The sequence below is a fragment of the Canis aureus genome, chromosome X, assembly GCF_053574225.1.
Source record: "Canis aureus isolate CA01 chromosome X, VMU_Caureus_v.1.0, whole genome shotgun sequence".
Taxonomy (NCBI): domain Eukaryota; kingdom Metazoa; phylum Chordata; class Mammalia; order Carnivora; family Canidae; genus Canis; species Canis aureus.
The window spans coordinates 2,581,261-2,650,453 of record NC_135649.1 but is presented as its reverse complement, the minus strand read 5'-3'; the positions used below and the strand labels follow the sequence as shown (position 1 = coordinate 2,650,453).

The following is a 69,193-nucleotide window of genomic DNA, read 5'->3' as shown; positions in this document are numbered from 1 at the left end:
ACCTTAAGCGCCTTCTGTCTGATATTCATATAGCCATTCCCACTTTCTTAGGCTCACTCTTTGCATCGTATATAATTTGGGATTCTCTTACCGTTAACATATCTTACTCTCTTTTATTTTTTAAGATTTTATTCATTTATTCATGAGAGACAAGCAGAGGGAGAAGCAGGCTCCCTGCAGGGAACCCGATGTGGGACTCGATCCCAGGGACCCTAGGATCACCCCTAAGCCAAAGGCAGATGCTAAACCACTGAGCCACCCAGGCGTCCTTATCTGAATCTTCATTTTTAAGTTGTGTCCCTTGGAAATAGCAAAATCCTTGCTCTTTCTTCTGACAATATCTGCCTTTAAATCCGACTGTGTAGCCCACTAACACTGAGTATGATTTTTGAATAGTAGGAATTATGTATATGCTTTTATTTTTTTCTTTTTGTTTTTTTGTTTTTTGGGTTTTTTTACGTATATGCTTTTACTGTCTTTGTCGGCTCATCAGGCTGCTATAACAAAATACTATAGATTGCGGTTCCTACAAACAACAAACCTTTATTTGTCACACTTTTGGAGGCTGGGAAATCCAAGATTAAGGTTCTGGTACGTTCTATATCTGAAGAGAGCCCACTTCCCAGGTAACACACAGCCATCTTCTCACCTTCTCTTCATCATCTCTCATATCATCACATGGCCGAAGGGCATGAGGAACCTCTCTGGAGTCTCCCTTACAAGGGCACTAATCCCATTCAAAGACTCCTCCCTACTGCTCTGCATCACTTGCCATCAGGGAAATACAAATCAAAACCACAATGAGATCCCACCTCACACCAGTGAGAATGGGGCAAATTAACAAGGCAGGAAACAACACATGTTGGAGAGGATGCGGAGAAAGGGGAACCCTCCTGCACTGTTGGTGGGAATGTGAACTGGTGCAGCCACTCTGGAAAACTGTGTGGAGGTTCCTCAAAGAGTTAAAAATATACCTGCCCTACAACCCAGCAATTGCACTGTTGGGGATTTACCCCAAAGATACAAATGCAATGAAACACCGGGACACCTGCACCCCGATGTTTATAGCAGCAATGGCCACGATAGCCAAACTGTGGAAGGAGCCTCGGTGTCCAACGAAAGATGAATGGATAAAGAAGATGTGGTCTATGTATACGATGGAATATTCCTCAGCCATTAGAAATGGCAAATACCCACCATTTGCTTCGACGTGGATGGAACTGGAGGGTATTATGCTGAGTGAAGTAAGTCAGTCGGAGAAGGACAAACATTATATGTTCTCATTCATTTGGGGAATATAAATAATAGTGAAAGGGAATAGAAGGGAAGGGAGAAGAAATGTGTGGGAAATATCAGAAAGGGAGACAGAACGTAAAGACTGCTAACTCTGGGAAACGAACTAGGGGTGGTAGAAGGGGTGGAGGGCGGGGGGTGGGAGTGAATGGGTGACGGGCACTGGGGGTTATTCTGTATGTTAGTAAATTGAACACCAATAAAAAATAAATTAAAAAAATTTAAAAAAAAAGACTCCTCCCTATGACCTAATCACCTCCCAGTCCTTACCTCCTAGTTCATTGGGCCTGAGGATGTGATGTGTGAATTTTGGTAAGGACACAAATGTTTAGTCTATCTTTGTTCCTATGTTCCCCTTTTCCTGCCTGAGATGATTATTTTAAATTCCATTTTCACTTGTCCATTGTTTTTGTTCAGGATTTGTTTTATTTATTTGAGAGAAGGCAATAGAGCGGCAGAGGGAGAAGGAGAAGCAGGCTCCCCGCCGAGCAGAAAGCCCGCAGGGCTGGATCCCAAGACCCCGGGATCATGACGTGAGCCGAAGGCAGCCGCTTCACTGACTGAGCCACCCGGGCACCTCCTGTCTATTGCTTTTTAAAGAAATTATCACTTTGCATTGATTTGTTGTGGTTGCTCTAGAGACTATATATATATCCTTAACTGTTCACTTGTCTACTTGTGATCAATACTGTACTACTTTAGATAAGTAAAAGATTTCCACCAGATAGATTCATTCCCCGCCTACCTCAGTCCTTATGCTGTAGTTGCCATGTGTATTAGGTCTACCTGTAGTATAAACCCTGCAATATAAAAAAAAATTTTTTTAAACCTGCAATATGCAATTATAATATTTACTTTAAATAATAGTATGTGGGATCCCTGGGTGGCTCAGCCAGGCTCATCCCTACTTTGGCGCCTGCCTTTGACTCAGGGCGCGATCCTGGAGTCCCGGGATCGAGTTCCGCATTGGGCTCCCGGCGTGGAGCCTGCTTCTCCCTCCTCCTGTGTCTCTGCCTCTCTCTCTCTCTCTCTCTCTATGTCTATCATACATACATACATACATAAATAAATAAATAAATAAATAAATAAATAAATAAAATCTTAAAAATAAATAAATAGTCATATGTATTAAAAACAAAGCAAAAGCAAGTATGTGGGTTTTTTTTTTAATATTTGCCTACGTGTTTACCATTTCTGGTGTTCGTCATCTCTACCCCAAAATCAAATTTTCCTTCCACTATCGTGTTTCCTTAGATTGAAAGACCTCCTTTATCATTTCTATTAGCACAGGTCTATTGAGGAATTCTCTTGGCTTTCATTTCTCTGAAAAGGTCCTTATTTCAACTTCATTTCTGAATAATCTTTTCCCCAGAGATAGAGAGTTCTGAGTTGAAAGCTGTCTTTTGTTGTTGTATGACACTTTATATATTTTTTAAATATTTTATTTATTTATTCATGAGAGACACACAAAGAGAGGCAGAGACACAGGCAGAGGGAGGAGCAGGCTCCCTGCGGGAAGCCTGATGTGGGACTCAATCCCAGGACCCCGGGATCACACCCTGAGCCACCCAAGTGCCCTGTTCAGCCCTTTAAAATGCAGTCCAATTGACTCTTGATGCCCATTGTTTCTGATGAGAACTCAGTGGGGTTCTTGTTAAAGGTTAGCTAAAGGTACTGCTTTCTGACTGTTTTCCAGATTTTCTCTTTATTTATTATTCTGACCAGGATGCGACTACATGTGACTTTTCTTTATTTCTCTTCCTTGGGGCTCACAGAACTTGTTGAATCTGCAAATTGTGTCTAGCTCCCAATTTTGAAAATGTCACTTTTTCTTTAAGCAGTTTTTCCTCCCATTCTCTCTCTTCTCTCTTAGGATCCCAAATACACACATTAAGCCTTTGGTCATACTGTTCCACAGATCACTGGGGTTCTGTTCCGTTGTTTTCTTTCTTTCTTTAGATCTTTTTTCCTCTCAGTTTCTCAAAACATATCCTTTCTCTCAATCTGGTTTCCAACAAGTAATATGAAGCCTCTAAATATTCATAACTATTAACAAACAGCAATGTTAAAAGAAGGCTGGAGTAAGAAGAGCCGATAAAGGATTGCATAAAGACCTGCCAAGCTCCAAGAGCCCACAGCCCCCCTGAGCCCGGGGCAGGGACTACCTAACGCAGTGGGAGATCACACAGCCTCTGCAGAACCTTAGTCCACCGTAGTTCTTAGTTGCACATGACAGAAGCAGACTGGTTGCTGGAAGCACAAAGGGAATAAGCTGAAGGATGGCGGGTGTCCCACAGGCATTTGCAGAGGGCTGGAGGGCCAGGCTTGGAGGCTTTTTTTTTATTTGTTTTAATTTGTTTTTATTTAAGTTCGATTTTGCCAACAGATAACACCCAGCGCTCATCCCATCAAGTGCCCTCCTTGGAGGCTTTGCAGAGAGGAGCGAGGGTCTGAATCCCACTGCTGCTCTGGGCTAGTGAAGGCACCTCGGAAGCCCCCTCCCACAACTGGGCACAGACACTGGTTTGCACCAGCAATGTAAGATGCGCGCGCTGTCACGAGAACCACGGCTGCAGCCACTCCCCAGCAAACAGGTCTTAACTGCCCCTGCTGTCACCCACCCACTCTAGTGGAATATGTGTGGCCCCTGCTTCTTCCCAGCTCTGGATTCAGTTGGCAGCAGGTGCTTCTGACTGATGGGGCCAGGGTCGTGAAACCATGCATTAGCCAAGGGAAGCTGAGAGCATGCAGACCTGGCATTTTCTGCTCTTCTTTGGGGAGGTGGGCTACACATCAGTTGACGGAACTGCCTGTGCAAAGGTCCTGGGGCTGAAAGAAACCTGGTGAGCATCAGACTGAAAGAAGACCAGTGTGGCAGGAGCAGAGGCGAGTGTCATGCACTGAGGCTAGAGAGAACAGACCGGGCAGTTTTCATGGGCCTCAAGGAGAGGCTGGTCTTTACCTAAAAGAGTTGGGAACACCTTGAAAAGTTCGAAGTCAGCGGTGCAAGTGCACTCACTTGTGTGCGTGTGACATGATCACATTCTATTTCCAGATCCTTCATCTGGCTTTCTTTTGGAAGAATGATAGGGGGGGACGAAGTGGAGGCAGAAAGCCTATTGAGAGGCACCGGGGGCTGTCCCATGATAGATGGCAGTGGCCTGAGCAACAGCAGTGGCAGTGGCATGGAACTGATGGGGCAGATTTAACAGACCTAAAACACGTGGAGACCTAACCAAACACTAGGAATAATTGGATGGGGAAGGTGAGCAAGGGGTACAGCCTCAATTTCTGGCCTTTGGCGTGAGTGTACGGGGATTCCACTCGCTGTGGCTGGGGGCTCGGGAAAAGCACCAGCCTGGGTAGAAAATCATGAGTTCCATTTTGGACATGTGAGTTGGAAGCATCCAAGTGCAGATGTCTAGAATGCAGCTGGATATAAGGGGTAGGGACTCTGAGGACACGTCTGGGCTTGGGACAGAAGTGGGGCGTCATGGAAAATTCCAGGCGGCCCAAGGACAAATCCACATACAGACATGCCTTACCTGCCCCCACCTCCCAAGTGTAGGCATGGGCCAGGGGATGGGCCGCTAGTGAGAATGGTCACTGGAGAGCGAGGTACAGCTGGTGGCAGGTCGGCCTCGGGCTGAGCAACTGTCCTGGGCTCCTGCAAAGTTACCCTCCCCTCCACCAGGACATCTTGGAAAAGCTGGTGTTCCTTCTGGCCACAGTCCCTGTCGCCCAAAGGAATGCCTGGAGACAGGACACTGCTGGCTGCCCGCCCAGAAGCCATTTCCCCTTTCATCTTTGCTACGTGTGTCTGTCCCTCCCCCGTGCAGCTCAAGGGATGGTAACCCCCCATCCTCAAACCCAGAGGGACACCTGAGTGGTCCAAGGCCAGCGGCGCATGGCATTCCTAGGGCGACTATTAGTGATCTGGGCAGCCCATCACCCAGATGGCCCACGGAGAGGAAGGGAAGAATCCACATTCTGTCTGAGGAGGGCTTCTCTCTCTCTGGGCGGGATCGAGGAAGCGCGGGTCCCGATTGCTACCGACAGGCCTTCCCCGACCCACAGAGCAGCCGGATGCCAGAGCCAAGACTTGACACTAGAAAGAGGCGGGGTCTTGGGGCAGCGTGGCACCTAGGGACACACGGTGGGGGACAGTGGTGGCCACAGTGAGGAGACACGGCAAAGGGACCGTGGTGGCTGCCCTCTGGGACATTCAGGGCCCGGAGCAACAACTGCAGTCATCAGAAGACCTCCGGCTCCAGCTGAGCTTCTGACCCACAAATGCCAAAGTGGCCTGTTTAGAAGGGAGGGCTTTGCTCCCTCCTGGCACCCAATCCCAGCATCGCTGCCCCCACCAGCCTGGCTCTGAGGGCCCCAAGGGTATGAGGACTGGCCCCGCGTGTGACAGGACATCCCCCACCACATGAGCCACGAGCCACTTGGTGTTCTGACCATGTGACCTGGAGCACCGACTACCATGTGCGTCCCCAGCTACAGCGCGCCCCAGGGCCCCTGTCTCCCAGGGCTACGGTTTGGACGCCCCTCCACACTCCATCCATGCAGAGGTGAGGGGACCTGCATAGAAACAGCTTGTCTTGGGGTGCCTGGGAGGCTCAGCAGTTGAGCGTCCGCCTTCGGCTCAGGTCAAGACCCCTGGGGTTCTGGGATCTGGGATCGAGTCCCCCACCGGACTCCCCACTGGCAGCCTGCTTCTCCCTCTACCTGTGTCTCTGCGTCTCTCATGAATGAATAAAGAAAAAGAAAAAGAAAAAAGAAAAGAAACAGCTTGTCTTGTACATCTGTTCACAAACAAGCTCACCTCACATGTTGTAGTCAGGCCTGGGCTCTGTCAACCTCAGCTAGTGTCTGGGGCCTAGAGGACACCACTCCAGGCTCTGCGGGTGCCCCAGACCGCCCCCTCCATGAATGGGCTGGCAGAGCAAGTCAGCCACAGCACACAGCGGAGGGGGGTGGGGGGTATCCTTTGCAGGCACCACCCCAGAGGCCGCCCCCTGCAAATTTGTCCCATGGCCTCCTTAGGCCTGGCCTTCCCACCCCTGGCACAGGCCCCTTCCTCCCCAGCAAGAGGCTCCCTCACTTCCCACTGACAATTTGAGATTCCCCTGGACTCCTCCTCAGTCCCTTTCCCCTCTGAGGTCCCTGGGACCTGTTGCAGAGTGGCCAAATCTGGGCTTGTGGCGCTCAGGGCACCGTTCCCTGGCTGGGGTGGGGGGTGGGGTGGGGCAGCCTCTCTCAAGGAAGGCTGGGCCTCCCTCCACAATAAGGGAAGGAGGTGGGAGGAGGGATGGAGCAGGATGGCCGTGTGCAAGTCACTGTTGGAGCTGGCCACTGTGCCGCGGGCTTTCGTTTCATTACTCTAGGCTTGGTGTGTGTTTGAAACTCCTCATAAGAAAAAAAAAATAGAAAAAATCTAGAAGGAAAATTTTCCCCCTGATAACAATTATGGGCTTATCAATTTCTTTTTTTTTTAAGAAAAAAATGTTTAACTTATTATTTTTTATTTTTTATTGGTGTTCAATTTGCCAACATATAGCATAACACCCAGTGCTCATCCCACCAAGTGCCCCCCTCAGTGCCCGTCACCCAGTCACCCCCACCCCCGCCCACCTCCCTTTCCACTACCCCTTGTTCGTTTCCCAGAGTTAGGTGTCTCTCATGTTTTGTCTCCCTCACTGATATTTTCATTTTCTCTCCTTTCCCTTTATTCCCTTTCACTATTTTTTATATTCCCCAAATGAATGAGACCATAAAATATTTTATTTATTTATTCATGAGAGACACAGAAAGAGAGGCAGGAACATAGAGGGGAAAAGCAGGCTCCCTGTGGGGAGCCTGATGCGGGACTTGATCCTGGGACTCCGGGGTCACACCCTGAGCCCAAGGCAAACGCTCAACCACTGAGTCCCCCAGATGTCCTGGTTTATCCATTTCTTTTGCTTCAGGCATCCTGATGCTCTCCAGACTAACTTTATTTTTTTATTTTATAAATTTATTTTTTATTGGTGTTCAATTTGCCAACGTATAGAATAACACCCAGTGCTCATCCAGCCAAGTGCCCCCCTCAGTGCCCATCACCCAGTCACCCCCACCCCCGACCCTCCTCCCCTTCCACCACCCCTAGTTCGTTTCCCAGAGTTAGGAGTCTCTCATGATCTGTCTCCCTCTCTGATATTTCCCACTCATTTTCTCTCCTTTCCCCTTTATTCCCTTTCACTATTTTTTATATTCCCCAAATGAATGAGACCATATAATGTTTGTCCTTCTCCGATTGGCTTATTTCACTCAGCAGAATACCCTCCAACTAACTTTAGTTAATGGTAACCCAAAACCGTGGAACACAATTGTGCATTGTCTCTCTTTTCTCTATTTGTATAGCCCTGTTACAGCCATTGCACGCTGCAGTGGATGCTGGAATGCACTTCTAGCACCTTCCCTGTGGCCTCAGGCTCTTGCTTCCTCCCTCCTGTAAGGGTTGAATACCCAAGGCCAAAGGGGCTACCTTATCCACAGTTGCCCCCTCCCATTACTCCTAGCTGATGGGGGGCATAGAGGCGCAGCCCCTTCCCTTGCTGGCTCATGACCAGGCCCCTCCCTTGTGTATGAGTTTTCTGGGGCTGCTGCAACAAATTCCCACAAACCAGGTAGCTTGAAACAGTAAGAATGTATTATCTCATGGTTCTGGAGGCCAGAGCCCAAAATAGAGGTGTGGGCAGGGTTGCACTCCTTCCAAAGTCAGGGAGCGGAGACGTCTTCCTTGCCTTGTCCAGTTTCATGGGGCTCTAAGCATTCCTGGCTTTGGGGCTGCACCACCCCAGCCTCTGTCTTTGTCAGCATGTGGACTTCTCTTCATGTGTATCTTCTGTCTCTTATAATGACCCTTGTCGGGGCGCCTGGGGGGCTCAGTCAGTGAAGCATCTGCCTTCGGCTCAGATCATGGTCCCAGGGTCCTGGGATAGAGCCCCACAACAGGCTCCCTGCTCAGTGGGGAGCCTACTTTTCCCTCCGTCCTGCAACCCGTGCTTCTACGTGCTCTCTCTCTCTCTCTCTCTCTCAAATAAATAAATACTATTAAAAAAATAAGGATCCTGGTCATCAGATTTAGGGCACATTTGGAGAACCCAAGATGATTTCAAGATTCTTACCTCCATCACATCTGCGAAGAAAGATACTTTTTCCTGAAAAGGTCAGTCACAGGTTCCACGAATTAGGACATGACACATCTTTTGAGGGACCACTGTTCACCCAGTTGTACCTCAAGAGCCCAGACCCAGGCCGGCTCAGCCAGTCACCAGGTGAGAGGACAAGATTGAGCATCAGAGCTCAGAGAGAGGGACCACAGGCGACCTCTCTGCCTCAGTTCCGAGGAAGGGTCCCCAAAGCTGTGCTGCCCTTGGCTTCCTATGAGGCCTGCTCCCTGCAGCCAGAAGCACCCTAAGTGGTTGTCCTAGCTCTCCCGCTAAAGCGGGGGGCAAGCGGCTGCCCTCCCGAAAGCACGGGCATGCTGAAGAGCTCTCACTAAAAACCAAGGCTGTCCCGACCAGGGCTTAGGGCCATTGGGAAGAAAGAAGTGCCTGAGCTCTGGTTTTGTAAGAAGGGGTACAGCTCAGAGGCAGAGGGGGTGCCCACCTTGTGCTCAATTCCCACCACCCCGACCCCCACCCTGGGACTGGGTGAAACAAGGGGGAGCCCCACAGTAAGCTGCGTCTTCCTGTTGCTTTTCTTTGACCTCCTTTCTCACAGTCCTGATCTCCAGGAATTCATTCTGGGGCGGGGTGGGGGGGTGGCGCGTCCCGGGTAGGCCGTGCATTTCAATCCTGGTTCTGCCACCTGAATGGTGACCTGTTGGAAAACGGATACCCCAAGGGCTCACCGTGCAGAAGGTGGGGCGGGGGGTGGGGGGGGCGGCAGAGGGGAGACGGATGCAGCTCTTCTCACTACTCTCTTTCCCTCCGTGTCTGCACGGGCGGGGCCCCTCCCCAGTGCCTGCTCAGGGCACCCCATTTTCTCAGCTTTGCCCTCCTGGCTTAAGGGCGCCCGTGTCTTCCTGGGTGCCCTGCAGGGTCTCATGGATCCGGAACCGCTGCACAGACGACAGGCCGGACGGAAAGGCCCCGGTTCTGTCCCATGGGAGGTGTTGGGCCAATGCCGCCCCTCCCCTGTCCCCTGGGGGCACCGCGGCGGGCGGACCGCTGCGCCCCAAGTCCTGGAAGCCGCCCGGATGGGAAGCAGAGGTGCCGGGGCGCGCGCGGGGAGTCGGGCCAGGACCCCCGTGGGGCGCGCGGGGACTCGCGAGGCCGGGCTGCGCTCCCGCCGCGCCGCGCATGCTCCATGCCCCCCACCCCCCGCGCCGGGTTCCCACGCCGCGCCGCCCCGGCCCCGCCTGCTCCCCGCCCGCGCCCCGGGCCGCTCGGCGCTGGTCCGCTGGACGGACGGCGGCCCCGCAGAACGCGCCTCCCCGCAGCGGCGCCGGGACGACACCCGGCAGGGAATCCGGCCGTCTCCCGGGGCCGTTGTCCCGGAGGGCTTCTCGGAGGCGGCAGCCTTGCCTCGGGCCTGCGGGGGGCGGGGGGCGGGGGACAGCCTGGGCGGGGAGGGGGCCCGCGGAGCCCGGCACGCCGGCCCGGCAGGTGGCGAGGGGCGAGGGGCCAGGGGACGCCCCGGGAAAGGCAGCCTCTGTGTGTCCCAGGTCGTCTCCTGCGACCGCGCTTTGCCCCTGCCCCCAGGGCTGGAAGAGAGCACCGGCACCGGGTAAGTGTGGGTTCTTGCGCCTCGGTGCTGGGGAGCGCGGGGTGGCTGGCGGTGCGAGGTCCCGCACTCCGCTCCGCGGGCACAGGCCGTGAGGGTCCCGCACGTGTCCCCGCGCCTCAGGGGCCTGCCCCTTGCTGGTGCCAAACGTTGGTGGGACGGAAGCCCCTCAAGAGCCGGAGAGGGAGTGAGCCGAGCGGAGCCGGGGGAACTAGTTCTTGCAGCCCTCGGGCCCAGCAGATCATCGGGGCAGCCAGGGTGGGCCAGGCCGCTGCAGACCTGTCGCCCCACCGGGGGTCCAGTGCCAGTGGCAGGGCACAGACATTGTAAACTCCGAATTAGGCTGTGTTCCATGGCGGTGCGTGCCCCGGAGGGAAGAGAGCAGAGGAAGGCTGGGGAGGAGTTGGGTTACAAGTTTAAGTAGTGTGGCTAGGAGATGACACTGTTCCACACCGACGAACAACCAGTGCAAAGGCCCTGAGGTATGAGTGGCATGGTGCTCGGGAGGGAATGCTCAGAGGGCAGTGTGGCAGGAGCACAGGGAGCAAGCGGGTGGGAGGAGGGGACGGTGAGGTGGGGAAGGGCCAGGTGGGTTTACTCTGGGTCAGGCGGGCACCCCGGGGAGGCCGCTGAGCAGGGAAGGACAGAACCCCATTAGGAGATGGCTCTCTTTATGTGCGCTTCGGCCTCTGCCCACCCCCCCCCCGTCCCCCAGGGCAGGGGTACAGCAGTAGCAAGGATGATCGTCATGGGTGGGGGCTTTGCCAGGTCGGGCAGCCCTGAAGACCCTGGGCTGACCTGTGGCCTCCCTGGGGCCCCAGGCCCTTCCACCAGGTGGGTAGCAAGTGCTGTGATCCCCAGGGAAGACTCCCGGCACCAGGAGGAGGGACTTGGGGTGTTGAATTGCTGGAGCTCAGGGCAACTTCCACCAGGAAGGAAGGAGCCTGACTGCAGCCGCCCTGCGTCACTCCTTGCAGATGAAACAGCCCCAATTCCTTTTTTTTTCTAGTTTATTTTTTTTAATAATGAATTTATTTTTTATTGGCGTTCAATTTGCCAACATACAGAATAACACCCAGTGCTCATCCCGTCAAGTGCCCCCCTCAGTGCCCGTCACCCAGTCACCCCCACCCCCGCCCTCCTCCCCTTCCACCACCCCTAGTTCGTTTCCCAGAGTTAGGGGTCTATGTTCTGTCTCCCTCATCGGCCGGTGGCAGTGCTGCCTGCCTTTCACGTTGTTTGTTTGTTTGTTTTCTGTTTTCTTTTTCTGGGGAAATAGCCCCATCTCGTGGTCTCCTGGAGGCATCAGCAGCGAAGCCCACGGGCTGCCTCTCCCTTCCCTGAGCCATGATGCATGTCACTTGGCAGCACCGGTCTCCTTCCCCGGGGCGGGGGCGGGGGTCACACTCGGCTTCACCTGGGCCAGGCCTCGAGCACGGAGCACGGTGGGACTCCGCTCCCCTCCTTGGGGTGCGCCAGCCCTGGAGGATGCCGGGCACCTGCTCACCAGGCCGAGGGGCCTTCCTGGCTTCTTGCCTGAGGCACTGCTCTCTGAGGCCCTTCCCCTGTATGCTTAGTGTCGGGTTTCGGGTTTCGGGGAGACCTGAGTTTTCATGGCCTGCAATCATCCTTCAGCTTCTCCTTTGCTCAGGCAGCCCACCTTCCTGGTCCTTCCTTATGCGCGTGCTCAGGAGTGTCCCCCCTTTCCTACTTGGCATTAGGGTCCATAAGGAGAGCTTGCCATATCTTTCTTTCCGAGACTTGAAAGTATGCTGCCTTTGGGGGCCTAGGTCTCAGGGATGGACACTTGGGTGTGACCGCTTCCCATGGCTGGCTCGCCTGGGTGCGCCTCGTGGCGTTGAGCTTCAGCGTTGGCTCCCCCTGTGCATGGTGTTTCCCTCAGGAGGTCACAGCTCAAGCATCTCTTCTCTCTTGGGGGCTCAGAGGGGAGCCCAGCATGCTGGGGGTGCGGGGGGCTAGGGATAACACTTCTTCCTTTCGACTTGTGGATTTTCCAAAATGGATCATGACCTAGCAGTACAGTCATGGCAAAGAAGTTTGTGCTATTTCTCAAAACATATGTAACCTGTGGACATCAGAAGGATTACTTGACAGTGACACCTTCCCCATTTAATCTTTTTTTTTTTAAGATTTTATTAATTCATAAGAGACACACAGAGAGAGGCAGAGACACAGACAGAGGAAGAAGCAGGCTCCCTGTAGGGAGCCCGATGTGGGACTGGATCCCAGGACCGTGGGATCACGCCCTGGGCCGAAGGCAGATGCTCAACCACTGAGCCACCCAGGCGTCCCGCCTTCCCCCTTTGATTTTTGAGATGATTTTCACAGAACATAAAATTGTTGGCTATAGAGCCAACAATTCAGGGGCATGAAATACATTCACGGTGTTGGGCAAGCACCACCTCTTTCTAGTTCCAGAACCTTTTTATCACCCCAGGGAGAAGCCCCTTCCATGGAGCCATTGGTCTCCACGCCCTCCCCATCTGCTCTCTGACCCTCGGGATTTCCCTGTGCCGCAGGAGCCACCCTTTTATAAGACTCAAAGATTTTTTTGATGGCAAATCACAGGTCAGTGACATTCGGAGTGATGAAAGGCAGAACTGTGTTGCTTAGGGCTGCGAGAGACAGGAGGCTGCCCCGTGGGGCCACGTGGGGGGGCACCTGGGGTAGGGGTCAGTAGTTCCTGCAGGAGCCCCGTGCAGAGTGGGGATGGTATCCTCCGGCTCTGGCACTGGAGCTGTCCCTGCTTGTCTGGTACCTGGCCCCGGAGTGTGGGAGCCAGATGGGGGGTGTGTGCTTAGTGGTCCCAGAGGGAGGCGCCCCAATGAGGGAGATCACTGGGGCGGGGGCTTAGCAAAGTGCCCGCAAAGGGCAGAGAAAAGACAATTTTCGCACCTGACCTCAAAACTAGGTCAAGACAACTCTTGTGAAGTATCAGGTCTCCTCATATACGTGGAATCATCCTGTGTGAGGCCTTTTGTATCCGTGTCTGGCTTTTTTCGCTGAGCGCGGCGGCTCCCAAGTTCATCCACCCTGTAGCGTGGATCAGCACCTCACTCCCCTTCATGGCGCCAGAACATTCCGTCGTGTGTACAGACCACATCTGGTCTGTGCACCGCCTTGGGTCGTGTCCGCCTTCCGGCTGCTGTCCTAGGCTGCAGTTAGCCTGGCTGCAGACGGTGTCGTGTGAACACCTGTTTCCAGGTCTTTTGAACATACACCTGGGAGTGAAAGTGCTGAGTCACGTGGTCGCTGTGTTGATGTCCTGAGGCGGCAGCAGACCACTTTCCCTTTTGATCAGAGCGGGAGTGCATTAAGCCAACAGAGAGAGAGGGGGGGGGGAGCCTAATAGAGCGCAGCTGTTCAGCTTAGAGGCCTCCCTCCTGCCTCATGTTTGCTCCTCGCTTTGTTTCCCCTTCCCTCCCCCCCTTTTCTCTTTCCTTTGTTTTTGCTGAAATATTTTTTTTTTAGATTTTTTTATTGGAGTTGAATTTGGCAACATATAGCATAGCATAACACCCAGTGCTCATCCCGCCAAGTGCCCCCCTCAGTGCCCGTCACCCAGTCACCCCCACCCCCCGCCCACCTCCCCTTCCACTACCCCTTGATCATTTCCCAGAGTTAGGAGTCTCTCATGTTCTGTCTCCCTTTCTGATAATTCCCACTCATTTTCTCTCCTTTCCCCTTTATTCCCTTTCACTATTTTTTATATTCCCCAAATGAATGAGGCCATATAATGTTTGTCCTTCTCCGCTTGACTTACTTCACTCAGCATAATACCCTCCAGGTCCATCCACGTCGAAGCAAATGGTGGGTATTTGTCGTTTCTAAGGGCTAATATTTTAAAATAAGTTCCCACGCTGCTTTCTCCCTAAGTGCTTCCAGAAGGACATGTCCTTCCATGACCCAGGGCCATTATCCATCCAACACCACTGTGAGCAGCACCACTGGGCCCCCGCCCGCAGTCCTCCGAGAGCCGCCCCGCAGTCTCCTGTCAGGGTCCCCGGTGCCTTTGACTCCCCTTTCCTGCACGCCAGCGTCTCATCAGGAGGGTGCACTTGACTACTGGCCGTTTTTTTTTAAGATTTTATTTATTTATTCATGAAAGACCCAGAGAGAGAGAGAGGCAGAGACACAGGCAGAGGGAGAAGCAGGCTCCCTGCGGGGACTCAATCCCAAGACCCTGGGATCACGACCTGAGCTGAAGACAAGAGCCGAAGACAGACGTGCTGGTTGCTTCCTCACAGGGCAGGTTGAAGTGCTCCTTCTTCCCTATGAACTGGGTGTGGGGTCCCAAGGCTGGGTGAGAATTGGGTGGAGCTTTGGCAAGAGCCTTGGGCACTCCCCTGGGGTGGCGTCTGTCCTCACAGCAGGTCCTTGCTGCCTTCGTCCAGCCCTCAGGCTGGTTTTCTGTCGCGTGGCCAGCAGTGCACAGGGGAGGACATTTTGACATCATGTGGCCTTCCCCTCTCCCTGGGTCTTCCACCTAGTGGTCTCAGTGTGCGTCCCACCTTAAAGGAGTCTTCCTCTCTGATTAATAGAAATTTCTTCATCTGATATATGAGTTTACTTATTCTGGGCCAATGTTGATTGACAGCTGATCCTGGGTAATGAGGGACCTTGCAGGAATTTAAGTGCCTTGGGACCCTGTCCCCTCGCCCTCTCTTTTTTTTTTTTTTTTTTTGAAGGAGGAGGAGTTTTTATTTCTCAAGTCTCATTTGTGTATGTCCTTCCCATCCTAGGCACTTGATGGAAGCTGCACCCATCACGAGACAGCCTGCCCTTGGGCACTGGGCCCACCGACCACACAGGACAGTCCGCCCTTGACCTGACTCTAAGGGTAGCTCTTATTGGAATGAGATAAGCTGGCATTGCTTCACTACTTTTCTGAGAATTTTAGAAGATCCGTGGCTAATCATGTGGAGGGTGTTTTCCAGCCTTTTTGGTTTGCCTGCTTCATCCTGATAAAGCCAATATAGGCTTGAATTTCCTAAGTCATAAGGGAGCCAAATAACACTTTCCCATTTTGTTGTTTCTCAGTAAGGTTTCTTCAACCCTAAGGAAGTCTGCTGTTTGTGTTAAAGTCGTTTTTTTTTAATTTATTTTTTATTGGTGTTCAATTTACTAACATACAGAATAACCCCCAGTGCCCGTCACCCATTCACTCCCACCCCCCGCCCTCCTCCCCTTCTACCACCCCTAGTTCGTTTCCCAGAGTTAGGAGTCTTTACGTTCTGTCTCCCTTTCTGATATTTCCCACACATTTCTTCTCCCTTCCCTTCTATTCCCTTTCACTATTATTTATATTCCCCAAATGAATGAGAACATATAATGTTTGTCCTTCTCCGACTGTAAAGTCGTTTTTAATCCTTAACACACACATACACAAAATACCCTCTCTCTCCTTGCTAGAGATGCTAATTTCAAGCAGCATAATATCCCAAATGACAGAATGCAGGTATCAAAAATGTCGCCCTCTCTCCTATAGCAGAAATAAGCTGCGGTCACCCACGCAGCCTAAGCACCCTGGACCCACTGCCCCACCAGCCACCACCTGGTTCTTCGGCTTCCCCACCGGGAAGTTCCACACTGTGGTCTCCAGTTGGTGGGGATAACATCCTCAGAGCAAAGTCCCTTTTGCCCTCACTGTTCTCCAGCATTGAGAACTGACCCAGCGAAATCTGATTCTGTCCCCAGAGCAGCCACATGGCTTCGCCCTCTGCACTCCCCACCCGCCCCCAGTTTCAACACCAGGACCCCTAAGCCCAGGCCTGTCTGAGGCCTGGATATGGGCCATGCCCTTACCTGCTACTGTCTGTGCTTGCCCCCAGCCTTCAGTTCTCAGCCTTCAGCTCACCCCTTCCGAGAGCGCCCCTCCAGCTATTGCAGATCCCCCCAAAGTGCGTCTTGCTATTCTCATCTTTCTCTTTTCCTGGAGAGTGAGTCTGTTTATGGGTGGAGTGCTGTGTGTGTGTGTGTGTGTGTGTGCGCGTGCGCGCGCGCGCGCTACAGTTTTCCTGTGAGCAACCCGGCACTCAGAGGAAAAGGGGTAGTGGCAGTGGAGCTTCTATGGGTGGCTGGAAAGTCGGGGTGGGGTGCTGCCTGCATGGCAAGAAGGAAGCAAAAAAGAGGAAGAAAGACTCCCTGTCTGATGGCCCACTGCCCAGGTGACGAGCGAGGACAGAAGCTCGGTTTGGGAAAGTGTCAGTTGGTTGGACTGGGTCCCCCATAAGGATGTGGCGAAGTCCTGTCCCCCAGTTGCTGGGAATGGGACCTGACTTGGATGAGGTCGTGTGGAGTTGGGTGCGCCTCATCTCACACTGGGCTTTTCCAACCCCCATAGCTTGTCTGTACCCCTGCGATGGCAGCCATCCTCTTGAAGGCCAGACCCAAGGTGAGTGGGGCTCCCTGATTGTCTCCGTCTGCCGCCTCCACGTGTCCCCCCACCTTGCAGCTCCTGCAACTCCCGGTCCCCCCTTAAATGCTGGGTTCTCGGGTCCCCCCACCCCATGTTTAATTGCTGCCCTCTTATCCTGGAACTCATGGGGGCGAATGCCCCTCAGCCATAGCAATGGCTCGTTTTAGGTGCTGGTATCATTTGAAGACGTGTCTGTGTACTTCACCAAGACAGAATGGAAGCTTCTGGACCTCCGACAAAGGATCCTATACAAGAGAGTGATGCTGGAGAACTATGGCCATTTGGAGTCACTGGGTAAGGATGTGACACACGTGTCCGGTCCCACTACTCTGTCTCCAAACTCAATTTATTTTTAAGTTGCTTTGTTGGTGACTGTGGGCCCAAGAATAAATGCATTTTTGCATGGGAGCAGTAATCTGCTGCAGCCCAGCTTTTGGCTTCTGTGTCTGTAGAATGGTTTGCAGCTAGATGCTTTTGACTTGCAAGTGGTAAATGCGCGCGGGGTGGGGGTGGGGGGATCAAACTTACTTTGCATATGAACTCAGGGGTCACATGCACCTCTTCTATGCAAAAGATGGGTGCACATTATCCTTGAATATTTATATCCACTGTTGTAGACTTAACTCATTCTTCTCAAGGTTGACTCGTACATTCATTTCACGGTATAGAGCGGAGCTGCTCCTTTTCCTTGTATCGAGGCTAAGACGGGCACTTGGTATTGAGCCTGGAGAAATCCAGAAAGGAGCTAGGCACGCTCCCCTGCTGCATCTCTTCCCTACAGATCTCATCTCTGTAATCTCACCACACAGAGGGAGGCTAGTTTCTTCCCCTTGGTTCTTTCTGACCCTCTGCGCAGATCCAAGGCTCAAGGGGAGTTCTGGAATCGCCGGTTGAGTTTGGCCTAAGGAACTGAGACATCTGTTCCGTTGAATGGTGGAAACGGGGCTTTTGGGGCACAGGCGTTCCTCAGCTCTGTCTGCTTCCTAATACTCCCATGGGGCCTTGCCCCCTCTGGGTCCCTGCTCCAGCCCCTTGTCCCTTGGGATCACCACTCACATTCCCCATTTCCCACGAGCCTCCGGTCCTCTCTGCAGACAACATGGTAACATCATTATCCTCTTGGCCCCCCTCACCGCCACCATGCCCGCCTGGCCCATGTACATTCATAGTCCTTTCCTTCCTTACAGAGGCTCTGTCCTTACTCTGGACCTTCCCAGTGGCCCTCTCTAGAAAGTTCTTTGTTCTCTGTTCCTGAAAATACTAAGGCTGGGCTGGGTTCCAGAGTGACTGATCTGCTTCATTTCCATGGACAGGCTTTTTGTCCTCCAAGCCTCACCTGGTCTCCTGGCTGGAACAAGGAGAGGGGCCCTGGGGAGCAGACATGTGTGGAACACCGGCCGCCGCAGGGATGCAGACAGGTGAGTGTGGGGCCCTGGGCCGCCTCACCCGCACCACTCACAAACAGCAGCAGTCAGAGGAGGTAGTGCCACCACTTTGGGTGAGCAATTCGCTTTTGTGGCAGACCTAAACGTCACAGGGAGTTCCCGCTGAGGCTCCAGATGAAGGAAGCACCTCCTGCGGGGTCACCACAGTTCTGCTGCTTCCAGCTCATTCCCACGTTCTCCCGCCTTCCTGTCCTGTGTGCGGGCAATCACCTTGCGCCTTCCCGCCGGTCCTCCTCTCCGGATTCATCCCTCCTGGGCTCTGGTGTGGGAGTAAGAAGGGAGAACGAGCCCTAAATCAAGCTCCAGGGAGCGAGTGACACTAGTGGGTATTCTCTGTCTTTCTAGACGACAGGATCAAGACCAGGACATCGATTTCGAAGCCGAAACATTGCTTAGAGGAACTCCCAAGGACCGACCTTCCAGCCGGTAATAACAAGAGCCAGGGAGCCGGGCCACCGGGGGACACACCGGGGCACAGAGGGAAAGCTGCTTCTTCTCCAGAGGCAGGCTGCAGCGGGGGTGACCGCCCCGGGGACGAAGGCCAGAGCGGCTGCCCGGGCGAGGCAGGAGAGGCGAGGCAGGGCAGTGGCCGGGGGGCCGGGCCGGGGCCGGTCCTCGGGCCGCGCTGCTCGGCCGCCGCGGAGAGGCGCTACCTGTGTCAGCAGTGCGGCAGGTCGTTCACGCGCAGCTCCAACCTCATCAAGCACCGGGTGGTGCACAGCGGCGAGAAGCCGTACGCGTGCCCCGAGTGCGGGAAGCTCTTCGGGCGCAGCTTCGCGCTCCTGGAGCACCGGCGCATCCACAGCGGCGAGAAGCCGTACGCGTGCCCCGAGTGCGGGAAGACGTTCACGCGCAGCTCCAACCTCATCAAGCACCAGGTCATCCACAGCGGCGAGAAGCCGTTCGCGTGCCCCGAGTGCGGGAAGCCCTTCCGGCGCCGCTTCGCGCTCCTGGAGCACCGGCGTGTGCACAGCGGCGAGCGGCCGTACGCGTGCCCCGAGTGCGGCAAGGCCTTCGGCCGGAGCTCCAACCTCATCGAGCACCAGCGCACCCACGGCGGGGCCAAGCCCTACGCGTGCGGCCAGTGCCTGAAGGCCTTCAAGGGCGTCTCCCAGCTCATCCACCACCAGCGCGTGCACAGCGGGGAGAAGCCGTTCGCGTGCAAGGAGTGCGGGAAGGCCTTCCGGGGATGCTCGGGGCTCAGTCAGCACCAGCGCGTGCACAGCGGCGAGAAGCCCTATGAGTGCAGCGAGTGCGGCCGGACGTTCGGCCGCCGGGCCAACCTCTTCAAGCACCAGGCCACTCACCGCCAGGAGAGGCCCCACGGGCGCCGAGACTGTGGGCGGGCGTTCCCGAGCGGCTTCGTGCTCCTGGAGCACCGGCGGGAGCACCGGCTGGCGCCCGGCGGCGAGGGTGGCCCCGGCGCCCAGCTGCCCGGACAGCAGCGCGTCCCGGAGGGCAAGGAGCCCTGTGCAGGCGGCCAGGGCGCCACGGGTGGCGAGTGTGGCAAAGCCTTCGAGGGCAGATCGTGGCCGGGCCGTCCTCAGAAGACCCGTGGTGCAGGGAAGCCCTCGGAGAAGAGTGGCAGCAAAAAGGCGCTGGCGTCCTTGGCCCTCCGAAGAGCCGCGTCTGAGCGGCACCCCACGGCTCGGAGACTCCAGGGAGACCCGGGATGTGCGGCCGCCCCCAGCACGGTGTGACGGCGCCGGTCCAGGACAGGCCTGGGATTAGGACACGGGGCCCCCCGGCTCCCCTCCCTGTGCTCAGTGACGATGCGGCGTGCACCGGCGTGCCGGCACACGTGCAGAGCGGACATCTGGGCAGATGCACGCAGCTACGCATGCAAGTGTGAGGACAGCCGGCCGTGGGCTCGGGTGCCTGGGGCTCCGGGGGAGCAGTCTGTCTCCTCCTGTGGGACCGTTCGCCTCACACCAAGACTTGTTAGTGTTTCCAGGTAGAAGCACTGAAAGCACTTTAATCCTCTAGGAGCCTGTAGATGGAGGGGACTGGAGAGACTTCTAGAACGAGGCCGTGGCCGGACTGGGACATCACCTCAAAGTCATCACGAAAGGGTCTGAGGTTGGACTCGGGCCAGTAAACTCATGGACTGCTCGTGCCCAGTTGTCAGGCCACAGGAGGTGACGCCTCCCCTCTGAGCCTGTTGCCCCGTGGGCAGAAACAGGACAGCATCTGTCCCTGTGCCTGAACACTGCCTCCCATGGGCGCCCCCGGCTGCCTCTAGAGGCCAAGCAGCGCCCAGGTCCCCTCTTCTCGGAGCCCTGGGCCAGGGCGGGGGGACGGGGGACCCTCCGGCCTCTCCCGTCAGTGTGGGCTCCGGGTAAGACAGGGCACCAGCTGCCCCCCTGCCCCCCAGGCTCACCCTCCTCGCTGCCTTCTGCCCCCCCAGACCCCCAGCAATGACCACCCCGGCCTCCCTGCCCCTCCTCCCACCCTCAGTGCCTGAAGCTTCACACTTAGCTGCTCCCCCTCAAGCAGCCGCCCCCCCCCCCCACGTCGTGGCTGCTGCCGATCGTCGGATCGGAAAAGAAACAGGATGGGTTCGGATTTTGCACAGAGCGGGCCCCGTAACGGCTCTCTCGTTCGATCTGCCTTTTACAGGACATTTTTATAATATTGCAGGTTCGGCTGCTTTGGATATTTTTGCATTCAGGAGTAACGTAAGTTAAAGATGGAGATTTTTGCCATATGAGAGTGTTGGTGAATCACTCCTTAAATAAGAATCACCGCCCCCCGCGCCCCCCCCCCCGCACCCTGTGAGGTGCACTCAGGCAGGAGAAGCAGACCCCTGAGGAGACAGGGCACACCCTTCTAAATGGCATTGACCTCAGGCTCCCGGGCTGCGGCGGGGGGTGGCGAGCGGTGGACAGGCTCCCCCTATTCCGTCCACACTGCCTACCGCCCCCCCCAGCTGGGCCCAGGGATTCTGCCCTGGGGATTCTCAACCCAGCGTCCTGATCGGCTTGCCACCTCCTTCCAGCCGTCCTCACCGCCGGGATCTCTGGCCGGTGAGCGTGTGCTGGCAGCCCCAGGGCTGGGCTTCCGAGGAGCGTGCACCTTCCCTGCCACCAGGGGCGGCTGGCCGCGACATCAGGACCCCGTGGGAAGACCCGGAAGCAGAGTTCCTTCCGAGCACGCTTCTTGGAGCTCCAGTCACTAGGACGGCTCCAGAAGTGAGATACCGATTGAAACAAAGACCTTGACGTAGAAGTTTGACATAGCCCTGTTCAAATGAGTTTCAGGCATTTACAACTTTTGGAAAGTTCTAGCCTTCTTATAACTTGCTTTTCTCTCATGTTCCCTTTCACTGGATTTGCATCCCCTTGTCCTTTGATTGTCTTCTGCTCTTTGCATCACGTTCGTCCTTGTTGGCGCATCATAAACTTGGCGTGGCTGTGGCCCCCTTAGCACCTTACCTCCAGCTCTGCTCAGACAGACCTGCAACGTGGGGTTTTCCAGTGGAAAAAGGAGTATCAGGAAGCGCCTTGGAAGCCCACGCGTGGGTCATCGGGAAGTCTGTGTTTTCCTGACGCACAATCTTCGTCAGGGCTGGCAAACCCGTCCCTGTGCAGAGCAAGGGACAGTGGCAGGAGGCCATGCACTGGGACTCCAGCCTCATCTGGGTCACCTGTGGCCTGACCCGGACTGGGGCAACACGTGCCACGTGAGGGGAACCAGAAAGAAACCAGATCCGTGGGCTCTGATGTCCATTTCCATCGCTCTGGTAAGTGACCCTTGTCACTCCTGCAGGCCAGTCTAGTGTCAGCCCATTGGTTCTCCTGGACAAGCCAACTTGACTATTAACGTGAGCTCTTTTTTTCATGGGACTCACGTCCACAGATGACTAGTACAGGGTGGGGGGCAATGGACAGGTGTTCTCAGCAGAAAGTGGATCTGCCAAGAGAGATGCTGGCCACGCGTGCCCTGGCTTTGGAGCGCCCTGATAAGGCCCCACGGTCCCCAAACGCTTACCCGGATACGCGACATTTGTAATAGCACAGCAATGCATCTTTTTTGTCAGTTGTCCTTATGCTCTTGCTTGTCTTCCTGAGATTTGCAGTGCGAGGCAGTCAGGAGTACCATTTCCCCCCTGACTGGTGAGCAGGTTTGCAGGGTGAGCTGGGCAGGGGTGGCTGGAATCAAAGTCAGAGTGGGCCGGGGGGGCGGGGGGTGGACATCTGTGTTTTCCCTTCGAAAGTGCTTGGAAAATGGGCTCCCACCCCTGGCTGTGTGGGGACAGCAGTGATGGCCCACACTCGCTTTCTGGGGATCCTCGGAATGTACTGGAAGCACCTTTCCCAAGAACCTTCCTGGACACCAGCGCCCCTGCACTTCTGGAGGGCCGCCCGCTTCACACTTGGCCCCGGGAGACGCTGCGTCCGCGCAGCCTGAGCCTCTGCACCACTTGCCCTCTGAAGCTTTGGAGAGCTGTGAACTTTTCAAGAGCTGTGGAAAGGCCGTGGCAGGGGGCGCCTGGGGGGTTCCGCCGGTGAAGCGTGTGCCTTCGGCTCAGGTCGCGATCTCAGGGTCCTGGGATGGAGCCCCGCGTCGGGTCCCCTGCTCAGCGGGGCGTCTGCTTCTCCCTCTGCTCCCCCGCTCGTGCGCTCTCTCTCCCTCTTGCTCTATAATTAATAAAGATCTTTAAAAAACAAATAAAAATTAATAAAGAAATGCCGTGGCGGTACCCCCGTGTAACCAGTAAATTGTCCTGACTGAATTCATTTACTTTGGGTGCGATCGAAGGAGGGTGTGGGAGTGCTGGCCCTGAAAGGAGCACCCTCGTGGTTTAGGGTCACCAGATAGCAGTTGGGTTAAAGGCACCAGTGTGCAATTGCGGGGGCCAAGCCAGGGGACGATGTTCGGGGTGAAGGTAGAGCAGAAACCCTGGAGGATGAGACACCTCGGACGCGGGGCGGCCATCCGAGGCCAGGGGACACGGGGACGTGGAAGCCAGGAAGGGCAGAGTGGCACAGCAGTGCCCTGAGAAACACTGCCGTGTCTTGGCTCCAGTGGCTTCTGTGTGTTCCGGGTGCGTGGCGGCACCCCCGCCCTCGGGTGGGTGCCCTGTCCGGCCCCGGGGGGCTGTGTGCGGAAGGCGGCTCCACCTTCCCCCTTCTGTGGTTTGCTTCATGGCCTCCCTGCGTGGAGGGGCTCCAGTGTGGACGCCTATCCACCTGTGGGCCCGGAGGCCCCTTCTCCTGGTCTTGCCAGCTGTCCCCCTCCTCGCCCGGCCACATCCAAGGCCCTTGGTCCTCTCCTCTGTCCCCTATCGGTATAATCGTTGAGCCACCGGATCCCGTCCGCTCTGGATCCTGGTTGCCCCAGCTGTCCTGTCCGCGCGCGCGGCCACGTCTGAGTGCAAGCAAGGGTGGGTCACCCAGTGCTCACCCGGCTCACGGCAGCACCCACGCTGGGGCTCTACACCTTGCAAGCATGGGCTGTGTCTAGAACCTCGCTCAGAGAGCCTGCAAGACTCGCTGTGTTTTGCGCAGCTGGCAGGTGCTCTGAACAAACACATAGGCCGACGCCGTGTTCGTGGGACTCGGATTCGCCCCCAAGGGAGGGAAAAGCAGGCCTGGGAAGGGGGCGCTCAGGCTCCCATTGCCGTTGTTGCCCAACACCCTTAGCTTCTAAATGTCTGTGGAACGGTTTGCTCTCACCCCCCGGGGTTGGTTCTGCTTGGCCATTAGGGCAGCACGGGTGCCGAGTGCACGTCTCGTTAGGTGGCAGAGGTGACAAGCGGTGTCCTGAGGCCAGAGCAGGAGGAAGTATCAGGGGAGCTCTTGCAACACCAAGTAGGGGTCAAGGGACTTCAGGCAGGATGGAGGGAAGGAGGGGGAGCACAGGGTGTGGGCAGGAGCCTGGGAGAGCAGAGGAGTTTCTGGAGGATGGTTGTGGGGTACACGGCCATGGGAAGCCGAGAGCAGGAAAGCCTGGGAGGCCAGATGAAGTGTGGATGTGACTCCCGATGAGGGACAATTTCTTGTGAACATGAAAGGATCATTCTAAGATTGGCGGGGGGGGAGTTGACGTGAATTCTGGCTGCTAGAGCGTGCTGGGGCCCTCCAGGATGTGAGGTCACGGCTGCTTCATCCTTCTTACATAGCGGTGTCACTGGCACAACAGGAACCTGTGCGTGTTTAAGGTGCACGATTAAATGAGCCTTCACACGTATACACCCACGAAGCCATCAACACAGTGAAGACGGTGAACATGGACACTCAGCACCCCCAAAACTTCCCGGGCCCCTCTCCAGCCCTCCCTCCTTCCTGCCCCTCCCTGCTTCCCAGGCCCACGACCCCTGCTCTGTGCCTGTCCCTAGACATGAGCTTGCAATTTCTAGAATGATTTCGAGGTGCATCCAGGTTGGTGTGTGTCCCCTACCAATCTTTCACTTTCTGTCGCTGAGCACTTGTGTGGCTGGACCACAGGACCTGTCGAATGAATACTTGTGGATGCCCACTTGGGTTGTTGCCGGTTTGGGGCCATGACAGACAAAGCCGCTACGAACACGCGTGTACAGGTGTTTGCGTGGACATGTGTTCGTTTATCCCAGGCGTATAGTGAGGAGTGGAAGTGCTGGGTCCTCCGGGAGCTCTATGGCCACTCGGGACAAAGTCTTGCGTCCCTAGCAGCAGTGTTTGCAGGTCCTGGTTTCTCCGCGTGTCCATCCTCTTTATTCTAGTCACCCTGGTCGGTATGAAATGGCATCGGGTGGTGGTTCCGTTTGCATTTCCCCGCTGACTAATGACGGTGACCATCTTTTCGCGTCCTGAGCCACTCATACATCTTCCTCGGCCAAGTGTCTGTTCAAATCTTTCACCAAATCATAATTGATTCGTTTGTCTTTTCATGAAGTTGTAAAGTTCTAGATACGAGTCCTTTGTCCCACATGTTTTGCAAACATTTTCTTCCAGACTGAGGCTTGCCTTTCTATGTTCGTAACAGCGTTTTTTAATTTTTTAATATTTTTTAAAGATTTTATTTATTTATTCATGAGAGACACAGAGAGAAAGAGAGAGGCAGAGACCCAGGCAGAGGGAGAAGCAGGCTCCAGGCAGGGAGCCCGACGTGGGACTCGATCCCGGGACTCCAGGATCACACCCTAGGCCGAGGGCGGTGCTAAACCGCTGAGCCACCAGGGATCCCTTTAACAGCGTTTTTTAAAGAACACGCATTTGTTTTATTTCAAAGAAGCCCAGTGTATGGATTTTTTTCATTTTATGGTTCGCACATTTGTACCACAGTTAAGACGTCTTTGCAAAACTCAGGCCACTACGATGGGATCCTGTTTCCTTGTCGAAGTTGCAGGGCTTTCGCTCTCACGTTTACATCTATGACCCATTTGGAGTGAAGGTTTGCGTGTGGTGTGAGGTGATGTAACAGTTTAATTTTCTCCTATCTGGGTATCCACTTTCTCCAGCTCTGTCTGTGGAAAAGATGATCTTTTCCCCAACTGAACCGCCTTGATATCTTGGTGGAAAAGCAACTGGCTGTGCGGAAGTCTGCCTCCGCACGCTTTAGGGCGCTCCGTCATCGGGCTTGTCTATCTTTCTGCCACTGTGGTACTCCTCATTACTGTGACTTTATAAAAAGTCTCCAAAACCAGGTAACGTGAATCCTCTGATGTGGTTCTTTTTCAAACCTCTTTTGTCTATGCTCGGTTTGTCTCATTTCTGTAGGAGTTTTAGAGTACGGTGTCAATTTATATGAAAAAAGAAGCCTGCTGGGATTTCGGGTGGGATTGCATCGGATCCATACATCATTTGCGGGAGGACTGACATCTAAACAAGATCGAGCCCTCCAGTGTGTGGACATCACATAGCTCTTCATTCGAGGGCCTTCCCTACTTCCTCTCGGCAACGGCTTGTGACTTCAACGTCCTAGTCTTACACACGTGTCAGCATTGGTTGATTCCGGGGTTGCTGTTCCAACCATCCCTGGTGACCCTGCACTCGCGTGCACTCACTCATTCATCCCACAGACATACAGTAACATCTAAGCGGGTGCTGGGAGGAGAGGATGACTCTCTGCCTCCCTTCCGAATCAGGAGCATGCATTTGTTCCTATGATGCCTTTGGGTAGTGCAGCTTGTATTCGATAACCGCCTTGACCAAATTAATCTTTGGTCTTTTGTGATATATGTTAAAAATCATATAAATCCTATTTAAAAATTCCTTGCTTAATATATAACGTGCTTTCTTCCATATTCTGGCTACTTCGATGGGAACAAGGTGAAAGGAGGTGGACAGAGAATGAGCCAGGCAGGCAGAGAAAGGGTGGGGAGAGAAAGACAAGGGGCAAGGAAAGTAGCACACACCTCGGTGATCTCCTCAGACGAGGGGATGGGGTGTAGAAACACACACAGGTTATCAGGAAAGTAGCCATGAGTACAGGTGACTTTTGAACCACATGGATTTGAACCGCACGCATCCACCTATGTGCAGATTTTTTCCGTGTTACGTATAGTACGATACCGTAAGTGTACTTTCCTTATGATTTTCTTAAGAACATTCTCTTTTCTGTAGCTGATGTATCGTGAGAATGAAGCACATAATACCTACAACATCCAAAATAGGTGTGACTAGGGTTTGTTGTTATTCATGAGGCTTCCAGGTAATGCCCAGCTATTAGTAAAGGTTTGGGAGATTCAAAGTGACACGTAGAGTTTCGGCTCTGCAGGGGATTAGCACCTCTAACTCCCATGTTGTTCAAGGGTCAACAGAACAGAAAATCTGACTGTGGTGATGAAATAGAGATTTGATTTTCTTATGTGAGGAATCTAGGGGTGGCTTGTTGGCATCGGTTCCGCAGCAGAGCCCTGGCAAGGCACAGTATGCAATTAGTGTAGCTTTGCCTCGTGATCACAAAATGGCCACTGAAGCTCCTGCCATCACATATGCTTTCAAGGACAGAAAAGGGAAAGGACTAGGACAACCGCATCTGTCCCCTTTTATCAAGAAAACAACAATTTCTCCCGAAACTGGCCCAGGAGATTTCCATGTAAGTCTCAGTCAGAACTGAATCACATGGCCACCCTTAGCTGGAAGAGAGGCTGGGGAAACCTGGGGACAGGATTGTCCTGAGAGGACCTGTCGCCTGAGGCTGAGCCTAATGATGCTCTGAACAGAACGGGGGTCTCGTCCCCAAAGAGGGCTAGAGTGGATATTGGGTGATGTGATGGATTGAATGATGTCCCCCCAAAAGATATGTCGAGGTCCTAACCCCCGGTGACTTCAGAATGTGACCTTATTTGCAAATAGGTTCTTTGCAGATAGAACTAGGAAAGATGAGGTCAGCCTGGGGTAGGGTGCGAGTCTGTCGCCTCCTGGCAGAGTGCCAGCGTGTGCGGAGGGGACTCGGGCCTGGCGCTAACTTCCCTCTGACTGTTGCCCAAACTACAGGCTCCGGGCTGGTCTTGTCATTTCCCCAACCCTTCCCCTTTGGGGCTGATTCCTTGCAGTTCCGTCCATCGCGAGCAGCTGGTCGTACTGAATCCTGGGCACCTCAGTGTCCTGCCTCGCCTCTTCCAGCTCCCTGGCTCGTGACCACATCATTCCCATCCTCGCCTCCAATGTCACCTGGGCTTCTCTGGGTCTCTTCTCTTGCCTCTCACGAGGACACTTGTCATTGGCTTCCGGACCTACCCAGGTAATCCTGGACGGTCTCATCTCCAGATCTTTAATGCGGCCGTACCTACAGATCCTCTGGATGGCCTCCACTCGGGCCCCTACAGACAGGACACGCATGGTGTGTTTGAGGCTCTGTGGCTGCAAAGCCCATGCTGGGTGTCTTCTCGCTGTCCCCACGGGGCCAGGGCCCAATAGACACGTGTGCGGGGAAGGTCCACGACTCCTGGCTCTCTTTCCTCTTTCTCCAGGAGTAGGATTTCCAGGTTCCCAACCTGACACGCCCTGGCGGGCAGCTAAGATGCTCCACATACTCCACATACCCTCCTATTTCTGGCCTCCAATAGGAGAAACGGCCTCAAAGTCTGCGCCCAGCCTTCTGTCAGCCAGCCTGCCTCCTCCTGGCGGGCCACCAGCCCTTCCCTGCCACCATCATCCGTCGCCCTGTGTGCTGGCCCCCCACGGCCTGCCCTCCCTCCCTTGCCTGTGGGGCAGGCCCAGGCCAGCAAAACAAGAACTTCCCAGGACTCCTAGTCTGGCCAGGTTGGTGGAGGTGAGAAGAGGCAGAGAGATCGCAGGGGAGATCGCCGGGGAGGGACAATCCACGTCAGGCATTTGGGAGGCCAGGCGCAGAGCGTGCCAGGACGCTGACCGCTGCACCCAGCAGACAGCGGTCCGAGGAAGAATCTAGGCAGTTCGGAGGACACCTGAGCGCGCTTCGGGCCTGCAACTGCCCTGGTGAGCTTCGGCCTGGGCGCCCGCCTCGCCCAGCTTGGAAGCATCAGCCGCATTTGCGGATGCATCATCAGCATCTGCTGCATTTGCGGATCAAAAGCAGCAGAATTTTCCCTGCTAGAAGGAGACCTTTGTCTCGTCCCTTCCCTAGAGCACTTGCGTGAGAAACCCCAACGAGCCTCCCGCCAGCCTTAGAGCCCAGGAAGTTTCTTCTTAGGGTCCCAGGGGCACCTCTTTGAAACGCACCCGTCGAGGCAGGTAGGCCCGTCAGCTCCCACTCTGGGCTCTGGCCCCCTGCACGCCACGGAGACCAAGCTTGCGTTGTCCTTAGGATGAAGGCAATTCCCCAGCCCAGGGGGCCACCGCAATTAGCGGGTGAACTCGCCACGAACCTGGGTGGATGATCTTGAGCAGTGTGCGCATGCTCGGTGGCCACGTCTGCTTAATGCTTATGCGGCAGTGAAATGGTTTGCTTGCTTTTCCACACCTGTGGAGAGGGCTGTGGGTGGGCAGGACCTTGAGTTTTTCCTCACGCAGGCAGGGCGCAGAGGCAGGGGGCCTGGGGCCACAACTGATGCACCCAGCTCCGGGGGCAGGGACGATCCGGGCCCCGCAGGAGCCCGTGGCCCTCCCCGCCCCCTCTGGCCTCGCTGGGACTATAGTGACGGTTGCACTTCGCCCCACTCCAGGGACCCCAAACTCAGCAGTGTGCACGGTGCTTGCATGCAAGGTTTTGTATGCTAACTGTCCCCCAATAAAGCTGGAAGAAAAATACGATTAAATTTTAAATTAAAAGAGAGCTGCCTGGGATGGCAGCCAAAAGATAAGAATTAGGGAGCAGGATCAGGAAGGGAAGAGGCTAACAGCTGAGAAGAGAAAACCTCCTCGAGAAGACAAAGGCCCCTCGGCTGCACATCACGTGCGCTCGCCGGGCCCCCAAGCAGATTGCCAGCGAGCTGGGCACTGCCCGGTGAACGTTCCTGAACACCCTCGAAGCTCTTAGAAGCTCCAAACAGAAGGAATCGGCCAGAGAAGTGGATCGAAGCGGGCCGGCTCCCCGGGCAGCTCTGGAGGCCTGAAGCTGAAGAAATGCGTGCAGGGCAGATGCACAGTGGCCCCGGGGTCCCACTCCCGGCCTGTGGCTCAGCCAGCAGGGGAGGGGGGGCAGCAAAGCTCACAGACTTTTTTTTAAGATTTTATTTTATTTATTTATTTATTCATGAGAGACAGAGAGAGGCAGACACAGGCAGAGGGAGAAGCAGGCTCCACGCAGGGAGCCCGACGCGGGACTCGATCCCAGGTCTCCAGGGTCACGCCCTGGGCCGAAGGTGGTGCTCAACCGCTGGGCCACCGGGGCTGCCCTCACAGACTGTTTAGTAAAGGAAAAGCTGCTAGAGCCAACGGGGCAGGGGCCTCAGGACGCAAAGTGGGCAGTGCTGCCTCGGGGGACAGCAGAAGCCCAGAGAACAGCCTGGTGCCCGTTCATTGTGTGTCAGCTGGGCTAGGCTAGGGGCCCCAGGGTTTGGTCACACATCACTGTCAATGTGGCCGTGAAGGGATCTTTCAGGCGACACTAACACTGAAATCGGTAGAGCCTGAGGCGAGCAGCTGAGCCTGCGTTCCTGTGGGTGGGCCCTGGCACCCGAGCGGCACCCCCAGACCCTGTGAGCCCGTGTCTTGTGTATATATCGTGCTGGTTGTGTTTCTCAGGGGAATCCTGGCTGCTAGACAGTTATAAGGCCGTAAGCACGAACGCACAACTACTACCCACGCAGGCACATGTCAATAAAAGGCAGTTATTATGGGACCGTTTCGTATAAAGCCACAGAAGTGGATTGATGTCGTCGACAAAAGCGTGAAGCACATAGTACGACTGTCACACCAGCTCCTGGAGAAATATAGAAGAGCACACTTAAGGACATGCATTTTTTTTCAGTCTGTGGAACATGTTTTCCAAGTTCTTGACAGATTTGGCCTCTGTTATGGGCTGAACTGTGTCCCTCCCAGAAAGAGATGTTGGGGTCCTGCCCCCCCCCGGTTTGCGTGAATGCAGCCTTATTTGGAGACAGGGTCTGCCCAGCGGTGATCAAGGTGCCCCGAGGTCATTGGGGGGTGGCCCTAATCCAACGGGACCGTGTCTGTATCAGAAGGGGACAGCGGGACACAGTGACAGCCACACGGCGGAAGGCCACGGGGGGGGGCTGAAGGCGGAGATCCAGGCGACGCCTCCACAAGCCCAGGAGCCCCACGGATTGCCAGGAGCCACCGGAAAGGAGAGGACAGTCCCCTCTGAGTCGCCGGGAGGAGCCAACCCTGCCCACACCTGGCTCTCAGGCTTCCGGCCCCTGGTCTGCGGGAGAAGGGGTTCCTCGAGTTTGCGCCCCGGCGTGCGGCGCTTTGGCACGGCTGCCCTAGGAAACTCATACACCCCCGAGACATCCTCACATCATTATCCAACAGGATTAGAAACCCTCAGGAGAACTCTGGGAAACGAACAAGGGGAGGTGGAAAGGGAGGAGGGCAGGGGGTGGGGGTGACTGGATGACGGGCACTGAGGGGGGCACTTGACAGGATGAGCACTGGGTGTTATGCTCTATGTTGGTAAATTGAACACCAATAACAAATAAATTTATTATTAAAAAAATTAAACTCCAATAAAAAATAAAATAAAATAAAAAAGAAAAGAAACAACTGTGATGCAAAGCAAAGAAGGAGAGCTCTCTCGGGGAGACTTTTGGCTTTGGCCTTAGTTGTTCAAGATGGAAGATGACAATGACCAAGGAACTGACTTCTCCTCTTAAGAAATTCGAGAAAAAGAACAAAAACTAAACCCAAAAGGACATAGACAGATGGAATTAAATGAGTGGGAAATATCAGGGAGGGAGACAGAACGCGAGAGACTCCTAACTCTGGGAAATGAACTAGGGGTGGTGGGAGGGGAGGTGGGCAGGGGGTGGGGGTGACTGGGTGACGGGCACTGAGGGGGGCACCTGATGGGATGAGCACTGGGTGTTACGCTATAGGTTGGCAAATTGAACACCAATAAAAAATAAATTTATAAAAAAAAATAAAATAAAGGGCTGACATTAATGAAGCAGAAAATGGGGGGAAAAAAAGAGAGGAAGAAAGAAAGGGTGAATCAAAATCCTGGGTTTTGTCCCTTTGCCAAGACCAAGGAAATGTCTGCACGAGACAGGGGATAGCGCAGCACACACTGAAGCAACAATCCTGGCGATGCACCTGAACCCCCAGGAGACGGACCGTAGAGGCTCTGAAACAACGGACGGGTGCTTAGGAGTTTTTAAAAGCGGCATCTAATAAGATACCATTTATACAGAGTCAGGGGCGCCCGGGTGGCTCAGCGGTTGAGCGTCCGCCTTCGGCCCAGGGCATGATCCTGGGGTCCCGAGATCGAGTCCCACGTCGGGCTCCCTGCGTGGAGCCTGCCTCTCCCTATGCCTGTGTCTCTCCCTCTCTCTCTGGGTCTCTCCTGAATAAATATTTTTTAAATTTCATTTATGCAGAATCATACACGCACATGTGAACCAGGTGCATCTAAGGATGTGGGGGGTCACCTGTGGCGGCGGGGCTGCACCCCGTGTGACCTGGTGCATGGGGAGGGCTGTGTGAGTGTGGCACACACTCGTCTGCCGTGTAGGAAGTCTGTACGAGGCCAGGCATCGTGGGCGGGAAGTGCCAACGCCCAGTGGGTCCCCGAAGAAAGCACGGCAGGACGGCGGGCCTGGGTCGTGGCTCCAGCTTTCTGCCTGAGGCTGTGCGTGGCCTGGTGCAGACTTTGTCGTCATCCCATGATGTCCTACACGAAGACAAGCTGAAGGGCTCCCGGCCTTGTTACTTTGGGTCTCGTCCCTCTACCACAATAATTCTGGTTTTGGTTGGCTTGCGTGCCACGTCCTCCCAGTGTGCTCCCGATCACAGACACATCCCCATTGGCAGATGTGGACATGGCTTATCGGGCCGTGACATGTGACGACAGGCAGGTGGCTGGCCAGGGTGGGCTGGAGCGGCGGGGCTGCTTCTGTGGGTCTGGCCCCTTCCGTGCAGCATAATTACCCTGAGTGTGTCCCCCACTGCTGGGTGTCAAGAGCCCCGTCGTTGCTCAGCCGCGTGGCGGGACAGGGAGGCGCTGTGACCTGTGCCACCTGCGGAGGGACAACAGTCCCGGACTGTTATGAATGGAGGTGCCGTGAACGGTCACGTGTGCCTCTTTGTGTGGACCCATAAACTCACCTCTGTTGGGTAAGTAAAGACCGAGGAGTGGAATTGCTGGGTCACCGTGGCAGGTGCACGTTGAACATTTTAAGACACAGCCACAGTGCTTGTGTCATCTTACTTTTCTCCCAGTCCCTCCACGTGGTCACCAGCACTTGCTGTGGCCTGTCTTTTCGATGGCAGCCGTTCTGATAGATGGTAAATGCTTAGGGATTTGAAGAGCAGATTATGGACCGCCACCATGATTAGAAATGAAATTATATAAACTTCCAGTAATCGTAGAAACAAAGGACAGTGGCACCCGGGTGGCTCAGCGGTTGAGCGTCCGCCTTTGGCTCAAGTCATGATCCCAGGGCCCTGGGATCGAGTCCCACATCGGACTCCCCAATCTCCCTCTGCCTGTGTCTCTCATGAATAAATAAATAAAATCTTCAAACAAACAAAAACACAGAGGAGTTCCCCAAACCCATCATTTGCATTTGAGCAGCCCACTGCCATCCATGTCCGGGCTCCGTCTCATGCCCACGGGGAGGGGTCCCCCCGCAGCGCGCCTGCGTGGACGTCTCTGCAGCCTGGCGTTCCCTGACACCGAGGGGGCAGCGCAAGCGGCCTGCGGGCCTTAGTCCACTATCGCTTGGCCGATCGTGTGACCCTGAGCCCACAGTCTACTGTCGTGAGTAGCAACAGAAAAAGGCGGGGGGCGGGGGGCTGCTCGTGCAATCTCGGAAACTCTTACCCAACGGGCTCATGTGACAGTGAACACGGGCGCTTCCCACATACATCTTGTTCTTTCGCTTCCTCTTACTCAGTAAAAGAAAATAGCAACTGACACCTATGCGGAACCCACACTCGTGTGCTTACATACGCACACACTCAGAGAGGGAGGTACGCGCACACAGGCACACACAGCCATAGGCTCACCCGCTCCCAGCACGCCGCTGCTCCCAGGCAGCAGTGGGGCAGCCCCCGGCTGCGTGCGTGGGGCCCAAAGCAGTGTGGCCCAGGGAGGGGGGCCAGGAGAGGCCGAGCTGGGGGCCAGAGACCGCTGGGCCCGGAGACCACAGCTCAGGCTGGCGGCCCGCCCCGGCCCCGAGTGAGAAGGGGCCCTCCTGGCATCAGCAACGCGGCGGCCCAGAGCCCCGAGGCTAGACAACCGGGGCGCAGCCCCGTCGGGCACCGTATGGCTCGGCCTCCCCCCGGGTGGCGGTCCCCGGCCTTCCAGCTCCTGCCTGGTGTGGGCTCCGGGGCTGACGGCTGCCGTGCCTGGCCTGTGCCCCTCTTCCCGGTGGGTGCTGTCGCGGGGCAGGTGGCCAAGCAGCCTTGCTGCGGAAGCTCAACAGCACCCCGCACCCCGACCTGGCGCCCTAGACGGCCTTCCCGAACCGCGCGCCCTCAGCCAGGCCGGCGGCTCCCCTCCAACACGGCAACCCCAACCCCGCTCTCTTCTCTCCGGCCGCTGCCATCCTGTGTCCCCCCCCCCCCCCCCCCCCGCCCAGGCCGGCTTTAGTCCGTTCTCCGCAGAGCAGCCTGAGAGGCCCGTAGAAACAGAGATCACTTCTTGCCCCTCTCCTGCCTACGACCCTCTGTGGCTCCCCATCGCCCTGGGTCAGTCCAGAGCCCTCGCCCCGGCCGCGGGGGTGGCCCGAGGTGACCACTGCCTGCGTTCCGACCTCACCATTCCTGTACGTTGCACATTGCCGCGGCTCTAGTCACTCTGACCTAGTTAGTCCCCCGAGAGGGCCCGGCTGGCTCAAGGCTCAGGCCTGTGCTCATGCGAGTCACTCTCGGGCGTGGCCGCCCCACCCACCCCACCCCTTCTCACCTGCTCTCCCTGTCTTCTAGACATCCCGCCCTGCCTTGCCCCATTGTTTGGTGACACAGGCGGGGCCCCAGAGGCAGGTTACTGGCTCCCCAATGCCGAGCAGAGACAGCGAAGCTGCCTTCCCCACACAGCAGCCTCCTGGCCCTCCTCAGGCCAAGCCACACGGGACACAGGGCCCGGCGCAAGGTCCTTCCTCACCGAGCCAGCCCCACACCCCAGGCACCCCCAGCCCGCATGCACTAGTGGCTCCTCCTGGGCGAGGACTGGCCCACATGAGGCCCTTTCCGTGTGCGCCCGTGTGCGAAGGGGGACGCACCCACATCCCCCACCGCCCTGAGCACGGCAGGAGCTGTCCTGCACTGCGTGCCCGTCTCCTTTCAGCCTGTTGCCACCTTGCAGAGCAGGGCCAGGTGCTCAGGAGAGGAAGGAGTGGCCCAGGGTCGGCAGGCCGTGCACCTAGACAGACGGACAGCTCTGAACGCACAGCACTCCGAGCCGAAAAGGCCAGAGCTGCCTGGCGGCTCTCTTCCAACTCCCTCCCAGGTGATTCCGCGTCCAGGGAGATGTCCCTAAGGCCCTGCTCACCAATTTTCGGGGCCTCTGGGATGACAACGCAGGGAGGGTACGATAACCGAGGCTACAGCAGACCAGTGACGGAGGAGGGCCGAGGCTCGGACCCACAGCCCCTGCCTGTCACCTCGGCCCAGCTGGTGAGCAACGGCCACTCACCCACCCACCGGGCTCACCGCCAGCAGAGGTCACAAGGGGACAGCCCCAGGGGCTCCGCTCCGGCCTGGCTCCCTGTCTGCCCCCTCTGGGCAGGGTGGACGGGTCAATTGGAAACTCAGCGGGTGAGTAGCCGTTGATAATAAATTTATTGTGAGGCCGAGTGAAGGGTGGAAGCTTGCAGCAGCAAACCACTAGAGCACAGTCCCGGGATGGAGCTGGGAGAAAGCTCTAGGGCTACAAGGTGAGACGGCCAGGGCCAGGAGAAGGCCTAGCAGGTGCACGGGCCCGGGGCTAGCTGGCTAAGGGGGCAGGGGCAGGGGCCGCGGGGCACTGGTCCGGTGCCAGCTCCGGACCGCAGAGCCTGACTGAAGGGTCAAACCGGGGCCGCCCACGGTGCTGGGAGTGGGCTTCATCCCCCGTCCCGCCCCCCCCCCGGGTGGTGGCATCACCCAGTCCCTGGCACTCAGGCTTCAACACTCGGGCCATCAGGTGGCACGTACATGGGCTCGATGTGGGCCCAGCTTCGGGCCCGCTCGTCTGCCCAGCCCAGCAGCTCAGCGGCGCGGTGCAGGAAGACCATGAGCAGGGTGTGCACGTCGCCCTCGGCCGAGTGGGCTGCACTGGGCTCTGCCCGGAAGTAGCGGCGGAACAGGCTGCCCAGGCTGTAGCCCTTGCAGCCCTGGGCCCGGGTGCCGTGGCTGTGGGCGCGGTCCAGGCTCCGCAGCGCGGGCAGCGTATCGAGGCACGTGGTGTCCGGGGGCAGGTGGGCGCCCAGGCGCCGCAGCTCCGTGCACAGCAGCGGGAAGTCATAATCGAAGCCGTTGTGGGCCACGAGGCAGACGGGGCCCTCCTGGCGGCTCAGGAAGGCCTGCAGCGTCCGCACCACGGCGTGGTCGAAGCCGGCCTTCCGGCACCGCGCCAGGCTGTCGCTGCTCAGGCCGGTGATCTCGCTGGCCTTGGCGGTGAACGGGCGCTCCGGACTCATGCACAGCGTCAGCTTGTCCAGGACCCGGGGCACCACGGGGGCCCCGGACTCGTCGCGGTCCGGGTTCTCCAGGGACGAGCGGTGCACCGCAAACAGGGAGATCTCGGCCACCTCGGGATCTATATTGGGGAGCCCAGTGGCTTCCAGATCCAGGAAGACGAAAGTCTCGGCCCGGGGCGCCTCGGACATGGTGACGCGCTCACAGGGACAGCGAAGCCTAAAGCTGCCGGAGCAAGAGGCACAAGACCTGAAGGCCAAAGTGACGGGGATGCCCCCGTGGCCGACGCTCCAAGCCCTCTGTCCAGGGCCAGGCACCCTCTCCATCCTATGCCCCAGTCTCTCCCCGGCCATTGTCACTACTACCAACTAGGAAACAGCACAAGGTAGCGCTCACATGCCCAGACCCCGGCCCGGAGGCCTCTGCCACCCGCCTCCAGGGACGTGAGAGGCCAAGTGTGCCAGGTCCGTGTCACCGGGGACCTGGGGAGGTGGCAGCCCAGGACGGGAGCTCCGCTGACACCCCTTGGCTGGGAGCCTGCGGCACAGCACCCTGGGCCTGCAGCCCTGGGGCCGGCGTCGGGAAGCAGGCAGCCAAGCCTCCGCGGCCGGGCCTCCGCCGGCCTCCCCGGCACACAGGCGCTCTCCCCAACCTGGCCACCTGCGTCCGGGCTCCCGGCAGCTGTCCTCACCCACCCTGCTGCTGGCTTACCTGGGCGGGTGCTGGCCGGCTTCCTGGGCTGCTGGGCACCTGTCTCCACACAGGCTGCTCCAGGCGGCCTTTAATCAGCGGCCGCGGCCCGCCCCCAGCTGCCTGTTGGGCAATGAGGCCTAAGGCCGCAGGACCTGTGCAGCCGGCTCGCCGCCCCCTCGCTCACTCAGCTGCTGGGACACACGCCCCGTGTTTACAAATTGGGAAGCAGGCTCCTGGGCCACACGCAGGCTCCCCGCGAGCCGGGAGAAACGTGTTGTCACAGGCACGAGGAGGAAGTGAGAGCCTCCCACCCAGCCTTCCCTCCGAGCCTGACCGGGGCCAGGATGTAGCAGCCGAGCTAGGGCGACTCCCACCGGGGCAGAAGTCCCCTTCCCCAGGGCACAGCTCCACCGGGGTCACAAAGGCTCCAGTGAGCTCGGGAGCGGGTGAGAGGTGCCTGCGGGATGGGACCTCGGTGTCGCCTCAGTGACCTCGGGCACCTTCCACGCGGCCTGGCGCACACATCTCACAGGCTCGTCCTCCACCAGGAAGGGGGAGATGGTATCTGCTTCACGGGGACAATGACCCATAATATCTAAGAGGCCTTTTGCAGAGGCTGCCGGGCCGGAGGAAGAGAGGCGAGGCCTGACCGGACTTGCCACATGGGCTCCGGCTGAGCCAATCCTGCCCCACCAAACGATGAAGGATGAGCAACGGGCGAGGTGGGGTGCGAGGTGCCTCCGCGGCGCCCCCGGCCCAGGAGCTTGGCAGTGGGAGTGAAGCCCACCCCTCAGGGCCCACACAAGAAAGCCCTCCCCGGCCAGAAGTAGGTGGTGTGCCCGAGGACCTGGTTCCGGAGCAAGAGCTCCCGGGTGCCCACAGGCCCAGCGTCCTGCCAGGGGCACAAGGAGGCAGCCCAGGCCCGCCTGTCCGGAGCACCCCGGGGAGGTGAAGGCACACGAGCAGGCCCCTCCTCACGCTCCCTTCCGCCTGCCCCTGGGCTGCCGGAGGCAGAGGCCCCGCCAGTTATGCCTGTTCCCGTGCTCGCGGGAGGTACTGGGTCACCCTGGGAAGTCCAGAGAGCAGCTTCCTGGACAACCAGTCGGGCCACTGGCAAGAACTTCCCAGGCCGGTGCGGGGGAGCCCTGAAGAGGCCGTGAACGTATGCCCCGGCCGCTGGGGCCCAGAGGGGCCAGTGCGGGTGGCTGGGCCGGGGGTCTGCAGGGAGGCCTCACGTGGGACCCCGAGGCCACTCACAATGGAGGCAGCAGGGGGGCCTTCTGGGGCTTGGCATCGCCCACTCTGGGCAGGGGGAGGAACAGAAGCAACGGGAGCTGATGCGACGCAGACAGAGCGAAGACGGCCAGGGGTGGGGACACCCGGGACAGCAGGGAGCGAGCCCATAGCCAGGTGCGGCCCAGGATTTGGGGTGCCGGCACGGGAAGAAGGGCAGGCCGGGCGGTGGGGCGGCAGAGGAAGAGGCAGTCATGAGGCGGCTCCTCAGAACCCGAGCTTCCCTCTCGCCAGCTCTCCCCTGCACTCTCCCTCCTCCCTCCCGAGTTGCTGCGGAGGCAGAGGCGCAGGCAGGCGGTGTGGCCTCTCCTGCCGGCCCTGTGCCCCCCGCCCCCGCCACCTGGCGCTTCAGGGCCCAGCTGCCCGCTCGCAGACTACTCCACGCCTTTCTGCAGACTGTCACGGAAGACCTTGTATTTCTGAGTCAGTTCTTCCATTTTGCTGGCTGCAGAGGAAAAAAACAAAACAATAAAACAGCAAAGTGACCCCTAGTGCTCTCCAGCCCAGAAGAGGCCGCTCCCTCTCTGTCCCCCATCCCCCCACCCCCGCAGCCAAGCCTTCACTGGGTCTCGGGGCCCAGGCGGCCCTGCACCTGACCCTCGGCAGCCTAGGTGCCCAACTCCCACCGTGACCCACAAACTGCCGAGCAGGAGCTGCTCGGAGGTCTGGGCGCTGGTGGGTGCAGCTGGAAGGCCCCTGTGGGTGCCAGGCTGAGGTCCAGGCCAGGTCGCACTCACCAGGTCACGTCCATACCCACCCTGACCCTCACCGCAGAGCCCAGGAGCCGGGGGTTCTTCTGAGTGTGACCATGTGTTCAATACTGCTCAGACCGGTAACCCACTCACACGTGTGCATCAAGTGACATGGCCTCAGCTGTCCCTCACCCCTGCAGGCAACTGCCATGACCTGCTGCTGGGCTTTCAGGGCTGGCGGGGGAGGGGGGCACCTTAATTCACACCTGCCCTGTGAGGTCCCCATTTCAGATAGGGACCACTCAGGGACTGTAGCTCACTCCACTCCCCCACCCTGCGTGCTCTGGGGTCTTCCAGCAGGTTCTCCTGGTAGTGGTGCCTTCACTTAAATACACACCTACCCCTCTGCCTCCAGCCTGTCTCCTCCCTTCCACGTGGCAAGGCCTTTAATTGACACTTGGCCCTGCCTGTCCAGAGGGTGACTCTGAGGCTCAGGAACCACGGGTGTGCCTTGGGGTGAAGAGCCCGGCCCCCACGACCCTCCCTGCTGGGGGCAGCTGACCGCACTCCCTGTCCTGATCACATTTCTCCACAGGTACAGTTTTCCTAGGTCCCTCTGGGTATCACTTGCCTTTCCCGAAACCTCACATTCTCCCAGCCTCCTCCGGGGGCTCCCCCAACGCTGGGTGCTCCCTCTGTTCCCACGTCACCCCATTGTCCTAGGCGCTCTCGGCTCAGTCTGGCTGCTGCTGGTTTGAGGCCGGAAGCCCTGGACCCTCTGAACATACGAGGCATTTGCTTCTGGAGGCCGCGGTTGCTCTCTGGAAGCTTGGACCCCAGCACGCTTGGGGTCCTGTGTGATCCGCACGCCCATCGCTTCACGGGTCACCTCTGCCCTGTTTCCCTTCCTCCTCCGGAGGGCCCGCTAGCCACCCAGCTGGGCCCTCATTCTGTTTACCTGTCTCTCTTCTACTCTCACACAGCACTTGCCTGCTCCTGCGTCCTGCCCCCACAGAGCTCTTCCCCTTGCTTTTTGTCAGCATTTTGGCAACCACTTGTAACTGCGAAGGCTGTTGGCTTTTCTCTTTGCTGGTTTTTCAGTTTTCTAGGTTAAGGTGTGCTGGAAAGGTCTCTTCTCCGAATGACCCATTAGCTCTGCTTTTCCAGGTCTTTCTTCTCCCTTCCATGGTGCTGGGCCAGGCTGGGGACAGGAGGCCTGGGAAGCTGGGGTGCAGGTGGACTCTCCCAGCAGGAGCTCCGTGGGCAGGGAGGCAATGGAAGAAGCCTTCATGCCCCGGACCCCCATCCAGAAAAAGATGGTTTCGGCCAGGTGGCCAGCCAGGGGACTGGGTTTGCCATTCATTTCGGTCACTTTTTTTTATGAAAGAATGGGCAAGGGTCTCACTGGGTGCACCCCACCCCTCGTATGGACCCTCTGCTTCCAGCACCCTTGCTACGGCCCCCTCCCTGGGCCTGCCGCACCCTGCCACACACACCCCCCTCTTCTCTCTCGGGCTGTGGCTTCCCCCACCATTGCAGCCATCAGATGGCTACCATCCACCCCTCCGTGTTGGTGCTGTCAACTCCCCCCCCACCCTGACTCTCAGCACAGAGGGAAATGGGACTGCGGGTCCACCCAATTGAGATGGTGACTGGTGAGTGACGAAGGGACGAGCTGCCCACGCCATGTCACCGAGGCCCTCTCCAAGGCACAGGCCCAGCAGGTGCACCCAACCCCTCACTCAGGTCCCTCACTTCACAGGCAGTGATGTGCCACCAACACAGCGTGGCTACCAGCACACAGAACAGTGGCCCAGCTTCTTCTACCGGGAAGGGACACGCCACAGACACAGGGACCTTCCACAGTGGCCTGAAGAGGTCACAGAGGTCGAGGCCTTGGGTTTGTCAGGTGGGAACAGGGAAGGTGGGAGGGCTGTTCTGATGATGGGTCCTGGCCTGGAGTCGGCACGGACCGCTTCTCTGGTGTGTCTGCAGCCCAAGAACTCATCTCAAACAAAATCTGGAGGCTGCAGCGACAAGAGTCGAGCCCCAGGCCTGCCCCCCTGGTGCCTCCCACTGGGGGAGCGGGAGACACATAGTTTGGGTGTGTTAGCCCTGCCGGCAGGCCTGCAATCACAGGTGAGGCGGCATGCGGCGAAGGACACGAATGACCACTATTCTATGAATGATAGCATGGTTCGGAGCATTTTATTAACAGCAATTATCTTTAGTGGGGGGGGAGTCAGTGACAGTGGTGACTAAGATAAATGTTGGGACAAATTTTACAACGGATGATTCTGTGGCCGGCCAGTGAGGGAGAAGAGACTCCCGAGTGCCTGGTATACATGTGGCAAGTAGGTGTGCCAAGGCCAAGAGCAGCAAGAAGGTTGGCTGCCCGGGGAGAGGGCTGGCTGGGAAGTCCATGCACAGGGAGGACTGGGAGGACTCAGAGGCTCTGGGACCCAAAGCCACCCCTTGGTGGCGGGGGCGGGGGGGGGGGGGGCGGGAGCTCAGGAGAAACTTTTACAGTCCAATGCTTTCTTTCACTGCTACTGCCTGAGGCTGGACAAGCTGGGGCTGGGGAAGAGGGCCGGGGAGTGAGATGTCCACAAGGGCTCCGAGTTCTCCCCACCCCAGCTGTCTAGCAGGCCATGGGCGCGCCCAGGCTGTGCCGACACCCCCGGGAGACCTGGCCAGGCCCCGAGGCTCGGAGCACGCAGGAAGTGCACGACAAGCAAGAGCTGTGCGCTGCCTGGCTGAGTGTGGATGAGAAATGAAGCTACCTGTCCAAGAAGTTCCACGAACTCCAGATGGGGTGAAGTCAAAGCAACCCACACCGAGGCAGATTATTACCTGACTGTCCAGAGCCACAGACCAAGAGGATCTCTATGACATCGACCGCCAGTTTCACATCGCCAGCTACTGTGGCCCACAAAGCCTAACTTTATTATCTGGCTCTACACCAGACAAGTTTGCCACTGTCAGCTACGCGGCGATGACAATGAACAAATGACAGATACACTCGTGGGAGATGAAGCTGCTGACAGGAAGAGACGTGGGGCTTTCTAGGTTTGCTAGCACATTCTCTCTCTCTTGACCTGGGTCATGGTTAGACAAGTAGTCACTTTAAAATCACTTCAATTGGGGATGCCTGGATGGCTCAGCGGTTAAGCTCTGCTGTCATGATCAGGGCGTGATCCTGGAGTTCAGGGATCGAGTCCCACGTCGGGCTCCCTGCATAGAGCCTGCTTCTCCCTCTGCCTGTGTCTCTGCCTCTCTCTCTCTCTCTCTCTCTGTGTGTGTGTGTGTCTCTCTCGTGAATAAATAAATAAAATCTTTAAAAGACAAATAAATAAGAATAAAATCACTTCAATTGGAATAAAGGGGGTTGGCCAGAGCCCAGGGAAAATAAGCAACTGTTTTCTATTTCTCTTCCTGTGAACTGAGGTTCCTAACTGAACAGTATTATTTGTATAAAAAAGACCTTCTCCGAATGCATATTTCTGTAATAAAACAATAAACTCATTCAGAAAAAAAAGTTTAATTGAGACTACTTGCAGATACAATTTGCCACATCCAGTAACAGAAATGTCAGAAGGGTCTGACCTAGCACTGACCAGACAGACAGACCCAGCGTGGCCTCAGACACAAATGCTGACGGGCCACACCACCATGACGCCGGGAGCCCCGTCCTCAGGACACAGTCTAAACTGGGAACACTAATTGAACACCAATAAAACTATTCTTTTAAATAAAAATAAATAAATAAAACATAACCTGTTGGTGGATTGAATGAATGAAGAAAGAAAGAAAGAAAGAAAGAAAGAAAGAAAGAAAGAAAGAAAGAAAGAAAGAAAGAAAGGAAGGAAGGAAGGAAGATGCTTTATGTCTAAATGTGTTTCCTGCATCTCTTGGCAAGCTTGCCCGGGGGAGAGGGGTGGCTTACCTAAGTGACCCAGGCTCATGAGGGAGCATCCGCAGAACACGGAGCGGGGTAGAGAAACCACACCGCCTCTGACTCCCGCACAGAGTAAACCAGTGCCCACGTCCCAGCTCGCTTCCCACAAGGGGGTCTTCGACACTCCTGTCCTTTACAAAGGTGACATGATCCTGCACCTTCCCTTTAACCTTCTGCAGTGTGCAGTCAGTCCTTCTTGTCTTCGAAACCGACTTTTGCAATAACAATGACCCCACCATACACACGTACCCTTATTTACCCAAGCTCTACCCAATGGTAAAACTGGATTGCTTCCATTTTCTACTACTGTGAATCGGGCCAAGCACCATGCGTAACAGTAAAAAGCTGAGAATGACCTACAGGCTGGATAATAGGAAATGTCAAACAAATTATGGCAAATACCTGAGTAGAAGAGTGTTTGATAATTAAAAACCTCACTTCCAGAACATGCAAAAATACTTCTAACATTCTTTTAAGTAACATCCACACCCCTCAACGTGGAGCTTGAGCTGATGACCTCAAGGCCAAGGGTCGCATTCTCTCTACTAAGCCAGCCAGGCGCCTCAGGAAAATGCTTATGATGTGGTCCCAGGGAAAGAACATAACATAAAAGTGTAAATGTGTTCAGATTACGCTTACACAGAGAAATAAAAAACGATGAGAGGCAAAAATATTAAAATAGAGCTAAATAGACCAAAATATGAACATCAACCATCTCTGAGTTATCCCAACTTCCCACAAATAATATTTTTATATTATAATCTGTAGAAAGCAATTTTTTTTAAGGGAAGAAAAACCTTATGCGTCAGAAGAAGAAAGTCAGGGACGGTCCCCAGACACTCCCCAAATGCTGCTCAAGCAAGAAGGAGCTGTGTGTGAGGCCAGCACTCGGCCAAAGTACACTGGCACAGCCCTGTGTGGCACAGCCCTATGCGCCGGCATGCGGGTGGGCATAGCCCCAGGAAGCGGCACCCACGTACCTAGACTCATGATGGAGTTGCTGCTGCCCCAACACATCTGCTCGCCCTGCTGCTGCTCCACCATCTGCACGGCATTTGCCGAGGTGTCAGTGACCTCCGTGACCGCTTTCAACAGCTGGGAGGAAAGGTGAGAGGGAGGCATGAAATGCTGGTGGTCTGATCCCGCTTCCCACCCAGGGTCACGTGGGACACATGCTCTTCCCAAGACCCTCGAGCATGTGGCATCGACCCGCAAGACGGACAGCCTGGGGTGAGGACAGGACTCCCGGCCAGCTGGGGAGTCACCAACCAGAGTTCCCCATGGTTGGTCCCTTCCTCCAGGCCCAGTGCAGTGGGAAAATCAATGTCCCAAGATTTAAAGGGGGGGGGCTTCCTGATGAGAAGGGAATGTATCCTATCCTGCCCTGTTGGCAGAACTGCGAAGGACAGGCCCGTCAGAGGTCTGGAAGTCTAGGAGTCTCTGTGTTAGACAACCAAGCCAGGGCCTGCTTCAGCAGCACTTAAACTAAAATAGGGGGAAACCGAGACAAATGTCATGGAGGCCATGAGTCAATGTCCGAGTTGCACGTGTGGCACGTGTGGCACGTGTGGCAGGTGCACTCATAATCCTAAGCAACCCAGGGTTTTAGGTTGGACTCTAGGGATCTGACACGTGAACAACAAAATGAGTAAGTCAATATTTATGTAGTCAGCTCAGCAGCGTGAGACCACTTTTTCCTATCTGTCTGAGCTGGGTCAAGAGCACAGCCAGCCAAACATCTGGCTGGCTGGCTGGCGTCGTTCCTGGTTGCACACCAGAATAAAGAGGCCATGATACATCTGTGTGTACTGTGAAGACAGCGACCCCAGTATGGAGACCAAAGCCAGAGGCGGGGACGAGGGTCCCACACGGTCAAGCAGGACCCAGCGTGGGCAGGACATGGGCCTCTTCTGGGCCTGGGGGCTTGGCTCAGCTAAGAGCCCCCTGAAGGGGAGCGGGGCTGTCAGGAGACATCCCTGGCAGTCCTCATCCCTCCCGGGCACCAGGAGAAGCGCCTTCTCCACCCGCCCCAGGCCTGTGCCAAGCCCGTCCCAGCCCCCTGTGGCAGTGGCCGCTGGGAGGAGGGGAGGAAAGGCTGGTTTTTACCTGGCTGCACGAAGTCAGAGTCTGGTACACGGCCTGGATGATGGGGCCACACGGGTGCAGGTAGGGGCCCGGACGCTGGCAGCACTCGCCCAGCTCGTCATCGTACACTTGCAGAAAAGCCACAACCAGCTGGTGGAAGTCGGAGATGACCAGGCGCAGCTTTTGGTCCAGGGTGCTGGTGTCGGCCCCACTCACAGCAGCTCCTTGCTTCTGCTGCGCAAAGCACTGCAAAGCCAGAGGCGGAGGGGCCCTTGAGGCTGCCCCGCCTGGCCCCGGGCCACCGAGGCTCGCCCCGCATCGTACAGAAAACCAGACGCAAAAAAGAGCAGCTTGGTTTTGAGCAAAGCCGCCTGGCTTCCCCACCAGCCTCAGCCCCCCCACAGCGGCCGGTGTGGGCCTCAGTCTCCCCCTCGAGAAAAGAAGGCCAGGCCAAGGGCTGCTGGGAAGGCCACATGTAAGAAAGCACATGGAAGCCCAGACCCCAGGGCCTGGTGCACAGCCCGCAGGAGGGGGATCCTCTCCATTCTTCAGAACGCCTCCCCACAGCTGCCCAAGGTTTGTCTGCCTCTCCCCTTCACATGCATTGAGCATCCACACCATTCTAGAACCCACTGAGCCCTGGGCATATACCACCTCCCTTAAGCCTCACAACACATCTATTGTAAAGATGGGGCACCCGAGGCTGGGGAAGTGATATTCCTTGCCCTAAGACACACAGTGGGGGGCCTCTCCAGTCAGGCCCTCACCCACTCCCAAGCTTCACGGCCCCCAGAAGCTGGCACCCCTCACCTCTACCCTGAGCGTCTGCAGCTTGGCAACACTCTCCTGAAGCTGCCTGGCCAGCTCCATCACCTTCTCCTCCTCCAACTCCACAGAGGGGCGGGCCCTGCAGGGAAAGAGAGGATCCAGGCAGCTCTGTGCCACGGCAGGCATCGGGGCCCCCACAGGCCCCCCGTGGAAGGGCCGGTCTCGGGTGACAGAGCCAAGGCGGACACGTACCTCTGCCAGTCATCGCTCTGCTGCTCAAGGAGGGGCTGCACATCCACGGGCCACGGGTCACACTCTGGGCTCAGGAGCGTCTGCAGGCATGGGCTGGATAGGACCTCCCCCAGCAGCGCCTCGTTCTTCTCTCTGGTGTCCTCCAAGTGCTCCTTCGCACTGCCAAGGCAGCCCCGAGGCCATGGTGTCACTGGCCAGAGCATGGCCGCCAGGGACCGGCCGGCAGACTGCCTGAGACCTCGGGCCAAGGGAGCCCTCAGCCCCTGGGGGAGACCGAAAGGGCAAAACGACACCAGGCATACAGGCCAGGAGACAGTGTCTCCCCCATCCCCCGTCCCTGCCCTGCCTTAGCAGCCGGGACCGAGCCCCTCGCCTTGGAGAGCCCGCCTGCCTGCAGGGACAGCACCGGTGCCACCTGCCGCAGTTGGCACTGCACCTTCAGGGGCGATGACCTCCCTGGGCTCGCCCGCCAGCCATCCTGGGAAGGGCCCATCCCGAGCCTTTACCTGGAGCAGCTGGCGCCTCCGACGTTCAGGCTCCGCACCGCATCCAGCAGCTGGTCCATGAGTTGCAACTGCTTCTGGGCGCAGGCCCGGCCCTGGGCAGGGAAGAGCGTGGCGCTCACTAGCCGGCCAGGCCGGGGGGCCCCCGCCCCGCACCTGCCCTGCTGGGGCCCCTGCAAAGGAGTGCTTGGGACTGGCCTGGGTTGTGATGGTGCCGGGGACCATGCTCTGGCCAGCGCTGTAGAAATATCCAGAGTGTTGAAGGCACGACACAGCCTGCGGGGGACCTGATGGTAGTCTACTCCTCAGGAACACCTCCAGGAGAAGCTTATTCTCCTTGGCAAATCGCCCACCCCAGGCAGGGGAGGCCCGTGACGACCTTGGTCCTCACAGGAAGAACAGCTGGCCAGACTTCCCAGCAGACATAGTCCCCACCCCGAGGGCAACTGGGATCCCCGACAGGGACCCGCCTGGCCTGGAGCTCAGGGCTTCAGGGAGGGGGAGGCTGACCACCGATCCTCCGGACCCAAACCCTGACAACCGGAGCGGCCTGGCCTGCTCCAGAGAGCCCCGTGTGAGCAGTGGAATCAAGGGGAACGCTGAGCCTGCCTCTCCCTTTTAGGTCCCCGCTGCCCCTCGCCCTGACACGCCTACTATTCTGAGGAACGCCCCGGAATGATCTGCACAGCCAGCATCACCACAGATTCCTCCAAGTGTCTGCACTTGAGGTGGGCAAGGGAGGCTCGGGCTGTGGTGGCGTTTCGGGCTAGGCAGCCCTGGGGGGGCAGCAGATGTGGGGCCGGGGGCGTGCTCGGCTCTCGCGTTTGCAGCCCAGCTCCCTGCCCTTGGGCGCCGGGCCTCTGGGCTACAGCCGCCTGGCACTGCCCTGCAAGCCCGCTCGGGGCCATGGAGCCACGTCAAAGGGCCGGCGACTCTGGAAGCTCCTCCGAGTAAAACTGGCTACTTGGGCCTGATTACTACGTCGTTGACTCATTCTCCCCATCTGCCCAAGTGACACTGTCTGAGTGACACGCAGGAGGGTGGCCTGAGGGTACAGGTGGGGGTGGGTGGGACACCGTCCAGACAGCAGACAGCCAAGACAGAAACACGACCGCAAGTATGGCTCGGGGTCTCCCAGAGCCTTGAGCAGTGGCCAGGCCTGGGACACCCAACCTGCTCCCCTTCCTCTGCACAGCCCTGACTCTCAGAGACCCCCGGTGCCCAGGAAAGGATAGGTGTCCCGCTCAGGGCTGTGCCAGCCTGGGGTAGGGCTGGGACCGTGGTGCTAAGCGCACCAGTGATCCTTTTTAAGTGGCCAGTGCAGTGGTTATTAGGACAGCCACAGAGCCGTGCAGCCACTGCCACCAGGGAAGTTCAGGACATTACCATCACTCCCAAAAGCACGTCTGTCCCCTCCAGCAGTCACTCCCCACACCCCCTGCCCCAGCCCCTGGCACCCACTGATCGCTCTTCTGTGTCTATGGATTTGCCTCTTCTGGACATTTCCTAGAAATGGAATCTCACGTATGGGGTCTCTTGTGAGCGGCTCCCTTTGCTCAGCATGTTTTCAAGGTTCCTCTAGGCTGCAGCACAGGTCAGTAGTTTGTCCTTTATTACTGCTAGTTTATTCACTCACCACCTAAGGGGAATCGAGGGGTTTTTTTTTTCCTATTTTGTGGCTCTTATTCAGTATTTCCTGTTCATGTCCAAGTTTCTGTGTGGACATCCATTCTCCCGGCCCTAGAGCCAGGAATGGCTGGTCGTGCGGGAACTCTAGGGTTTGTCCTTCCGAGGAGCCACCAGACCACAGTGGCTACACCAGCAGCAAGGTGCGATGGCCCCAGGGTCTGCCCAGCCCAGGGTGCAGGAAAGGGGAGCTCATCAACATTGCGACTTGCCTTTCCCTGACGACTCATAATGGTGAGCATGCTTGCGTGGGCTCCCTGGCCATTTGCTCATATTTTTGGAGAAATGTATTCAGATCCTCTGCCCATTTCTGAGTTGGGTTACTTGCTATTTTCTTACTGAGTTCTAAGAGTTCTTTATGTATACATTCTGGATACTAGATCCTTGTCAGATCCACGGCTGACAAAGACTCTTTCATTCTGTGCATTCTCTTCACTCTCTTGATGTCCTCTGAAACACCAAAGGAGGGGCACCCGGGTAGCTCAGTTGAGCATCTGCCTTTGGCTCAGGTCGTGATCCCGGGGTCCTGGGATCGAGTTCTGCATCGGCCTCCCCACAGGGAGCCTGCTTCTCCCTCCGCCTGTGTCTCTGCCTCTCTCTCTCTCTCTGTGTTTCTCATGAGTAAATGAATAAAATCTTTTTTAAAAAAAGTTGCTCATTTTAGTGAAGTCTAATTGATCTATTTTTTTTCTTTACTAGTCCTTTTGGTATCAAAGTAGATTTTTTAAAGGCATTGTGAACTCATGCATTAGAATTCACACAAAGGTCCTCAGTCTACCACAGTCACTGTACTTACAACGCATGATACACCATGCGCACAATGTCCTCTCTTTGGCCAATGAGGGCTTCTCTCACTAGCTGGCTCCTTCAGATGTACCTGTTCTCTCGTGTACAAGCCATTCCAGACTCAATTGCTACATTTCCTGTCTCAGGCCTGTCTTACAATTGGAGTGTCATTGTCTTTGGCCTTTTAAGAGGACAAAGCAAGGACATACACAGATATTCCTGCACTGTTTTTTAAGTGAAAATAAACAGTAACAATTCACACTGATATTCCCAATCCAAATTCCAGACTACAGGGTTTGACCAAACCTAATAATATTACACCAGTATCTCCTTTCCCCCATGCCCCAACTCCCAGCTCTCAATAATACCAACATAAATAATTCTTCTGTATTTATTCTGTATTCCATAAAAAGGAATGGAGTACTGATCCATGTTCCATCATGAATGACCCTTGAAAATATTGTGCCTAGGGGGACCTGGGTGGCTCAGTTGGTTAAACAACTGCATTCAGTTCAGGTCATGGTCCCAAGGTCATGGGATGGAGCCCCATGTCAGGCTCCCTGCTCAGCCAGGAGTCTGCTTATCCTTCGTCCTCTCTTCTTCCTCTCCCCCTCTTCTACTACTCTCCATGCCTTTCCACCACTCATGCTCTCTCAAATAAATAAAATCTTTAAAAAAAATATTGTGCTAAGTGAAGAAGCCATTACAAAAGGCCATATACTGTATGACTCCACTTATATGAAATAGAGACAGGAGAATAGTGGGTACCAGGGCCTGTGGATAATGGGGAGTGACAGCTTAATGACCACAGGATCCCCTTTTAGGGTGATTAAAATGTTCTGGGACTAGATAGATATACTTAGTGCTGCTTACTGCACACTTAAAAATAGTTCAGATGGGGAACTTTATGTGTATTTTACCACAACAAAAATAATATATTTTTAAAAAGAACCCTTTGGAGACTGCTGGGATTTTTTTTAATGGTTAAAATGGTAAATACTTGGGCACCTGGATGGCTCAGTCACTTAAGCATCTGCCTTTGGCTTAGATCATGATCCCAGGGTCCTGGGATCAAGTCTTCCATTGAGCTCCCCACTGCTTCTCCCTCTCCCCCTACCCTCCTCCGCTTGTGCTTTCTCTCTCTCTCAAATAAGAGGTAAATTATTTTTCAAAAAGGTAAATATTGGGCAGCCCCAATGGCCCAGCAGTTTGGCGCCGTCTTTAGCCCAGGGTATGATCCTGGAGACCCGGGATCGAGTCCCACGTCAGGCTCCCTGCATGGAGCCTGCTTCTCCCTCTGCCTGTGTCTCTGCGCGCCTCTCTCTCTCTCTCTCTCTCTCTCTCTCGAATAAATAAAATCTTCTTTTAAAAAAAATGTAAATATTATGCTATGTGCATTTTACCACAATGAAAAAAATCCTTACAGATAAAAAGGGAGGGGTTACAGATCCATGGAAGCCAGAGGGACCAGGTTTCTCCTCCCACATGACAGAAAGCATGTGGCAGGTGTCTATAGTCTTGGAAGGGCTTTTCTCTCTCCCTGTGCTCTATGGCCCCAGACACCAGGCAACACCATGTCAAGGGGGGGCAGCAGCAACAAAAGCGGCTGATAACAGAAAACCACTCTGGGAGCAGGGAACCTTCCTCTGCATTCAGTGGAGCTATGAGGGGGGCCAAACCGTGTTACTGCTTCTTCCACTCTGTCCTCCCACCACTGTGGTACACTCACAGAAGTGGGTGGTTTATGGCTGCAGGACAGCAGAGGCTGGCTCTTTCCTCAGGAGCCAGACAGTATCAAAGAGATGACAGGGAAGGAAGATCTAGGGAAAGTGACCCTATAAATCTGTTTACGAATGCCTAGGCTCATCCCCACCCATGCAGGGGTAGATCTGATCTTGAGGAGCATACGGAAGCATGATTACAGGGGAGGGACCAAGAGCCAGGTCCCAGGCTGAGCATCGGGGGGTACAGACACAGGACAGGCTGGAATAGCAGCACACAGGCCGCGGAAACCGAGCTGACACTGGCTGGAACCGCAGGCCAGGGAAGGAGGCAGAACGTGCAGCTCGAACCTAAGAAGGTCAAGTTCCTGCACAAACACAAATACCAACACTCTCCATAAAATCTCATAAGGCCCAGAGTCAAAGTCAGAGGCAGAATGTCCAGGATGCAATCCAAAATTACTTGGCTCCATGAAGAAAACCGTGAAAACCTCAATTTGCGTGACAAAACACAATCAACAGATACCAATCACAAGATGGTACAGATGTTGGAATTACTTGACAAATTTAAAGCAGTCATAAAAATGCTAAATAAGTAATCATGAACAATCCTGAAACAAAAAATAGAAAACAGCAAAGAAAAAAAATTGTTTAAAACAGGAAATATCATTTGAGCTGGAAAACAGAATAACTGAAATAAAAATTTCACTTATGGGCCAAACAACAGAATGGGGGGACAGAGGCAAGAGTCAGTGAATTTGAAAACAGATTAATAGCAACCTTCCACTGTGAGCAACAGAGAGGAAAAAAAGCATTGAAAAAAATCAAAAGCATCATGGACCTGTGTACCATAATAAAAGGTCTAACACATGTGTCATAGGAGTCCCAAAAAGAGGGGAGAAAACTGTGTGAGCCGAAAAAAAAAATATTTGAAAGTACAATGGCTGAAAACTGCCCAATTTAGAAAAACACACAAATTTACAGATTTGAGAAACTGAGAGAATCCAAACAGGACAAACCCAAAGAAATATTCCACAAACACATAATCAAACTGCTGAAAACGAATGACAAAGAAAAACTCTCAAAGCAGCAGGAGAAAAACAATGTATGACCCATAGGGAAAAAATTATTCAAATGATTGCAGATTACTCATTGAAACTGGTAAAGAAAGAAGAATCGCAAACCCAGAATTCTGTATCAGTAAAGCTATACACCAAAAATAAAGGGGAACTGTACATACCCAAATAAATGGACTCTAAGAGAATTTGGACCCAGCAGACTGAAAAAATTGCTGAAGGCTATCCTTCAGACAGAAGTGAAATAATACCAGAAACAAACTTGGAATAACTCAAAGGAAGAATACAGGACAAAACCACATAATCAACTCAGTAGATACAGAGAAAGCATTTACAAAATTCAACACCCTCTTGTCATAAAAACATTTATCAAGTAGGAATAGAACAGACCACCCTCAACCTGATAAAGGGTTATCTATAAAAAATTCACAGTTAGGGATCCCTGGGTGGCTCAGTGGTTGAGCATCTGCCTTTGGCCCAGGGCATGATCCTGGAGACCCGGGATCGAGTCCCACGTCGGGCTCCCTGCATGGAGCCTGTGTCTCTGCCTCTCTCTCTCTCTCTCTCTCTCTCTTTCTCTGTGTGTGTCTTTCGTGAATAAATAAATAAAATCTTAAAAAAATTCACAGTTAACATCATACTCAGTGAAGATCAAATGCTTTCCTCCTAAAATCAGGAACAAGGCAAGGATGCCTACTCTTACCACTTCTATTCAACACTGTGCTGGAGATGTTGTCCGGACCAATTATACAAGAACAAGAAATTAAAACATGCAAATTGAAAAGGCAGACACAAAACTATCTCTATTTGTAAATGACACAACCTCATATATAGAAAATCCTAAAGAATCTACTAAAAAAATCATTAGAACTAATAAACAAGTTTAGCAATCTGACAGGAAACAAGAGCAATATCCAAAAGTTAATTGTATTCCTACACACTTGCAATGAGTAATACAAAGATGAAATTAAGAAAATTCCAGGGGGAGTGGTAAGATGGTGTAGGAGTAGGGCGATCCTAAGCCTGCCTCCTCACTAGAACACAGCTAGATAAAGATCAGATCATTCTGAACACCCACAAAATCGATCAGAAGTCTTGGAGAACGAAGCTGCACAACTAGAAACCAGGAAAACAACCCGTGGAATTTTCTCATAAAAAGCAGACCAAAGCACACGTAGGATCTAGCTTCTGAGACATATTTTATTTTATCTTACGTTATTTTTTACTTTTTATTTTTTCTTATTATTTCTTTTTTTTCTTCCTCCAAAATGACAAGATTGAGGAATTCACCCCCCAAAAAAGAACAGGAAGAAATAACAGCCAGAAATTTAATCAATGCAGATGAGTAAAATGTCTGAACTATCATTTAAAACAACAATTATAAGGATATTAGCTGGATTTGAAAAAGCATAGAAGACAATAGAGAATCCTCGACTGTAGGGATAAAAGAACTAAAATCTAGTCATGCCAAAATTTAAAAATGTTACAACCAACACAGTCTCAAATGGAGGCCACAAAAATGAGGATGAACAAATCAAATGAGCAAATTAGTGATCTAGAAGATAAAATGATGGAAAATAATGAAGCTGAAAAGAAGAGGGAAAGAAAACTGTTAGACCACGAAGAGAGACTGAGGGAACTCAGCAATCCCATAAAGGGAAATAATATCCGTATTATAAGAGCTCCAGAAGATGAAGAGCAGGAGAAAGGGGCAGAAGGTTTATTTGAACAAATTATAGCTGAGAACTTCCTTAATCTGGGAAAGGAAACAGGCACTCCAGTGCAGGAGGCACAGAGAAACTCCCTCAAAATCAACAAAAATAGATCAATACCTTGACATAGTGAAGCTTGCAAATTATAAATATAAAGAGAAAATCCTGAAAACAGCTCAGGACAAGAGGTCCTTAACCTTCAAGGGTAGACACATAGGGCTGGCAGCAGGCCTGTCCACAGGGACCTGGGATAGGCCAGAAAGGACTAGCATGATAGATCCAACATGCTAAATGGGAAAAATATGCAGCTGAGAATACTTTCTCCAGCAAGGCTGTCATTCAGAATAGAAGGAGAGATCAAGAGTTTCCAGGACGAACAAAAACTAAAGGAATTTGTGATCACTAAAGCCGCCTCACAAGAAATACTAAAGGGGATTTTTTTTTAAAGGGGATTCTATAAGCGGAGAGAGAGAACCCAAAAGTAACACAGACCAGAAGGGAATAGAGAGAATCTACAGAAACAGTGTATAGGTAATACAATGGCACTAAATTAATATCTTTCAATAATTACTCTGAATGTAAATGGGCTAAATGCTCCAAACACAAGACATAGGGTATCAGATTGGATTAAAAAAAAAAAAGACCCGCTGATATGATGCTTATAAGAGACTCATTTTATTTTTTTTTTGAGACTCATTTTAGACCTAAAGATACCTCCAGATTGAAAGCAAGGGGGTGGAGAACTATTTATCGTGCTACTGGACACGAAAAGAAAGCTGGGGTAGCAATCCTTATATCAGACAAATTAGATTTTAAACCAAAGATTATAATAAGAAATGAAGGACACTATATCACAATAAAGGGGTCTATCAGCAAGAAGATCTAACAACTGTAAATATTTATACCCCTAACCTGGGAGCAGCCAAATCATATAAACCAAGTAATAACAAACATAAAGGAACTCACTGACAATAATACAGTAACACAAGGAGACTTTAACATCCCACTCACTGCAATGGACAGATCATCTAAACAGAAAATCAACAAGGAAACAAAGGCTTCAAATGACACACTGGACCAGATGGACTTCACAGATATATTCAGAACATTCCATCCTAAAGCAGAAGAATACACATTCTTCTCAAGTGCACATGGAACATTCTCCAGAACAGATCACATATTGGGTCACAAATCAGGTCTCAACAAGTATAAAAATATTAAGATCATACCATGCATGTTTTCAGACCACAACGCTATGAAGTTAGAAGTCAACCACAGAAAGAAATTTGGAAGGTCCACAAATACATGGGGGTTAAAGAACATCCTACTAAAGAATGAATGGGTCAACCAGGAAATTAAAGAAGAACTTAAAGAACACATGGAAGCAAATGAAAATGAAAACATACCAGTTCAGAACCTTTGTGATGCAGCACAGGTGGTCCTAAGAGGGAAGTATATAGCAAGACAGGCCTTCCTCGAGAAGCAATAAAAGTCTCAAATACACAACCTTACACCTACAGGAACTACAGAAAGAACAGCAAATAAAGCCTAAAGCCAGCAAGAGAAGAGAAATAATAAAGAGAAGAGCAGAAATCAATGATGTAGAAATTTTTCTAAAAAACAGAACAGGGCAGCCCCGGTGGCACAGCGGTTAGCGCAGCCTGCAGCCCAGGGCGTGATCCTGGAGACCCTGGATCGAGTCCCATGTCGGGCTCTCTGCATTGACCTGCTTCTCCCTCTGCCTGTGTCTCTGCGTCTCTCTCTCTGCATCTCTATGAATAAATAAATTTAAAAAAAATATTTAAAAATAAATAAAATAAAAAACAGAACAGATCTATGAAACTAGAAGCTGTTTCTTTGGAAGAATTAATAAGAGCAATAAACCCCTGGCCAGACTTATCAAAAAGAAAAGACAAAAGATCCAAATAAAATCAGGAATGAAAGAGATCACAACCAATAACAAAGAAATACAAACAATTATAAGAGAATATTATGAGCAATTATATGCCAACAAATTAGGCAACCTGGAAGAAATGGATGCATGCCTAGATACATATAAACTACCAAAACTGAAACAGGAAGAAATAGAAAAGCTAAACAGACCCAAACCAGCAAAGAAATGGAATCAGTAATCAAATTTCTCCCAACAAACAAGAGTCCAGGGCCGAATGGCTTCCGAGGGGAGTTCTACCAAACATTTAAAGAAGAATTAATACCTCTTCTTCTAAAACTATTCCAAAACGACAGAAATGGAAGGAAAACTTCCAAACTCATTCTATGAGGCCAGTATTACCTCGATTCCAAAACCAAAGACCCCACTAAAAAGGAGAATTACAGACCAATATCCCTAATGAACATGGATGTAAAAATTCTCACTAAGATGCTAGCCAATAGGATCCAACAGTACATCAAAAGGATTACTCACCACGACCAAGTGGGATTTATTCCTGGGCTACAGGGTGGTTCAAATCAATCAGTGTGATAAATCACATTAACGAAAGAAAGGATAAGAACCATATGATCCTCTGAATAGATGCAGAAAAAGCATCTGACAAAATACAGCATCCTTTCTTGATAAAAACCCTCCACCATGTAGGGGTAGAGGGAACATACCTCAACATCATAAAGGCAAAATATGAAAGACTCACAGAGAATATCATCCTCAACAGGGAAAAACAGAGTTTTTCTCCTAAGGTCAGTAACACGACAGGACATCCACTCTTGGATCCACTCATCCACTGTTGTTCAAAATAGTGCTGGAAGCCCTAGCCTCAGCAATCAGACAACAACAACAAAAAGGCATCCCAATCAGCAAAGAAGAAGTCAAACTTATTCTTCACTCTTCACAGGCGACATGATACTCCATGTAGAAAACCCAAAAGACTCCCCCCAAAATTGCTAGAACTGATACAGGAATTCAGCAAAGTTGCAGGATATAAAATCAATGCACAGAAGTCAGTTGCATTTCTATACCCTAACAGTGATGCAGCAGAAACAGAAATCAAGGAATCAATCCCAATGACAATTGCACCAAAACCCATAAGATACATCTAGGAATAAACCTAACCAAAGAGGTAAAGTATTTGTACTTTGAAAACTACAGACACTTATGAAAGAAACTGAGGAAGACACAAAGAAATGGAAAAACATTCCATGCCCATGGACTGGAAGAACAAATACTATTAAAATGTCTATACTACCCAAACCAATCTATACATTCAATGCCATCCCTACTGAAACACTACCAGCATTTTTCACAGAGCTGTAACAAACAATCCTAAAATTTGTATGGAACCAGAAAAGACCCTGAATAGCCAAAGGAATGTTGAAGAAGAAAACCAAAGCTGGAGGCATCACAATGTCTGACTTCAAGCTGCATTACAAAGCTATGATCATCAAGACGGTATGGTTCTAGCACAAAAACAGACACATAGATCAAGGAACAGAACAGAGAATCCAGACACGGATCCTTAATTCCAAGGTCAACTAATTTTTGACAAAGCAGGAAAGATATCCACCGGAAAAAAGACAGTCTCTTCAACAAATGGTGTTGGGGAAACTGGACAGTCACACGCAGAAGAATGAAACTGGACCATTCTCTTGCACCAGACACAAAGATGAACTCAAAATTAACAAAAGACCTAAATGTGGGACAGGAATCCATCAAAATCCTAAAGGAGAACACAGGCAGCAACTGCTATGACCTCAGCCACAGCAACTTCTTGCTAGACATGTCTCTAGAAGCAAGGGAGACAAAAGCAAAAATGAACTATTAGGGCTCCATCGGGATAAAAAGGTTTTGCACAGCAAAAGAAACAGTCAATAAAACTAAAAGGCAATCTATGGAATGTGAGAAAATATTTGCAAATGATATATTAGATAAAGGGCTAGCATCCAAAGTCTATTTAAAAACTCATCAAACTCAACACCCAAAACACAAAAAATCCAGTCAAGAAATGGGCAGAAGACATGAATAGACATTTCTCCAAAGAAAACATACAAATGGCCAACAGATACATGAAAAAACTGCTCCACATCATTAGTCACCAGGGAAATGCAAATCACACCAGTGAGCATGGCTAAAATGAACACGTCAGGAAACAACAGATGTTGGGGAGGATGCAGAGAAAGGGGAACCTCTTACACTGTTGGTGGGAGTGCAACCTGGTGCAGCCACTCTGGAAAACTGTATAGAGGGTCCTCAAAAAGTTAAAAGTGGAGCTCCCCAAGACCTGGCAATTGCACTACTAGGTATTTAACCAAAGGACAGAAACAGTGATTGGAAGGGGCACCTGCATCCCAATGCTTATAGCAGCAATGTCCACAACAACCAACCTATGGAAAAAGCCCAGATGTTCATCAACAGATAAATGGATAAAGAAGGGGTGGTGTACACACACACGCGCGCACACACACACACACACACACACAAATGGAGTATTACCCAGGCATCAAAAAGAATGAAATCTTGCCATTTGCAATGACATGGATGGAACTAGAGGGTATTGTGCTAAGCGAAATAAGTCAGTCAGAGAGGACAGATACCATATGTTTTCACTCATATGTGGAATTTAAGCAACAAAACAGATGAACATAGGGGAAGGGAAGATAAAATAAGATGAAAACAGAGAGGCAAACCATAAGAGACTCTCAACTCTAGGAAACAAAGTGAGGGTTGCTGGAGGGGAGTGGGGTGGGCGGATAGGGTAATTGGGTAATGGGCCTTAAGGAGGGACTTGATGTAATGAGCACCAGGTGTTATATGCAACTGGCAAATCACAAAGTTCTACCCCTAAAATAATAATATATTATGTGTTAACTAAGGTGAATTTATTTTTTTATTTTTTTAACTAAGGTGAATTTAAATGAAAGTTAAAGAAAATAATTCCAATTATAACAGCATCATAAAGAATAAAATGCTTAGCAATATATTTAGATGTGTACACTGGAAGCTATAAAACAGCCTCAGAAGAAATTAAGGAACACTTAAATAAATGGAAAGACACCCCATGTTCATGTATAGGAAGACTTAATATAGTTGATGACAATACTCTCCAAAATGATCCACAGATTCAACAAAATCTTCATCAAAATTCCAGTTGGCTCTTTTGCAGAAATTTACAACCTGATTCCAAAATTCATATGGAAATCCAAGGGAACTGAATTGGCTCACTGAATTGGATTTGGTTAAAAATAGACAAGACAATCATTAAAAAGAGCAAAATTGAAAGATTCACACATTACGACTGACTATAAAGCTACAGTAATCAAGACAGTGTGGCATAAGGACAGAAGTACAGATCAATGGAACAGAATGGAGAATCCAGAAATAAACCTTCACATTTACAGCTAAATGATTTTCAACGAGGATGCCAAGACAATTCAATGAGGCACAAATGGTCTTTTCAACAAATGGTGCTGGGAAAACTAAACAGGTACTTGCAAAAGAACGAGGAGGGACACATACCATACACCATATATAAAACTAACTCAAAATGGATCAAAGACCTAATTGTAAGAACTAAAACTATAACTCTTAGAAGATAATACAAGCGTCGATCTTCATGACTTTGGATTTGGCACTGGATTCTTAGATACAATGCCAAAAGCACAAGCAACACGAGAAAAAGTTAATAAATTATAGACTTCATCAAAACTAGAAACTTGTGCTCCAGAGTATGCATCGGGAATGGGAATGGTCTGACATGGTTCGTATCCAGGAAATATAAAAAATTCTTACAACTCAACAATGAAAGACAAATCAAGTGGGCCAAAGAACCGAATATAGACATTTCTGTAAAGACCTACAAATGACCAATAGGCACGTGAAAAGATGCTCAGCATCATCAGTCACCAGGGAACTGCAAATCAAAACCACAATGAGATGGCCCTCCCCACCACCACCACCCCCCCAGGATGGCTGGAGTCAAAACAACGAACAATGAACAGATGTTGGTGAGGGTGTGGAGAAACTGGAAGCCTCACACAACTGCTGGTAGGAATGTAAAATGGTGCAGTCACTTTGGAAAAGCCTGGCACAAAATTCCTCAAAAAGTTCAGCGTACATCACTACACTGGTCTGTCGGTTCTACACCTATAGCTATATACCCAAAAGAACTCAAAACATGTCTTCAGTTAAAAACACACACAGTGGCATTCATAGCATTATTTATCATTGCCAAAATGTAAACCTAATAGTTTCAAACTTTGATGAGATTTTAAGGGCGGGGGTGCGGATTCTTTGAGTGACATGGGCGTGGATTAGGGCCGCCTGTGTATAGAGAGCTTCAGGGGGCAGCTAGTCAGGGATGAGTGCGCGGGCTGGGGACCAGGGGCCTGGGTTTGAGGCCAGGCCCTGTCACTAGGTGACCATAGCATGACTAGGTTTGACAACTCCCCTGTGAAATGGGACGAGGACAAGTACCTCCCGCCACAGATGAGTGTCCCAACTGCCGACACACAAAGCACCACGGTGCCAGTGTGCCTGAAGTCTTCAGCCAAGGACGGGATAGGCTCTGTCCCTCGGGTCACCATAACCAGAGATCTGCCTCCAGCCTCCTTAGTTGTGATCCCCCCTTGGCCCTAGGGAGGGCTGGGGTCTGTGCAAGGGAATCCTATAGATTCCTGCCCGCCCCCCACCCCGGGGTGGGGAGACTCAGGAGCAGTGGCTGGGGATGCTGGCTCCCTGGCCTGAGGAGCAAAGGCCTGGAGGAAGAAACCCTTCCCACCCCTAACCCAGCCTTACTGAGGACCCCAGTCTGTGGGGACAGAGAGGACCCTGTCTTACCTTCAGGAGCTCCTGGTCAGCCAGCCCACACAGCATCAGCTCATGGCCTAGTTTCACCATCTCTGTTGGAACACAGGGTCTCCTGTTACTGCAGACGCCCAGCCAAACACCCAGGGGTGCACGAATGTGCAGAGCGCCGGGCGCCACTCTGGTGAGAGCACTCCTGCTCCGGCATTGGCAGGCTGCTGCCCAAGGAGCCAGGCTGGGGCCCGGAAGGCCTGGGCGGACAGGAGGCAGGGGGACAACACCCTCAGGACTGCTCCTTGCTGTATGACTTGCACATCCCTGGGCACCAGTTTCCTGGACGGAAATAAGGGGTCGCATCTGATGCTCTTCCACATAAGGAACCCTGGCATCTAGCAGAGGCCAGCCAGCTACCTGAGAAGCTGACAGTGGTCAGGGAACCTTCCCAGGCTGCTGTATGCCACCACCCTTCCAGAGAACTCGCCAGGTCAAAGCAGAAGGAACCACGGCTCATGTGCATCAGTTTCCCACAGGCCTTTATCAGCATCATCTCCTTTCACTTTGCTGGCAACTCTAGGAGGTGGGCCACAGCCCCATTTTACAGATTGGGAAACCGAGTCACAGCGTGGTGCAGGGACTGCCCAGCCACATCTTACAGGGTGCTCTGGACATTTTCTGAGTAAGCATCTGGTATATGGAGAAGGGCCAAGACTTGGAGCTAGAAAGCCTGGGGCCAATGCCTGCTCTGAGCCCCGACCTGGCCCTGTAGCAATGCCCTTACTCCTTCATAGGCAAGGCCCAGCTCCTACCCGCGATGGCTCAGCAGTAGAACAGGCATAACTCTGGCATCTGCTTTGGAAAGATCCGGGCAAGAAGCAAGCAGAGCATCCGCGTGAAAGCATTAGTAACCCTGGAAACACTGTATGAATAGCAGTTACACCCCTAAGCATGCCCACTGCCCACAACCCTTCACCCCAAATCCTCGTGTCCTCCACGGCTCCTCTCCTGCTTAGCCCATATCCAAGTCTTAGTGAGTGTGGCCAACCCACCGTTCACGGTAAGCCCAGGATCTGGCCAACGCTCCACTCTGCAGGCCCCCTCCTGTCTCCTGCCTGCATCACCGCAACAGCCTTCCAGCGGTCTCCCTGCCTCTGCCCAGGCCTCCTGTTCTCAGCTCAGTGGCCTTAGGGACCCTGTTAAACCTGAAGTCAGGCCGCAGCTTTCCTCAGCATAAAAGCTGTCCTTCCAGGGCCTGATGTGGCCAGCCCAGCTGCCTCTCTGCCCTCACCCCGCCACTCTCCCCTTGCCCTCCACTCTGCACCAGCCACCCGGGCCTCCTGGGTGCTCCTCACAGCCACAAGGCACATGCAAGCCCACCTCAGGCCCTTTGCACTTGCTGTTCTCTTGCCCTGAACGCTATTCTTTCTGCTATGTGCCCAGCTTGCTTCCTCCCTCACTGCAAGTCTGTGTTTATTTATTTTTTTTTATGGAGATGATTTTTAAAATCAATTTCTTTGTTTTTTTAATAATAAATTTATTTTTTATTGGTGTGTTTAATGGGGAGGCTTTCCTCAATGACCTTAACTGAACAGGACCACCCTTCTCCCAACCCACCCATGCGCCACTTTGCCCTCACCTGGCTCGGTTTATGGCACTTCTCACCATTCAGTACAGAATTTTGCTGCCTTCATTTACCACCTGTCTTCCCCATCTGGCACCCAAGTGCCACGTGAGCGGCACGATCCACAGCCGCAGCCAGCACCAAGCACAATGCCAGGTGCACAGGAAATGCTCCACAAATACTGGTCAAACGAATTCATGAATCCTCCAAATCCTCTTTGGAGGAATCTACCCATGGACAGACACTTGTGTCTACCACCTGCTCTGACACTCCGCGCACTCCCATGAGGTGGGCAAGGCTGAGGTTATCACCCCGGCATCACGGAAGAAGAAGCCAAGGCTGGGGATGGCAAGGTCAAGGCTTTGGCTGGGCTAAGGGCAGGGTCGGAATCCTTGAGGGGTGCACGTTAAAGAATTCCAATGTCGTCTGACAGCCAGGTTTGCCAGGCCTGGACGTGGTCCCAGCAGTAGGAAAGTGCCAGATGTAACACACCGGGGAGGGCGGTGCTTCTGTGCAGCCCAGACCGGCCCACAGGCCAGCCCTGCAGGCTCCAAGATACAACGCCCCATTCTTCTGGCCCATTTTGGCCTCGAGGACAACTGTCCCTGGACATCTAATCTGGCAGTGAGGGCTGGGCTCCAAGGTCCAGGTCACCCCCCTACCAGAGCTGCTGAGCCAAATGCAGGCCCAGAGAAAATTAGACTTTTAGAGACCCCAAGGTGAGGGCTGTAATTTACTTCCCGTTACCTAATATTTGTTACCGGATTAAGGACAGTTTCTGCCAACAAAGGATAGAAAAGAAACAGTTATAAGACAAGCCCCTGTGGAGAGCTGCCCAGCGTGCACGTAGCGGGAAGATGGGGAGTGAACCGTCGGAAGCATTGGCAAGAACCAGTCTCTGCCTCCAGTGCCTTCATGGATGGGCCGGACAGGGTCACACATCCTTGATCTTGCTCACATGCCCATATAAGAACTGTCCCCGTTGTCCATCTGCAGTGTGTGAGTGCGGAGGGGTGTGCTGCGATTCTAGAAGGCTCTGGCAAGATCTCCAGGGTATGCACCAGCCAGAAGTAAACACCATCTCATGGGAAATTCAGTACAACTTGCTAAGGAGGCCACGTATAAGCTCAGAATTGTCCAGAATCCACCACCCCACTCCAAACTCCCATAACACAGACCCACCTTGGATCTTCACCTCAACTGGGGCCCCCTTTAGCGAGCTGGACTTCTCCTGCCAGGAGGGACAGACCCTGCGGGGAAAGAGCAAAACTGGTCAGTCCCGAGTGGGCAGCAGAGGCCCCCTCATGACCCCTCCTTACACACGCTCTGAAAAAGTGAATTATTTGTGCACGTGCTCTATCCCGCTGAAATGTTCACTTCAAAATGGATGATTTTATGTGATGTGACTTTCAACTCCATAAGTATCAGGGAAGAAAAACACAAAATATTTCTGAAAGCATACCTCAGAACTGTGAATCTGAATACTGCAATTTAAATTCTCATGATAAAAAACCAAAACGGCTGCCCAAGAGGAAAATCTTCAATTCCTCAGAGCTGGAAGCTGTTTCTCAGGAGGAACCAAGGGGCTGACTTTTCTTTCAACCATGATACCAGTTTGTTTAAAGAATGTCCCCCAAGGCCCTGCCTGGGTGTCCCCTCACACCACGATGTACACGTGTGCATCTGCTCTTCTCGGCCTGGAGTACTTTCTTCCCACCTGGCCCAGGCACACTGGCTCTGACGAGTCCCGAGAAGGCCACGACTGACTTCACCTCCCCAGGGAAGCTGGGGAAGAGCCAGGCATGCCCACAGACACTCTGGTGTCCCGCCATCACAGCAGGACCTGAGCACTGTCCTCCCCTTGGGCTCTCACCTCCCAGACTGCAGGCTCACTGAGGCCCGGAGACAACTTTCTATTCTATGCTTTTGGGGTCTAATGCCATGGCGACCAGCACAAAACAGGCAGCCAGTGTATATTAATAAGTGAATGACCATGACCTCTTGCCATGGAGTAATCTGCCGTCAGTAAATGTCCATGCTTAGCTCTTTCAAAACAAGGACATTTTCTCTTTTTAGAAAAGCTTCAATCGTTGTGAGATTATGCTGCTCCAGGTCACAGCTTTAAACCTTTTGGGGGCTCCTAGTGTGATAGGCTCTGGGATCACAGCTTCAGCCTCCCAGGTTGAGAGAGAGCAATCCCAGCTGTCCCCTCGAGGGTCCAGCAGAGCCCCAACCTTGATGATACCAGAGAGATAAACGCGACAGTGGCCATTCATAAGCACTTTGCCATAAGACCGCAAGCTAATGGGCAAAATCGTTTCCAGACACAGACCACATCTAAAAGCAGTAAGGGGAGACGCCTGGGTGGCTCAGCGGTTGAGCGTCTGCCTTCGGCTCAGGGCGTGATCCCAGAGTCCCGGGATTAAGTCCCACATCGGATTCTTCGCGTGGAGCCTGCTTCTCCCTCTGCCTGTGTCTCTGCCTCTCTCTCTGAATGTCATGAATAAATAAAAATCTTTAAAAAAAATAATAAAGGCAGTAAGAGCTATAATACCCCGGCAGGCCCCCTAGGGGGTCTCTATCATGAGCAGGGGACAGTCTGAGCACTACATCCCCGCCCTGAGCTCTGGGCCTAGCACAGCACCAAGGCCCGGGAGGAAGAGCTCCGCCTGCCTGCCGGGGGCCTCGGGGCCCACCACCAGGGCAGGCCCTCCCTACGGAAAGATAGAGGTTCTCTCCACAGGACAGTGAGGGCCAGGCTCGACTCTGCCCTTGCGGTGTGGAGGCCCGCCGGCGCTCAGGACCTGCCAACCTAGCGTGGAGAGGGCTCACTTCTTCCCTGGGACCATGCCTCCAAATGAATGCCTGCGTCCCAGGTCACACCTGCCCTGACCGTACTGGCACCCTGCGAGCTGGCGGGGCCACCCTGGACCTGAGGTCCCAGGCCCCACGCTGTAGGACTAGAGCAGAGGGGGAGCCTCGGCTGCACCGCCTGTCTTCACGACTCACTAAGGCAACCAGCTATTCTGCCAAAGAGGGGTGGGGCAGGAGGGGCAGAAGAAGCCCCCACCATGCGCAATGCTACGAGGCTGGGCCCCGGGCCTGGTTGCTGGGCAACATTCCCACTTCTGAAACAGCAAGCAGCAGAGCACACTCAGCGATCCATCAGGCTGGACTATGGCAAACCACTTCACCACACTAAAGAACAAATCCACAGAAGCCTAAGTGACCTCACTCAGAAAGGGCTTTCATTAAAGCTGATCTTCCCGAGGCAGCAGGGAGCAGGGCAGACACTAAAGGCACTCAAGGTCTTAAAAGCAAGTACAGCTCTTTGGGAGTCAAGGAAACCCAGGTGCCTTGAATTCAGCCACGCAGGGGGCCCTGCAGCTCGGCCCTGCCCCCACACCGAGGGCCCACTCAGCCCACGGGTCCCCCAGAGCCAGCATGCTGAGCCCCAAGGCCAAGGCTGGGTGCAGCTTCCAGGTTCCACCCAGAGCGGGGTGGACCAGGCAGCCCTAAGCGAGGGCTGAACTGGTGAATCTATGTGCAAAGAAAGCCAACATGAAATGTGGGAGAAGCTGAGCTCTATCCAATCCTCTTTTGGGGACCTTGAAAACCCTATGGTCCTTTGCCAGCTTGGGATGGTAGGATACAACTGTACATTCCCTATCTATTCCTCCAAGAATTCAGCTTCTTGTATTTATAAAAGTACTGAAAGCATTTGAAGAATGTACCCATAGATTCCCACCCACCCCTCCCACCCACTAGGGTGACCCAGTCCCCAGCATCAGCCTAAGCCCAGCAAATCTGGGCTCCCTCCATGAGAGCACCTCCAAGACATGGCTATGCCCCCCTCGTCCTGGGAGAACACTTGAGACCCCTGCACTAGTCTAGGCCATCGCCACTACTGCCTCTCCTCCCAGACTCCTGGACCATGCACTTTCAGGGTTGGCAGTGGCCATGATGCGAGCCATCTGTCACTCCAAGCCAGGTTCCTGTCACCTTTTCCTGGGGCTCTTAGAACAGTCTCCATGTCAGTCTCCCTGCCTCCACTCTCACCCCTCCAAATCCATCCACCACAGAACTCCCGAGTCACCTTGCCAAAATGCTAACTTCAGTGTGATGCTTCCCTGGTCCCATGACTGCCCTGCCCAGAGCATAAAGTGGAAAGGCCCTCACGGGGCTTGCAAGGCTCTGCATGAGCTGCCCTAGGCTGCTGCTCAGGCCACTGCCCAGCTCTCCCTTCCACACCTCGATTCTTCACTCCTATTGAAATGAGCATCCACCATTACCCATCCCCTCCCAGATGCCACCTCCTCCGTGCCAACATCCGCAACATTCAGACTGCAGAGGTATGCCCAACAGTGGGACTCATGCCTGGGCCTTCTGCAGTCGCCAGAGCCCCCAGGCCTTGGGGACACCCATCCGTGCCTGAGGTGCCTGGAATGATACACGGGTGTGCACGTGTCCATGCACCTGCTTGTCAGCCAACAGCATGGAGCTCATTTCAAGTATGTACAACATCGTGCCGCAGCCTGGGGCTGACACAGGAGTCCTGCCTGGTACCTGGCCTCCAGCAGCTCCCAGTGCTTTGGATAGCTAGACAGGACAGCAGGCCAAGACAGAACCAATGGGCTGAGGGCTCTACGAGAGGCATGATCAAAATGTGGGTATCCAGGTGGGGGAAGAAGGATATGCTTTTCCCTGGAAGCTGGAGACTTTTTAAAAGAAGTTGGGATGTGTGAGCTACATAAGAGAATGTGCGACATGCAGAGACCTGAGGGTGTGTACAGGAAGAGAACAATAGGGTATGAGAGCGCTGTGAGCAGAGGCCCGAGGTAGGACCTGGGGGAGGGCTGGAGGACAGCAGGACAGGCTGCTGGAAAGGTAGAGGCTCAAACATAAAAATGCCTCTTCTCCCTCTCAGCCACTCATAGGACACCCAGCCCAAGGCCAGGCCTGGTGATGTCCCGTGGCTTGACAGATGCGCCAGCTGTGGGTAGGCTGCACCGTCACCGCTCCACCACCAGGCTCCTGCCCAGGCATCTCCCTTAGCTACAAGGGCAGAGAAGCAAGGCTGAAGAGGAACAGGCCTGGCCTCCTGAGAGACTCCTGTACCAACCAACCATAGCCACTCCAGAGAGGGCCCTGGGGGTCACGCTCAACACCACCATAGCATGTGCTCCATGACAGGCTTAGTCAAGCCTTCCCCACTGTAGCTTTTTTTTTTTTTTAATTTTTATTTATTTATGATAGTCACACACACACAGAGAGAGAGAGAGAGAGGCAGAGACATAGGCAGAGGGAGAAGCAGGCTCCATGCACTGGGAGCCCGACGTGGGATTCGATCCCAGGTCTCCAGGATCGTGCCCTGGGCCAAAGGCAGGCGCCAAACCGCTGCGCCACCCAGGGATCCCCCCACTGTAGCTTTAAGACAGATGCTCAACTCATGGACTGCTGTTCCCAAGAGACAGACATTCCTTAGGACTTTCTGGATCTTGCCCCTCGCCATCTGAGTAGGCTTTCCTTTCCTTGCACAGTGCCAGGCACACCCAGCAGGACACTGCTTGCTGTGAAGGACTGGGAAACAGGGTCTTGGTTCTACTTCTCACTCCTCAATGGCAAGACACAAGACAGTTCACACATCCGGTGTGAGAAGGGGAAGACTGAGGCCCCTGCCAGCCCTGAAACTAGTAAAATGAGAACAGTGAGAAGCCCAAGTTAACACTTTAGCAATGTGGCAAACAGACCCCCTGAAGCCCTGGCATGGGGGGTGGGGGCGGCACTTCCAAGGCAAATTCAAGCATGGTTTCCATGGTTGGCACTTCTTAGCAACAGCTGTTCTCATGAGGACCTGCGGTAGGGCATGGAGACATCTCGGAGTACCACTGCTTATCACAGTATCAAACACCCAATTTGCCCAGGTGGGCTGAGTGGTGCCTGGCACATCCCAGGGATGGGGAGGAAGCAACAAAGACGTTACCTAACACACATCCACTCCAGGATTTCCAAGCGGTATTTCGAGGGAGTGCACAGCAGCTCCTGAATGGTCTTAGGCTCTGTGATATACAGACCCTCAAGGACAGGGCACTTGAGATCCTAAGCAAAGAAAAGGAAAACAGGGAAGCTTTACAAATCGAGAAGGACTTAAGGGCTGAAATGCTCCTTCTTCACACACGTTTACTACCCTGCAGGCACATGTGAGCTTCTTAGCACACATCCAGTCCGCACCCCCAGGCCCCCCCATACTGAGTGCAAGTGGCCTGTTGGCAGGGCTCTCCGTCCATCTTGCCCGGAGTTAAGGTCTCTTCATTCTCAGCCCACATCCCCAGTGGCCTGCCACCCACCTCCTTTAAGTATGCCCGCTGTAGGCTCGTATCCCCGTTTAACCTGGTAGCAACTAGGGGCCTCGGCATGAGTCCGAGACTCTGGTCCAAGGTCCCAGGCATGGGACCACGAGGAACATAGCGCCTATCTGGAGTCCAGGGCAGGGAGAGGGGGAGGAGGAGGGCGAGGAGGAGGGAGAGAGGGGGAGGGAGAAGGCGGGGAGGGGTGGCGGAGGGGGAAGGCGTAGCGGGGCGGGTGCCTGCGGCCCCTGGGACGGCTATCGGATCTCCTGGGACCGGTTTCCTCACTCCTGCTACCGCGGGCATCCGACGCCCACTCGGCAAGGTGGCACCGACTCTGCCGGTGTCCCCCGGGACCCCGCGAGCTCCCTGAGGCCAGGGCCTCGGCCCTCCCCGCGTCTGCGTCTGCTTCGCCTGCAGGATTCCCGCCACAGAAGCAGCCGCCGCGAAGGCGCGAGGCCGCGCAAGGAGCGGAGGCCGGCCCCAGGCCGCGGCCCGGGACCGAGCCGGCTTCCGCGGTAGGCCCTGCCCGCCCGCCGCCCGGCCGCCGCTGCCCCGGCTGCCTGCCCGGGCCCGCGGCACCTTGAGCTTCCCGAACACCTCCACGGCCGCCTTCAGCACGCCCTCGTCGTCCCCGGCCTTGTGGCCGCCGCCGCCGCCCAGCCCAGCCATGTTTCGCGCTCTGAGCCGCAGCCCACCTCCGCCTCGGAGGCACTGGCCGGCGCGTCTGCCAATCCGACGCGGAGCCCCGCGGCCCGCCCGCCCCCCCGGCCCCGCCGCGCCTTCCCATTGGGCCGCCGCTCCACGTGCGCCCGGGCTCCGCCCAGGAGGCGGGCCCCGGGAAGGGGCGGGGCGGGGCCCGGGAAGGGGCGGGGCCCGGGAGGGGCGGGCCCGGGAGGGGCGGGGCCCTCGTCGTTGCCCGCGCTCCGGCGCCCCCAGGAGAGGGCGCTCCTGCCCGGGCCCGCCTCGCCCGGACGCTGCAGAGCCGCCTGGCGGGTGGGCCTGGGCTGGGCCTTGCGTCCCGCTTCCCGTGCGGGGCTCTGGCTCCCGGTTCCGCAGTCGCTGCTGTAGTTTCTTGCGTGGGAATGCGGCCCCCCTCGTCACCAGCTGAGTGACTCTGGCCACGTCACCTACCCTCTCTGCGC

General features: G+C 54.2%; 3 protein-coding genes across 5 annotated transcripts; 1 reads left to right on the top strand and 2 right to left on the bottom strand.

The window, feature by feature from the left end:
* Window positions 1-9,710: 9,710 nt before the first annotated feature.
* ZFP92 (ZFP92 zinc finger protein) lies at window positions 9,711-20,589 on the top strand. 3 transcript variants are annotated; one of them, XM_077889943.1, is made up of 6 exons: window positions 9,711-10,074; window positions 14,835-14,932; window positions 16,436-16,486; window positions 16,678-16,804; window positions 17,824-17,928; window positions 18,301-20,589. In XM_077889943.1, exons 3-6 carry the CDS (start codon window positions 16,454-16,456, stop codon window positions 19,653-19,655), a joined length of 1,620 nt encoding a protein of 539 aa, XP_077746069.1. In that variant the 5' UTR covers window positions 9,711-10,074; window positions 14,835-14,932; window positions 16,436-16,453; the 3' UTR covers window positions 19,656-20,589. The 3 variants fall into 3 exon arrangements, with proteins under 3 accessions (XP_077746069.1, XP_077746070.1, XP_077746071.1); XM_077889944.1 differs by lacking the exon at window positions 9,711-10,074 and adding an exon at window positions 10,106-14,340; XM_077889945.1 differs by lacking the exons at window positions 9,711-10,074; window positions 14,835-14,932; window positions 16,436-16,486 and adding an exon at window positions 17,179-17,325.
* Window positions 20,590-35,248: 14,659 nt separating this feature from the next.
* On the bottom strand, window positions 35,249-36,954 carry TREX2 (three prime repair exonuclease 2). Its single transcript, XM_077890237.1, has 2 exons — window positions 36,816-36,954; window positions 35,249-36,329 (listed from the first exon to the last, which is right to left on the bottom strand). The coding sequence occupies exon 2, from the start codon at window positions 36,293-36,295 to the stop codon at window positions 35,585-35,587; it is 711 nt and encodes a 236-aa protein (XP_077746363.1). The 5' UTR covers window positions 36,296-36,329; window positions 36,816-36,954; the 3' UTR covers window positions 35,249-35,584.
* Window positions 36,955-38,396: 1,442 nt separating this feature from the next.
* On the bottom strand, window positions 38,397-68,788 carry HAUS7 (HAUS augmin like complex subunit 7). Its single transcript, XM_077890236.1, has 10 exons — window positions 68,631-68,788; window positions 67,685-67,800; window positions 62,884-62,951; window positions 60,117-60,178; window positions 46,352-46,443; window positions 45,846-46,004; window positions 45,636-45,732; window positions 44,847-45,071; window positions 43,721-43,835; window positions 38,397-38,535 (listed from the first exon to the last, which is right to left on the bottom strand). Exons 1-10 carry the CDS (start codon window positions 68,718-68,720, stop codon window positions 38,465-38,467), a joined length of 1,095 nt encoding a protein of 364 aa, XP_077746362.1. The 5' UTR covers window positions 68,721-68,788; the 3' UTR covers window positions 38,397-38,464.
* Window positions 68,789-69,193: the final 405 nt, after the last annotated feature.

Bases quoted from the DNA above. Each gene is read 5' to 3' on its own strand.
- HAUS7 (XM_077890236.1), bottom strand. From the start codon at position 68,720: ATGGCTGGGCTGGGCGGCGGCGGCGGCCACAAGGCCGGGGACGACGAG. The intron at 62,952-67,684 runs GTAACGTCTTTG...CTTTCCCCGCAG, and splicing joins CTGGAGTGGATGTGTGTTAG to GGTCTGTCCCTCCTGGCAGG. The intron at 45,733-45,845 runs GTACGTGTCCGC...CTTTCCCTGCAG, and splicing joins CAGAGCGATGACTGGCAGAG to GGCCCGCCCCTCTGTGGAGT.
- ZFP92 (XM_077889943.1), top strand. From the start codon at position 16,454: ATGGCAGCCATCCTCTTGAAGGCCAGACCCAAG. The intron at 16,487-16,677 runs GTGAGTGGGGCT...GGCTCGTTTTAG, and splicing joins TCTTGAAGGCCAGACCCAAG to GTGCTGGTATCATTTGAAGA. The intron at 17,929-18,300 runs GTGAGTGTGGGG...CTGTCTTTCTAG, and splicing joins CGCCGCAGGGATGCAGACAG to ACGACAGGATCAAGACCAGG.
- TREX2 (XM_077890237.1), bottom strand. From the start codon at position 36,295: ATGTCCGAGGCGCCCCGGGCCGAGACTTTCGTCTTCCTGGATCTGGAA.